At 40.6% G+C, this 60948-nt stretch overlaps 1 long non-coding RNA gene across 3 annotated transcripts; it reads right to left on the reverse strand.

The window, feature by feature from the left end:
• Positions 1–21061: 21061 nt before the first annotated feature.
• Positions 21062–60411, reverse strand: LOC110343962 (uncharacterized). 3 transcript variants are annotated; one of them, XR_015443920.1, is made up of 9 exons: positions 58284–60411; positions 52603–58087; positions 51674–51711; positions 48121–49013; positions 47605–47766; positions 38950–39015; positions 37104–37179; positions 35899–36015; positions 21062–23020 (listed from the first exon to the last, which is right to left on the reverse strand). It is a non-coding gene; the product is annotated as an uncharacterized LOC110343962 (long non-coding RNA). The 3 variants fall into 3 exon arrangements; XR_015443921.1 differs by lacking the exon at positions 48121–49013; XR_015443919.1 differs by having other exon boundaries at positions 48121–51711.
• Between the last annotated feature and the right edge of the window lie 537 nt (positions 60412–60948).

Genomic DNA, 60948 nt, shown 5'->3' on the forward strand with positions numbered 1-60948 from the left:
AAGAAGAAACCGTCTTTGTTCAGGAACACACCTAAATGAATATATTTGATTGTAAACTTGAGGATCTTGACTTGAAGGCTTTACTTGAATCATCTTACACAAGACAATAGAATATCCAGAGGTCTCTGCCTCCAAAATAAACAGGAATCATATTCTACAAGGTGAGCTGGAGCTAAGGTGAGAGTATGCACCTTGCATGACAGAAGTCTATTGTCAGGGGTAGAAGGGGTTACCAGCAAAATTTTTTTTTTTTGGTACTGGGGATCAAACTCAGAACCCTGCGCTTATGAGACAGGTACAGTGCCACTGAGCTAAATCCCCGGCCCTAACCGGTAACTTTTAAAACAAATCTGTGTGAAGTGTAGAACAGGAAAGTCTAATATGCTTTTCATAAAAGCAATGAATACAGACTCTCTGACCCTCCAGATCAATCCTCTATCAAGCTCAATTTAGTAAAGTCTGCAACACATCATATCCTAAATTGGTGAAATTTTGAGGAGAAAAGACATTGGATAAGGGCAGGAGAATCATTGTGCAGGATAAGAGACAAAATCCAAAAGAGTGAAATGCAGACAGGAAATCAAAAACAGAGCCAAAGAAGGAACTCATAACCAAACCAAAAACAAAAGTCATTTCCCAGAAATAAAGCAAGATATGCCAACTTTCCCACCAGAATAGGGGCTTATACCAAATTTTACTTAAATATCAAAGACAGAGGATCCCCAGCAAGCCAAGAATCTCATATCTGATATCCAGGTTATATTTTTAAGAAAATACTGAAAGTTTCATATAACAATGGTAATAAACCAGCTTTGACACTTAAAGATTCTAAATGGAGAAGGTTATGGAAAGGTTCTAAAAATACTATTCAGTCGATGACATAGCTAGATACAATTCCAGTATTTGCCAAGCACGTCAGAGATGGTTTACGCAGTCAGATACTGACTGCACCCAGGGTTCCTGTCTGGCCCCATTAACAGCTTCAGAACCCACTGCCCCACCCACAACCTGCTTGCTGGAGAGTTTGTGGCATTGGTTGCACATTAGTGAGGGGAGGGTTTAGATGGCAGGAGAGAATGTGGCTGACTAAGTATCAATCCACTGTGCATTATTATCTTGTGCTCTACCCTAAACCACAGGTAGAAGGGACCACAGGAATACAGCCTTCAATCCACAAGCAAAACCGCGTAGTCAATACCAACCCCAGTTCAGCGATCAGGTAAAGAAAGTCACCAGAAATCAGAAGAGTTAGGAATGTTTGGCTCATCCTATGCAGAATGAGCATAGGAGGGAAGGGGAAGGAAGGGAGGGAGGGAGGGGGAAGGAAGGAAAGAAGGAGGGAGGGAAGAAAGGAGAAATGGAGGGAGAGAGGGAAGAAAAAGAATAAAAGATGAGGGAAGGTGATTCCAGAATGAACAAAGACTTGTCGTGGCATGGGAGATAGAGAAGAGGGTAACTCAGTCAAAGAGAATGTTCAAGCTCAGGTGGGATTGCTAGAATTAGATTCGCTTATGAAGGTGAAGAAGAACTGAGAGTTAGTTATTAGGAAATGGAGGGTCTACATTGATTCTTGATCAGGAGCTGCCATGATGAGATGGTGTACTCAAAAGATCCGTTTCATCTGATTAGAGGGTAAAATATAGGCAGCATTTTTATTATACTATGAGAACACAGATCAGGATGCTACAATAATCCAAGTTCAAGGTGATGAGAGAATGTGACTAAATGGACTCAGTAGAGCCATCTTCATGTGTGAAAATAATCATATTTCCTAGGGATCTGAGAGCAAAGACACTAAGGAAGAGGAACTGAAGTAAGTGCCTATTACTGTTTTATTATCTAAAATTCCAAGGGATTAACAAGACAAATAGTCCTCCTGGCACTAGCTGGAGTGGGGAAAAGGAAATGGCAGGGACTTGTGTGTTATAAACAGCCTGAGAAGAAAAGCGAGCAAACCTGGTATATTCATTTCCTATTGCTGTTGTATCAAATGATTGCATACTTAGTGGCTTGAAACAACACAAATTTAATATCTTATGGTTCTGGAAGCGAAAAGTCCAAAATGGGCTAACCAGAATCTTGGCTAACATCAAGCTGTAGGCAGGACTGTGTTCTTTCTGGACGTTCCAGCGGAGAATCGATACCTTTTCCAGCTTCTAAAAGCTGCCCGCATCCTTGGCTTGTGGTACCTTCTTCCACCTTCAAAGCCAGCAGCACCACAACATTTAATTTTTCTCTCACTCCAATATTCCCTTTTCCCTCTTCTACAGACCCTTAGGGTTACATTGCGCCTGAAGTAATTCTCCCATATCAAGATCCTTAACTAAATCACATCTGCAAAATCCCTTGTGTCATGTGAGGCCATATAGCCATTGGATTGCAAGATTAGGATGTAGGCATCAGTGTTCTCCCCTCTGTACCCAGTGGCGTCTTTTCTAGCAGCACCAAGAAGAGCTAAGGGTGGGCGCTGTGCTGCTGACCAGGCACACGCAGGTGGTTTCCCAAGTGCACGTCATTAACCACCTTCCATTGACCAATCATCCTCCCAATCATTGTCTACAAACTCTTCCAACTGTAACTGCAATGGCTGAGAGACAGGTGAGCCAGAGAATGACCTCTTCAAGTCAGGCACTTCTAAAGCTCCAGTCGGTCAAATACCAGCCACTTTTTGCCAACATTCCTATTTCATGCAGCCAGATTTCTTTAGGTGGATAAAGCTAATGATTCTCCAACACTCTAAAGTTTTACTCTTGCAAAGCAGCTAATGAGAACAAACAGAAATACAAGTTAGAAACTGTGCCATGTTCAGGGCAAAGGTAGCTAAAATTAATGTATAAAATCAAAAAGAAGCTGTTAATGTTTAAATCAACAGAAGGCATGGGCAGGTCTTCAATTTTCTCTGAAAATATCTTCACTGAAGATGGTTTTCACTTTACATAGATGTTTTAATACAGCAATAATAATTATTATAATGTATGTTTAATTTAGTTTAATCTTTAAGTTATCTTATGGAGGCAGAGAATGTGGATACAAAAAGGCATAACCACTTTAGAAAAAAAAAGCAGAGCAGAGAAAAGGAACAGAATGTACACCAAGATCAGTGTTGTCCATGATTTTTATCCCCTTTCCTCTCTCTCCAGTGGATCAATCCAAGAATGGCCGGGGCCATGTTGTCTCAAAGTCTAGTAGGAATTTTGTGATTCTGCCTTTGAGGCACTCTGAAAGTCCTATCTGTTTTCTAGAAGATAGAAACGAACAGTGACCCATAGAAAAGACTTCTAGTCTGAGATTTTAGGAATTTACCCAGCCCAATTTTACCCAGCCCCATATAGGATATGCAGTTCTAGGAAGTAGAACTGATAACCCTGAAGGTTAGAAAAAATAGCTAATGATAAATAAATACCGAATTAAAGTCCAGAAAGAGAAAAAAGAGCTAGATTTCAGAAGACGTAAATAAGCAGATACAAACAGACAAAATGTGGAAATCAGTCTAGATACTGTATACGGTGGGACATACAGGCCTAAGCAGATGAGGACAGTCAGTGAGCCATGGTGATTGCAGGCTTGAGAGGCAGACGAGAACAATGTTCCTCTTGGTACGACCTTTGATCATGCAGTCGCACCCATATGTAGTTTACCTGGACAATAGCATCATTTTAAAAGGGGAATGAAGGCATACAGTGGTATTTATTATTGTGCATTGTTTCTAAATGACATAGGGTTAAAAAAAATTCTTTACCATTTGTGTGTGTGTGTGTGTGTGTTTTATGAGCTATTTAAATGAAATCTTCAATGCCAGAAAGTAACAATGAGAAGAAGACCATTTGGAGCAGTTAGGATTGTGTGTGGCTCTTCTTAATAGAAAACTTGACAAATAATGATTTTAAAATTATGGGATTTGTTGGTTTCACTTCTTCTAAGGGTGAAAGTCCAGATGTGACACAGGGCCTCAATGAAGCCATCAGGACCCAATCTCTTTCTATTTTCTCGAATCCACCATCCTTAGAAGTAGGCCTTTTTCTCCACACTTCCCACCTCATGATTTCCACATAGTTGCTCCCCCACCTCCGCATTTCAAGGAGAAAGAAGAGGGTTGGGAAAAAAGTCAAAAGGGCAGGTAAGCTAAACCTTTCCTCTTTCAAGAAGCTACAACAGAGCCCCACCAGCATCTTTGGTTTGCATTCCTGGGCCAGAACCATTGCATATGGTCACATTTAGCTGGATGATGAAGGTACATGGATATGAGATGGGTCAACCAGCCAACAGTGTTATAAAACTGCTTGCTTAGTAACAATCGAAAGCTTTCAAGTAGAAATCAATCATTGCTTCACAATCAAGCACCAAGAATGAGGAAAGGGGAGAGAAAAAAGAAGAGGGGAAAATATTTTCTCATGGCAAGCATTTTTTAATATTAAATATAAACTCATGGAACACCAACCACTATTTCCTAGTGAGATGATGCCATGTGTTCCCCTTGGACATTTTAAGGATTTTAAATTGCAATCAAATGGATGGAAATGTTATGTAAATAATCTTTCACTGGATGGCAAGGATATATGAGATAATTCTTTAAATTCCCACTTAATCTCGATCTATGTTTCTGGAATATTATGTTTCTATCTTCTTAGAACTTTTTTTTTTTTTGCGGGACTGGGGGTTGAACTCAGGACCTTGGGCTTGTGAGGCAGGCACAGTGCCACTGGGCTAAATCCCCAGCCCCTCTTCTTAGAACTTTTTAAGAAAATGTCCCTGTTCATAATCCAGATATTCCAACACAGGAACGAGAGAAGATGTTCAGGTATAAAAAAGGTATTAAGATATTCCCCCAGGTATACTAACCACCATGGAAGTTTTGATTAAATGTCATTTTGTGTTTGAACAATAAGTTTGGGGTAAATATTGCCTGTAATGAGTCCATTTCACATGTGAGCTTCCTTCATAGACCCAAAAATGCAAATCCAAGGTGAGAGTTATAAGAAAATACAATCTTAGAATCAAGAATCTAGTCATAAGGGAAATATTATCTTGTCAAATATTCACGGAAGACTATCCCAGAATATATATGTGCATGAATGGAGTAGGAGGAGATTGGGAGAGGAGGAAAAATGTTTTTAAAAAGACAGATAGAAATGTTTTTCATAAATAAAACTCTTAAAATGCTGTGTTCCACCTGTGTGGAAATTAGTGAAAGCAGGGTGATTTTGCTGACTAGCAGGATATTTATCCAGCAAATCTTGTGACTACGTAAGAACACATAGTCAAATTACTTAACTTGTTAATAACTTTTTTTAAAACAAGAGTTTGCTGCAGACTCTGCTAAACTTCCCATTCCCTGCACTGCTGCAGCTACCATCACCTTCTCCCTGATCCAGCAGGCTTCTCCTCCCACTCTTGACTCCAAATCCTAGTGTAGCCGTTTCTCTGTCCAAGAGCCTGCATTGTGACCCGGCCCTCTCCTGGGTACTCTCCCAGACTGACATATTCAAGTGGTTCCCTCCAATAATCCTCTTGTCAAGGCCCATATAATTTACAGAAAACGAATCTAGTGAAGGTTTAAATGTAGCCTGAGCCATATTAAATTTAATTCTATAAATATTTATTGAGTGCCCACCTAGAATTCTGCTATGCATTGTGTGGAATATAAAAGAAATATACCACAGTCCCTCCTGTCAAAGAGTTTACAATTTTCCTGGGAATAAAAGTTGGATGTTGAGGCCCAGGGATTTAGCTCAGTGGATCTGCCTCCTGCCTCGCAAGCACAAGGTCCCAAGTTCAATCCCCGGTACCAAAAAAAAAAGTTGGATGTTGAAGTAATTACAGGATGCAAGATAGTATAGAGAATGCAATGCAGTTATGTAACCAAGACCAAGATACTGAAGGTGATTATATTTGGTCTGAGCAGGCAGAATAGAGCTGTGCGGAATAAATAGTTCAGAGGAGATAGAACTTGAGTTTGTCCTTGAGAGATGGATGGGCTTGGCTGAGTATGGCAGTGGAGGAGGGCACTTCAGGCAGTTGGCAGAATGGGAGTAAAATCAGAGAGCAGAGACCGTAATCATGATGTGTGAGAGGAACTGTCAAGTGGCCATCCTGACTGAAGAGAAAGGGAAATGGAGGTTGCAGGGTTTTATTAGACAAAGCTGGACGGAAGGAAGATAATGAAACCACAGAATGCCTCCAAAGGCAGAATAACAAATTTGGACTAGAATCACATGCTTTTAGTCTGTGTGTACCCTTCCTCAGAGTTATTCTTTCACTGTCTTAGACTTCCACTCATTGACAGTCAGCGTGAACGAGGGCTGTGGAGTGCAACAGCACTGATTCTGCCGCATGGCCCCCTTAGCAAAGTCACTTAACTGCTCAAGCGTCAGCTTCACAGTTGTAAAAATGGGAATATCAATGCCTATCACTTAGGATTGTTGTAGAAATAGAAACTGTGTGTACGATGTTCCTTGTGGATAAAAACAGATGGAACATTTTATGAGTTTCATTCATTCAACAATGATTTGTTGAGTTTCTACCATGTACCAACACTGTATTTAACACTAGGCCTGTGGATGGAGGGAGACAAGACGGCAAGAAGGGAAGGGGAAGTAAAAATTATTAAGATGTGATATGTATATGTGTACCAGTTCCCCAAGATGAATGTAATTATTATGCATCACAAACGTACACTAAAAGAACAAAAACAAAAACTCCACAATGCTTATTCTCAAAACATGAGCAGAGCCTAGGCAACTCAGACCCTAAAGTCTCAGAACTAAAAACAAAACTAAAAAATGCAGCTGAGTGGGAAGGTCCTAGGTTCAATTCCCAGTATCACAAATAATAATAATAATAATAATAATAATAATAATGATGAAACTGTTGGGCCGGGGATTTAGCTCAGTGGTTCTGCCACCTGCCTTGCAAGCTCAAGGTCCCGAGTTCGATTCCAGGTACCAAAACAAAAGGAAACCGCAAAGGTTGGAGCTGTGTATGTACACTTGGAGTTGAAGCCCATCCCCACCATTTATGAGTTGCATGACGTTGGGGAAACCATTTAATCATTCTGAGTCTCAGTTTTATCATTTGTATAATTGGTCTACTAGTATGTATCCTAGTCTGATTTGGGATTAAATAAAAACGTGTAAAGAAACTATGTTGGTGCCTGACAATTGGTGGCACCCAGTAACTGCTATCTGAATTCTTTTGGCAGACATAAAAATATAATCTTTTAACAGGAAGCAAATGACAGGAAGGAAGTCAAAGAAGCTTTCACAGTGACATAGTCCCAGCACTGAGACTTAAACAATGAAGTGACTTGCTAAGTGAGCATGTGTCAGGAGGACTTTCCTGGAAGAGGGAACTACCTGTGAAAAAATACAGAGTTGTTAAAGGGATGGGCATATTCTAGAATGTGCAGGTAATTCTGTATTGCTAGATTATAAAATTAAAGGTGGAACGTAGGAAATGAAAATGGTCAAACAAACAGGATCCAAATTATGAAGAGCCAGGAATGCTGCAGGAAGGGGTCTGGAGCCCAACCAATCGGCAATGGGAAGTCACTGATGAACACTGAGTAGCAAAGTGGCTTGGTAAGGTCTGTATTTTGAAGAACTCTACACTGCGAAGTGTAGAGCATTAGGAGGTATCTTAGTTACTTTTTTCTTTGCTGAGACAAAATACCCACCACCCGAAGTTAAAGGAGGAAAGTTTTATTTTGGCTCACATTTTGTAGACATTTCAGTGCAATTCAGCTGGGTCCAAGTCAGGGTGGGGTGTCAGGGAGCATCTCAGAGGAGAAATAGTCCATGGCAAAGCAGGGCAGGCAGAAGGCGGCAAAGCAGCGAAGTAGCAGTGCAGCTTCTTTCTGTCCCTTTATATCCCATCCAGGCCACCCACATTTTGGGTGGTACCACCCACACCCAGGTGGGGCACCCTTGATCCCAGAATCACACTCTTAATCCCAGCATCACATCTTTAATCTCAGCATCACACAACCTAATCAAGCCATCTTCAAAACTCCCCACCTGTGATCACATGGGATTTTGGGGGAACATCTAGATACAAGCCATAACAGAGGCTATTGAAAAAAATTCATGTGAAACAAGGAAACAGAAAAGATGATTACTGGAGATATTTAGAAGTTGGTTCCAAGAGTATTTAGCTTTTATTTGATTTCAAAAAGGTTACTAAAGAATCTAGGATGCCTCTCGTGTTGTTGCTAGAAGGTAATGCATTTCTTGAGATGGAGAATATAAATGGGAAGCAACTTTGGAGTAGAGATGATATATAGAGAGAGTGAACATGAAGTGCCTGTAGAAGAGATGTGGACACATTGTTCTGGATGACAGAGAGGAGGGCTGAGCTGGCTGCTGCTGTTGGCCTAGAAGTTGCTGACCTGTATGGATGAAGGTTAGTCATAAGGATAGACTCATTTAGGAAAAAGGACAAGACAAGGCAACTCTCAAGTCAGGGCATTCTTTAACAATTGAGCCGCTCAAATAGATGAAACTCAAATCTTTTAGTGGGGGAGACCTTCAAATGTAGAGCATATATAGATAGATATGCCCAAGGTCAAAGAAATCCATTTTCTGGCATACCTTTTCTCTACACAATTCAACTTTCATTTGTCTAAAAGAATTGAAAGGGATGGCGTGGAGAGCAGATCTTGGATACTGAAGGACTACATACAGGATGACAATTATAAACACACTGACTCTAGGAAAACACTTCATTTACAAAGCAGATTTGACAGCTCAAGTTGCTTCTTGGCGGAGCGATCCTGCCTGGCCCCATGCGACCTGGTGAGCTTCGATTACAGCTTTGATGCTGGCTCTACCACAGAGACCCCCTAAAAGGGGAGTGATGAATGAGGTCCTGTCAGGCTTCATTCCCTGGGTGGCCCTGAATCTCTGCCATTATCTGTTACCCTGCCAGTACTGACAGTGATGAACACAAGGCAGGCAGCTAACGACACCCCGATTCATTACCCAGAAAGAAAGGAGAGCAGAAATAAAGAGAAGGTGACTGCCATTCGCATCAGCACAGCCTTCCCCCCACAGGTTTGAACGGTGAAGAAATGATGGAGCCTGTTTGTCTCCCTCAAAGACTCTAATGAGTCTCAGAACAGAACAATTCACAAGAAAGCTTGCCCAGAAAATGTGCACTGGACTTGTTGTGGTACAGTTCTTCACAAGGCTCACAAACAGAAAATATTTAACAACTTTCTTTTACTTCTACCTGCTGTTACTTGAGAAAAACAATGAAAAAGGACACATTAAATCACACATTTGTATGGCTTGCCCATATTAAATTGATACATGTTTCAGAAGAGAATACCATCTCTCTGCAAGACTATATTAAGCCTGTGACTTAGAAGAGCAAATATTTTCTGGCAGGTCTAACCATTGCTTCCCATAATAGATATTTATATCTTTAAGTGGTATGTGGCTCCTCCCTAAGACATACTTCATCAGATTTTTGTTTCAACTGGTTATTTTTTCTGACCTAATGGGTATGAAGGCTTTTACTTCATTGTCTCCTTTTTCTTATTAATGAGATTTCCTATGATACCTGAAGGTATTGTACATGTTTCATAAATACATCTCGAATTTAATGCCCAAAGAAGACAAGAGTTTCCATCTTAATCCAATTCATCTTAATCCAAGGTGTTAATCAGAGCACTGATTCTATGGTACATGAAGAGGAAGCGTACTTTTAAAAGGAGGAAATTTTTTCATGGTCCAATAGGTTTGAGGGATCCTGAGTTAATCGAGTTTGTCAGATTCCTTTCATACAGATTTTTCAGAGTCCTCAATATACATTTTGACTCTCCAATACCAAATATAATCTACTTTCCTTTACTGAGAATATTTTGAGCAGTATTTATCTAAACCAGTGTTATATAGAACCATATTTTAGGAACTGTTGGTCTATTACCCCATCAACAAACTCAAATGGTTGCCAAGGTATGATCTAAGTATGTGGCTGAGCAATACAGACTGAGGGTGGAATAAATGCTAAAGAAGACATGGTATCAGCCCCCAAAGAGTGTACATATTTTGTCCCCATATCCTGCTTTCATATATTTTGAACTTTATCCCTATTTTCAACTTCTCTTGTTTAAAAGAAAGAAGCATGGTATTGTGGCTATTATTTAAAGTATCCCACAAAACTTTCATTGTACTGAAGGCTTGGTTGCCTGCTTTAGGCTTTTGTAATTGGGTTGTAAGGGCTCTAATTTCATCAGTGGATTGATCCACTGAGAAGATCAAAATTTGATGGCATTATGGGAGGTGATGGGAATGGAAGATAGGGCCTAGCTGAAGGGAGCAGACCATGGAGGTGTGACCTCCAAGACTGTACCTGCTTCCCAGTTCCTTCACTCTTGCTCTCTCGCTGCTTCCTGGCTGCCATGAGGTGAGCAACTTCTCTTTACCATGCCTTTTTGACATGACATTTGTGCTTTGGAATCATTCAGCCATGGACTGAACTCTGAAACCATGAGCCCAACAAACTTTCCTTCTTTTGAACTTTTTTCAGGTATTTGTTCACAGCAACAGAAAACTATACAAATGTTAAAGAAAATACAACTAAAATGGAGACAAGTGTAATTATCTTAAATTTGGGACAAAAGTAATGGGGGTGATTAATACATAGATTTTATCCTTGCTCTTTGCTAAAGACCAAATTGTCTTTCTAAAAGTAACAGCAGAAGATATCGCATCTTTGGAGTACACTCCCTGTTTGTTTGTTTGGTTGGTTGGTTGGTTGGTTGGTTGGTTTGATCTAAGTATAAAGGGAAGTGGTCAGAGCTTCGGTACACTTAAAAGCTACTACATAATTTGTTTTTTAATTCTTAAGTTCTTTTATTGGTATGTTTTAGGTATATAATACATTTACATTTATCATTGGGTGTTTGTACCTGTACATGATGTATCTTGATTCTTATTTTTTCGCCATTACCTGTGTGCCCTTCACCTGTTCCACCCTTCCCTATTTACATAGACATCATTTCCATTTTTTTCTTTTATTTTTCCTTTCCCTTCTTTCCTTTCCCCTTCTCCTCCCTTCACCCCTACCTCTTTAGACCTTTTTTCCTATTTAAAATTATCACTTATTCATTTTAATCATTTTAACCCTTATTTACACTTTCAGTTTCTCACACTAGAGAAACTATTTGGTATTTACACACGTGTCCTATTTATTTCACTTAAGAGTATGGCCTCAATATGCATCCATTTAGTCTCTAGTTTCTCGTTATTTATGGCTGAGTAATACTCCATTTTATTTTAAAAAAACACATCTTTATCCAGTTTCCAGTTGATGGGCACTTGGGCTATTGAATGGCTGCTATCAAGAAATCAACCAATAACAAATGCTGGCGGGGTTGTGGGGAGAAAGGAACCCTTCTCCATTGCTGGTGGGAGTGCAGACTGGTGCAACCACTGTGGAAATCAGTGTGGAGATACCTCAAAGAACTAGGATTAGAGGTCCCCTTTGACCCAGCTATTCCCCTGCTGGATATCTTCCCAAAAGAATTAAAAGAATCATACCACAGCAATATATGTCCACCCATGTTTATAGCAGCACAGTTTGTAATAGCTAAAGCTACTACATAATTTTTAAGTGCCTAATCCAAAAATAAGCATAGAAAGACCATACACTTCAATATCATGAGGCATCTAAACATCGTATGTTTCTTGTTATATAAGATGGATACATATTAGCACCATTTCTCTTGTTCGCTATTTGTTTGGTTTCTTCTATTAAAGCAACCCATTAATTTCATTCAAAATAACTTACTGAAGGAAACTAAAACCTGGACTTCAGCACAAATGAAAAAAGAGGTATAAACTAGCCAGCTTTCTTTATCAGTGCTTACTTGTTATTTAAGCTATAGTACAATGAAAAAGTGGAGCAAATTAAAGACAAATGAACTTTTGTTACTCAAGCAATTTTAAATTAGGATTGAAAGTACTATGTAACTTGCAAACTTGTAATGACTAGAAATGGACCATCTAGCTCCTCTGATCTTTTTCATCTTTAAAAGGCAATCAGGATTCAGCTGGGAAGAACTGATCATCCAAGAACTAAAGTAATATCTGGGAGAGATGAAACCATCATTATAAATTAGAAGGAGCCCATCACTCATTTCTCTGTTATCTTCCCCGCAGAAAAAGGTAGACTGTAGAAGCACATTGATGTTTTTCCTCCTGTGCTCCAGGAATTCAAAAGGCAACCATGATGTTTCCAAAATAAAGTAACAAAGAAACACACTTCTATTTTCCCCCCTCATTCTCAGTGACAGATTATTTGGATCCAGCCCTTCCAGAATGTACCAGAGAGAAGATGAATATAATTCTGTGGTTTCTAGCAGAATGAGGTTCATCCTTCCACAAGTTCCATATAAAATTCATCTTTTCCAATCTCTCACAACCAACCATATGACTTCTATTTTTCCTGTGTAGGCATTTATTTCTGACTGGGCAGTGTGAATCATCCCACGACCTTGCTATCCACTGGTGACAAAAACACTCTGAGGACAAAAGGTGTGGTGGGTGTGAAGGAAGAGCCAGGCCCATAAGTGTGAGAAAGGAATTAATCTTATTAGTCTCTGATTCAAGGTAATCATCTGGGATGTAATATTTTAAACTCCAACAGACTTCATGGAAGCTTCCAGAATTTCTCCAGAGACACAGATCGATAGACCAGAATAATCAAGAAGAGGGAGCAAGTTTTCTAAATGCCACTCACTTGGTAGGGTGTTTTACTTGAGTAAGCAAAAGGCTTCTAATGGAATTATTCCAACCTTGTGAAAGAAGGAACAAATCAACCCTCCAGGGAAGCACCTCCAAATTGCAGCTGAAGATAATAGAAAGGGCGACATTTTAATTCTAATCTCCAGCCTTCAACCCAAGGATGTGGGTGGCATTTGTTTGTGATGTGGCTCAGTTAATGAACAGCTTTCCTGTAGCTCTGAGCAATCAATGCCCTGTCCACTCAAAATAATGCACGATGATATGAGGGTGCAGGGCCCCATAATTTTGCAGGCAGCCCCCTTCTTCTCTTTTAGCCACAAGTAACTGGAAGTGAAGTCTCCCCTGATTGCTGTGAGAGCTCTTTGGGCTTCGCTGACGTTTAAGTATTAGCCTCCTGAGCTCAGAGCCAAACTTCATCAGCAAACCAGAATTCTTTGCCATGATGTCTGAATGAGGCATAAAAATTCAAAATTGTTGAAGCAAAGCCTACCTAAGGTTTTTTTTTTTTAATCACATGTGTTGGGATACGAGTAATGTGTGCGGCTCCCAAGAACTTTTTCCAAAATGGCTCCTTTACCGTTTGTTAAGCGTAAAGCACACAGACCTTGAAGTGTGCAAGAATTCCTATTTCTAGACGCACTCTCCCATCCCTGAGTCTTGTCTGACTCCTTCCCAGTTGCTCCTGTCTTCCACTTAGTGTGCTCTTCTTATTTCCTTATCCTCTCCCTCCTCTCTCTGCTCCATCTCTTTCTCTGTTCTCTTTGTGCCGCTCACGCTCGCCCCAGGATCCTTTCTTCTCTGGTTAGGGCAGCCACTTAAGCATCAGTGGGTCTCGAATGTGGCTTATGTGATAGGGAGGCCACTGAAGTTGCCTGAGAGAAACAAGACCCTAAGAAAGTGTAAAAATCTGAGCTGGAACAAAGCATTTCTTTAACTTGAATTCAAAAGTATTTTCCTTAGCCTGGACTGCATGTGCCTTATTGTTAACTTTTATCAAAGGGGTTCATATCTCAGGAATCACGGGAAACTTTCAAACATGACTGATGGCTGGTCAAAGAGCATCCATAGCGAGATAAGCCCCAGAGAGGGAATGTGCTGAGCCGGTTCAGGATTGCCTGGCTGTGCCTTTCAAATTCCTTTCATCGCGATCGGTGACTGTAAGCACTGCGGGGTGAGAACAAGCCAGGACTTTGTGGAATATTCTTAACTGCTGATATGTAATCCGTACAGCCAGTGGTAGCAGCTCAAGGATAAAGGATTTTAAAAAAAGGAGATAGAAGGACTGAATTTTTTTGTTTTTTTTTTGAAAATCAACTTGGAAGAAAAAAAAAAAGTAACAACAGTAAGGTTTATGTTAACCCATTGGGAGTGTACTGGAAATCTCTTTGATGAAGGATTGAGATTGCTTTGAAGTGGACTTTATTGAAGCAAAAAGTAAGTGTGGTACCCAGGGACTCAGGGTGACTGGGTCACTTATCAGTCTTCCTGACTTTGAGACACTTTTTTTTTTTCAAATTCTGCATGCTACCAAACTCCTAAAATGCTGCTGTATAAAAATATGTGAAGAGGAAGCTTTTCTGTATACACAGTAATCACTAGAAACTTGAGTAGTGAGACATATGGTAAAAAGACAAGAAACCAGAAAATAGGATCCACATGCATCTATACATCCAATATGACATGCAAAAGGCTACTAAAACGTCACAACCTTGCTAGGACAGCTTTCTTTCCTATGAGTTCTGATTTCAAATACAGCACTGCAAGAGAGCTTGGACAAGCCAGATGAATGCCATGAAAAGACCAAAAAAAAAAAAATGGTTGGCAGTTTTCATTGGTAGCAAAATCAAATACTGTATGGCCTAGGGAATAAGTAAAGATGGCCTTAGCTAGAAAGGAGACAACAACAAAGAATTCTCCTGGAACTGGGAACATGAAAGCTTCCCTTAAACAAGTGAGATTCAGGGATCATGAAAGAAAGGCTTAACAGAAAATGAAGTTTAAAAAAAAAAAAAAAAACAAAGAAAAAGGGGAAAATGAAACAAGTACCAATGAGTGACGTGATGGCTAGAAAGGGACATGCTGCTGATGATCAAGGAAAATCTGAAACTCAAGAATGTCTCAAGCTGTCCACTGGAGCCGTGCTTAGGATGTCATTATAATTCTTTCTTCCCATCCTCACTGGCTGTGACCATAAAGCAACGAAGCTGACTCTTTTTTTTTTTTTTTTTTGCAAAATACTGCTTATATATTCAAATGTTATTGACTTTCAAAGAGAGTAATACTGCTGCTCTTAGATTTTAAAGTCTCTGATATCAGCAAAGTTTCTTCTTTATGGCTAGTGTTCTGCTTCTGAAGGCAGTTTCCAAAACAGAAGTCCCCAAAATGTATCAAAAATATGCCATATAGCAGTGTAGATGGTATCACTGAAGATAGTATTACCACCAGTTCACCAACAAGTTGGCATGTTGGTAAACGCAATGACATATTGATAAAAATGGCAGCACTTCTGAGGTCCAGAGAGAGGAGCAGGGCTCTGATGGGGAAGTCCTGAGGCCACTGCAGGGGACAGAAATTGTCACAGTGCCTTCAGACACAAGGATGAGCCATCAAAGCCCAGGAAAGGCACTCAAATTGTTTGAGGAGTGGCTTCTTCATCATAATTGGCCCATTTTTTGGATAAATGTCTGGAAAGACAACTTTCACATGCAAGTCCAAAACTAGTAGTTCAGAAATCAATTACTGCTCCCAAAATGAAGTCAGGGTATTACTGTAGCAGGAAAGTAGGTTCTCCACTGACCCTATGGTCCCAGACACTGAGAAAGGTGGTCAATCTACTCACATTGACTGATGGAGAACCCTCATTGGGGATCATGAAAACAAGTGCCGTGGAGATGCACCTACCAGATCATTGTAGCTCCTGAAAAATAATAAACTCATTATGCTGTCATTTGCACTGACAAAGAAATACAAACACAGCGTATGCTTGGGTGTTTAGCATGCAGATATATGAGCCACAAGCTCTACACTAATAGCCAAGGTGGTTCCTAGGGAAATCGATAATGCCACTACTAGGCAAATGTTGAAACCCACAGCCTCCTCTATGATTTTCCACAAGAGAGCAAGAATACTTTAACAAAACACAGAGAAACTTCGATATCTTAAATGAATAACTATCTTTCTAAAGGGAACTTACTCCTTCTTTATGTAAGGAATAGTCCAGGGATATAATAGTAAATAGGCATCTCCTCTACCAGCAGGGATCGAGCAGCTCCATCTCCACCTCATAGTGTCAGAATGACAAATTCCATGTTGTTGTGTAATGTCTGGGCCAGTTTCCTGTGTTTTAGCACAAGTCTCCAGTCGTTTGTTAGAGTTCATTATAGGTGGTCAACTCCAATGCCATAAAAATACGGCACTTTTATTTGGTCTATGGGAAAGTAAATATAGTTTCTCCATCAACACTGGGGAAGTTTTCTTTTCTCCTATTTGCCAGCTTCTATAACAATCAACTGATTATCTGAAGCTTTTTTCCAAACTAGGAAAGAATTTAGCATAAAATGTTGAATTTGAGCACTCAGAGAAAACCCAGAATACAAGAGAACAAGTTGATGTGTTGATAAATGTGATGACATACTGGTAAAAGTGGCAACATTTCTAAGGCACAGAGAGATGAGCAGAGCCCAAGGTGGGAACCTGAAGTCACTACAGGGCACAGAGTCAGGGAATTGCTACAGTAGCTTCAGACCCAAGGATGAGTCATTGAGGCCCAGGAAAAGCACTGACTGAGGCGTGGCTTCTCCATCATAACTGGCCATTTTTCCCGATAAACCAAAAGAGTACTTTCAATTCAGCCTATATGGGTATGCTGATGCACTGAAAAGGGAGAAAGGATGGCATGGAGTGACATTTGTTGAGCCTCTATCATGTGCAGAAACTTTATGTCACAACAACCCACTGTGCGAAGAATCATTACCTCCATTTCTGCACATGAATCAACTGAAGACTCAAACGTTAAGTGATTTATCCAGTCAGATGGCTTGCAAGACGGTACAAGAATCGGACCATGATCTTTCCAAGATCTAAAGCCAGATGCTTTTAACTTTGTTAAACTGAGTTCAAAGACTATCAATGTATCCTGCCATTATTTTCTGCTTTCATAAAGTCTACACTACGAAAATCCACTTTTATAAAAGATCTTAATTAGAAACTCTACACATAATTTGCTATTGGTTTCCTTTATTTAAAAGTTCATCTGGAATATCTTAATAAATGAAAAGAATCTACCTGGTGAATGAAGTATTTTTTACAGTGTGGGTTATTTTTTTATGATGCACCCAGAGTTTTCCTTTCTAGACACTACTGGACAAAGGAAGAGGACTAGGGGCATGGGATGTAAGGGAGAGAAGTAGGAGAGATGAATGTGATCAAAGCATGTTGTATGAGTGTATGAAAATGCCACAATTGAAACCGAACATTCTGCAAAAGTAACATGCATCAATAAAAATGTCATTTAAAGTTTTCCTTCCCTATCTGTCTTCTCCACTCTATTCCCCACCAATACCGCACACCAACAGCCCCACAATAGTCACCAAGCATTTACCACATATGTAGCAAGGCCAGTCCTCAGAGGAGCCACAGGACACAGCATTTAAACAAGTAAAAATAACTGAAGAATATGAACTCAGTAATGACAGGACAGGGTACATCTCCTCTACTTCAAGCTCCCCTCTGAACTATTGTTCTGACTCACTCTCCCCAGCCTCTCACTAAAAAGCTATATAGCAACCATTTTTCAGTGTCAGGCACTCATTAAATAAAACATAAACACTATACTCCATGGGGCTGGAACTGGGCTCCAAAGAAAACCTAATGTGCAAACAGCACTTAGAGGCCTTGGGTCTCAATTCCAGTATTCCCATCACCAGCCTGCTTCAGAAATCTCATAACTCGTCCTCTCCACAAGTGACTTGGCTGAGAGCAAGTTGTTTAGAGAAGCAGATAACAACCTCCCTTGAAAGAAACTAGTGAGGCATTTCAGAAAATAGGGTCTGCAGCAAATGTGGTCCTAGGACTCACACGGCAATCTCTCAGGACTCGTTTCCTTCAGCATCACCCTAATGATGATCCTCATGGTCTAAATGATGGAGAACTGTTCTCCTGCATCCTCTCAGTTATGTGATGCCCAGTGTGCTCTGCATATGATTCAGGGAAAACTGGAAGGATGACAGTGCCCAAGAACTTCCTCCCAGTTAATAGAGAGAATTTAAGATCACTGGAGAGGCTCAGTGATTGCAGAGACTCTATGGGCAGTAATGAGACTTGAGAGATTTATCTGCCTTCAGGCAAGGCCTCTCCTAAACTACCCCAAATGAGACTCTAGCCTATTTTTAAAGCCCTCCTCAGAAAGAAGGTTTTTAACTCTTCCTTCCAACACAGGAACAGAGCAATGGAAAAGCAATTCATTTACATCTCATATCAGCATAGAGGTGAGTCAACAGAACGGTCCAAACAGAATTGCATTCCATGATAACAGGTAAGCTGGCCTTAGACTGTTCATAATGAAACTCCTTTCCTACCTACTGCCTGTTTCTGAGGTCTGAAGTAAGAAAAGCCAACCAAATTATTTCCTTCATCAGAATTATTCTACAGTTCCCTATAAGGTAAGAAATCTCACGCAAAGAAGATTGAAGAGAGAAACCCCATTGCACTTACTGGTCCCAAGTAGCCCATGGCTCATCCCCTCAGCTCTTTCAGGGCTGTATAATGAAATGTCACTTCCTCGTGAGACCTCTCATCGCTCCCCTGTTCCGAACTGCAGCACCCCCACACCCACACACACCCTCTGCCTCCTTATACTTTTTTCCGCAGCGCTTAGTACCATCAATACCATATAATTTTCATTGTCTATTTTCCCTCCCACAGTGTAAGCTTCATGAGGAAAAATATTTATTTAAGTCAGTTTTGCTCACTTTCTGTGTCCCTGGTTATTAAAATAGAGCCTGATACATAGCAGGTCTTCCTAACATGATTGTGAAGAGAGGTGGATGAGCACGTGGCTTCCTGTAAGGTGTAGGGTCTTGTTCAGCTGACAGATGACACCCCTCTCACATAGGACAGGACTGATGAATATGTAACAGATATTCCTACTGAGGATCTGAGTTCCAGTTCTCTTTAAGAATCTGAAATGAGGGATTTTCCTCTGTATACCTTGGAGCTTTGGCACTTCTCTGAGATACCCTGCCTCCCTCGTTCCCCTAAAGAGAGACTTCTGACTTCCTCAATCTTGCTTCAGCCCAGCCAGCTTTCTCTTCTCTTTCTTCTGTACTGGTGTTTTCTGTAAGATGCTACTGGGAAGTAAAGTGTCCCATTGTAAAAATTAAAGTTAGAACACTTGCAGCCCAGACCATGAGACAGAAAAGCATGAAAGAATGTTGGATAGAATGTCAAGGAAACATGGGCCTAATTCATTCAACAAATATTGATAGATCATTCATTGTGTGCCTGGATTTGCACCAGCCACTGCGAATACAGAAAGAAGCACAGCAGAGTCAAGCTCAAATTCCTGTAACAAATAATTACATCATCCTCAGAAATTTTGGGAAATCAAAGCAGCTTTGAAGAAAAGATGTCAGGAATGTATCCTTCCAGAGGCACCTGCTGAGTCTTAAGGATAGCTGTTAGTCAAGTGAAGTATAAGGAGACTGACCTTTACTTTGTTACTTTGAATAAGATCATAACTTCTTAGGACTCAATTTCCCCAACTCCAAAATAAGAAGGTTAAAAGTTAGCTGATAGGTAAAGTTCCTCCCAAATGTAAAACTATGTCCAGCTTTACCTATTCACCTATGCGATGATTTGAATGTTCCCCTCTCCAAAAAACATTGTTGGAATTTAATTGCTATTTTAACAGTATCAAGAGGTGAGACTTTTAGAGGTGACTGAGCCACGAGAGCTTTACCATGGGATTAATGCTGTTATAAAGAACAAATTTAAATTTAGCGCTACCTCAGCCCCTTTCCTCTGCTCCTCCCCTCAGGGAGAGGCAACATTCTAGGCCCTGACTTGAAAGTGAAGTCTTCGTCCTCATCAGACACCAAAACTGCCCGTGCCTTGGTCTTGAACTTCTAGACACCGTAACTCTGAGAAACAAACTTCTGTTCTTGATAAATCATCTAGGCTTGGGCTGGGGATTTAGCTCAGTGGTTCCACCGCCTGCCTCGCAAGTGCAAGGACCTGAGTTCGATCCCTGGTACCAAAAAAAAAAAATTAACGTATGTTACTTTGGGCCAGGGATTTAGCTCAGTGGTTTTGCCGCCTCCTGCGCAAGTGCAAGGACCTGAGTTCAATCCCCGGTACCAAAAAATATATATATATACATAAATCATCTAGACTCACGTATTCTGTTATAGCAACACAAAACAGACTATAATACCTTGCAACCAGCTAACAGAAATTATTAGCATCAAGTAATGAATTGCTGAATATTGAATGTTTTAGCCAATTCATCTGAACATTAATAATGTATTTGGCCCAGGAGGATGATCAGTAAGCCCCAAGGAAAGACATTTAAATTAATTGGTGTTTTCTTCCATCTGTGAGAGACTTTGTTGCATTGTCCTGATTCAATTTGAAGAATTCCATTATAACTATGCTCAGTACTAGATTTGAAGTAATTTTAAAACAAGTTATAAAATTACAGTCTTTATTATTCACCATTACCATCAAGCTTGTTTTTACATTTCAGACAGTTTTCCATATTTAACATACTGAACAAGGAAACAGGGCACTCTCAGTCCTGGCAAATTTGGAACTAGGAGAGCTTTCAAAACGTTTCACTCCTCCAGGCTTTCAAATCAGAGCTAACATGTCAGCCAGGAATTTGTTCAGTCATCAACTACCAAACTATCAAAAGTTAACAGATCAGCCCAATAATAGTGAGTGGGATTCTGCAGTCTATGGGTTTGGAGAATTTCTGCATTGGGGTTTAGATATGTGTAAATCTCGTTATACTCACAGTGCCTAAGAGCTTGGTCTTTAGCCAGGGGTGGGGGCAGGGGTAAGGATTGAAGAAAATGACTTAGCATCAAAAGAATCAAGTTAATAGCAATTTTTCTTAATATAGATATTGGAGTGTACTTAATTTTAAGAAAAAAGGAGAAAGTGAAAGAAAATGAATGAGAGATTCTTAAAGTATGAAATATACACTGGATTTGATGTCTGTAGTTCTACCTCTGACTGGCTGTGTGGACTTGAACTCTTTGATAGATCACTCCAATTCTTTGATATTGCTTTCTCATTTATCAAATAAAGGTAGCAATGCCTGTCAGAGTGAAGATAACATAAACTTCCATTGTCTGATAAATGAATAAACCAAATGTGGCATATCCAGGAATGGTATATTATTCAGCATTAATAAAGAATGAAGTACTAACGCATGTTGTAATATGAAAACATTGTACAAGTAAAAAGACGCCAATCCCAAAAGACTGCCTATCAAATGGTTGTATTTTATTAAAGACAGAAAAGGCAAATCTTTGCAGACAGAATATCCATTCGTGATTGCCCTGGGGCTGAGGGCCTCTTGGGTGATATGGGTGAAGTGAGGTAATGTGATAGGTAATGGGCATGCAGTTTGGGGTTTGGGGAGGAATGATAAAAACGTTCAAAAGTTGGTTGCAATAATGGCCTTACAACTCTGTGAATATATTTGAATCCGCTTGTTATGGACCATGTATTTGTGCTCACCCCAACAATTTTTTTAGGCAAAACATTTATTGGTACATTTCAGATATACACAGTAACACTCATCGTGGGGAATTTGCACCCACACATGACATATCTTGCCTCTTTTTCTTTCCCATTCCCCCTCCTTTAAAGCCCCCCTCTCCTCCCTATATACAAAAGCTTTGTTTCCACTTTTTCTTTCTATTTTTACTTTTTCTCCTTGTCCCTAACTTCCTTTCTCCCTCCCCTTCTTTGTTCCCTTTCCCATTTGAACATTTTCTTCCCATTTCCCAGTATCTACTGTACATTTCAGTTTTTATTTCCCCTTTCAATCTCTCACCCCACCAATTTTTATGTTGAAGTCCGAACCCCTAATGTGATGATGGTACTCAGAGTTTGAACTTTAGAAATGTGGCTGGATTTAGATGAAGTCATGAGGGTGGGCCCTCATGATGGAATTACTGTCCTTGTAAGATGAGAAAAAAGCTAGAGCTTGCTCTCTTTCTGCCACATGAGGATATAGAAATAAAAGTGCCACATTGTCTTAGTTACTTTTCTCATTGCTGACACAAAATACCCAACACCCAAAGTTGAAGGACAAAAGGGTTATTTTGGCTCACAGGGAGCAAGGTGGGGTGGCAGGGAAGGGGAACGGGGATGATAAAGAGAATTACGATGTGTTATGTACATGTTCCAACCTCCCGTGAGAAATGTAATCAATATGTACTACAAACATATAGCAATAAAAAAAATTAATTTTAAACCCTAAAAAAGATATATTACCAATGCCACACTACTAGTTCAAAGCAACCCAAAGTAATCCTAACACTATGGAAGTAAGAGTTTGTCCCCACCCAATACATGTTCTTCAGTCAGCCTGTGTGACAACTGAGGCCTTCCCCACCCTGCAGGGGTCTGTCTCACTAGGACGCTAATTCATCCCCATTGCAGGCAGCAGTCACTTCAGACCTTATCAGACTTCTAATTGCCTCACTGCTTGGTGTTTTGCTCTGAACACATGCTAATGAAGTAGGTTAGGGAAAATGTTGCAGAAGGTTTTGTTGGGATGTCAGAAACCTACTGTAAAAAGGGAAGTAACCAGGTGTCTGGGAAGCAAGCAGGACTGGAGACGAGAGACTCTTCTCACGTGACATAATCATGCTGATTTTTCTGAGAAATCCATTTCCCTTGCATTTGGAGTACATGGTAGTGAACACAGCTTTCTCATGTTTCACTTAACAACTGCTGTTAAAATTTTAGTGACAGAATGAGAAAGCCATTTAATCGAGATTGCCAAATGTCTAGTTGGGTGAGGTTGAAAATCAAATGAGGGGACTCCAGCTGCTAAATATAATGTGCTTAGCCATAAGACCACCGATGCAAAACAAAATAGCACCTTTGCTTTGTTACACTGGGGTACCCAGGAAGATATTTTCTGTGGTTCTCCATTGAGTAGGTCCAGTCAGCATGGTTATTCACTGAATTTCAGCTCCACATTGATTTTACATCCGGTCAGGCAAAACTCCAGGATGACTGTGATCTTACACGTCCTGTTGCAAACAGGAAGCATAAAAACTAAGTTTGTTTTTCTGAGATTAAAAAAGTTTTTAATCTGTGACTGTGATCTTATACTTCCTGTTACAGGAAGTATAAAACCTAAGTTTGTTTTTCTGAGATTAAAAAAGTTTTTAAAAATTAAATTAAATATAAATAAAATTTTACTACCTGAAAATTTCAAACTGCTTTTCAACAAAAAGACCCCTAACCAGAGTTCAAAGCCAAGAACCAAACTGTGAGAGGTATCTGGACAAATATGCAAGATAAAATGTTACATAAGATGTGTGAAGAACTCCTAAAACATGGATAAGAAAATAATAATCCAAGGGGAAATAAACCAAGGATATAAAGAGGTAAATTCATTAAAGAGAAAATACGAATAGCCAAAAGACTCCTAAAAATAAGCTTATCCTCACTAATAACTAGAGAAATATAAATTAAAATATTAGTGATATTTTTCACCACATAGGAAGAAGCTAACATTTGAAAATACCATAGATTGATGAAACTTTGTAGAGCGGGATCTATTCATCAGTAAAGGCTGTATCAATTAGAACATTCACTGCCTATTAAAACAAAAAATAATCTGCAACTATGAGCCAGAACATCTATATTTTTAACTATCTAGTCATTTAAACTGTACCATGTGTAAAGACATTCACTGGAATATTATTTGTAATATTAAATAAAAGTACTAGTAAATAAAATGTTGGATATTTAGAGGTAGAATATTACATAGTAGATAAAAAAGGATTAATTCATGTGTATATGTCATAGACAATTTTGTTTTAGAAGTGATTTGCATTAAAACATATGACATATAAATACAATGCTCATGATTATGCATACCATTAAAAAGTAGGATAGAGGGAGAACAAGATTTAGATGGAGTTAAAGAGGCTTTCTTTTTTAAAAAGGAATATGTATCCATGTGTTATTTGTGTGCTTTTAAAGTGTAAGTATAGTGTATAGCAGTTGACTGTAGCTGATGACAATATATTCTTGAAAAATGCTGAGAGTGGTTATTAAATATTCTCACCAGAAAAATGGTAACTATGTGAAGTGGTATATATGTTAGTTAGCTAGATTCGAACCATTCCACAGGTATACATACTTCAAACCATCATGCTTTATGCAACAAGTACATACAATTTTACCTGTCAATTTTTTAGAGAAAGAAAAAATGCTTCCTAAAAATTTGTAAATAAAATACATACTTGTAAAAATGCCTGAAAATAAGCTTATCAAAATGTTCAAGTGAGCTGGAGTGTGGTTCCATGGCAGAGCATGTGCTTCGCATGTGCAAATCTCTGAGGTCAAACTCAAAAAAAAAAAGGCAGGTTGATTATGGACAATGGATACTATTCAGCATTATCTTCTTACATATTTTCATACATATGTGTTTACCTGCCTGGGGTATTTTCCAAATTCCTCAAGTTAAAAAAAATGGGAAAGTGGCTATTACACTTTGATATTTAGTCCTACAGAACGACAAGCTCGATTCTGAGTGTCCTGGACTTCAAAGTGATAAAATCTCTCTGTACATAAAAGTATGTTATACGAGAGGGATAACCCACTACCTAATCCACTATTATCCATTAGATCAAACATTAGGTTAAAATCTTTATTAAGCTTTAAGCTTTCACCTTGGCAATTAGAAAGGGGACCTTGGAAGAAATGAGCAGAACGAGTATATTTTTGTGATTAAATATTACTACATAATTTGTCTTAAACACTTTTCCTTTTTAAAAATGTCAGGATAATTATATGCTAAATATTATCTTAATAAGCCCTAGAAATCCAGATTCCAGTTATAGAAACTCAGGAAGCGTGAGGTTTTAGCCTCACATCTTTTATGTCGGAACCCACAGAATTTGCTGGTTACACCAGAATCCTTCATTACCTGGCTACACACTAGTGGACAATATGACATTGTGCTTGGAAGTGATATAGAATAATATGATGGAAAATAACTGCACTTTTTTCTATTGTGCTTCTCCTGTAAAGCTATAAATAAGTTGAATTGTGCTCCCTTGATTTATGTTTATGACTATTATTATGATGATTTATTTTGGGTTGAGTGCTGACAGTGTGCCGAGTGCTATACCACGCTCATAAGAAGAAATGGTTATGCCCCAGAGGCTTACATACCAAGACAAACAATTCAGCCATAAAATACACCAGCTAAGAGATGCTTAATCTCAGCAGAGCAGTGCTTCTTGGAGTTTATATGTAGGTGGAGAAAATCTTCTCCTTCTGGAGGAAGAAGGTTAATGCTCTTTGAAAGACTTTGAGGGCCAGTTTTCAATACAGACTTCACATAGGGATACAGAATCATCAAAGTGCATGCTCTCAGAGCACAGGAAAGGGGATGGTCAATGGAGGGCTCCCATGCAAACAGTTTTATGTGCTGACTTAGGCATTGTGGTAATAACAGGGCCTTCAAGGGCTTCCATCTGATGAGCAGCAATTCTATGGTTCCGTATAGGTTCAATGTGTTTTTAATATTACAACCATCTTCAACACATTCTGACTAATATTGTTTAAGGACATCTATGTAAAGCAGTGTTTCCAGATGTTTATTTTAAAGAGTACTGTGTTTGGAGGATATTGTTAGGCATGAAAAAATGTTTTAAATGTGCACAAATAAGTTTGAGAATGCTATGTTAACTAAAGTGAAAAAAGGTAACTCTATTGCAAGAATTCTCAGAGCTATTAACCAGTCCATAAAAACTGTGAATCTCTGAGTCTGACTACAAAATAGTTTTTGGTACAGCACATCACAGGACTAATCCTCTGGAAAACACACATTGGAAAACAGCAAGATTGAATTTTAAAAAAACAAAAGAAAGAATGAATTAAACTTCCAGTTTGTTTTTAACTGTAATGGCAGCTGGGAAGCTTTTTGCTTTCTGATTCAAGAGCTATAAGGACATAATGTGCCCATTGTTTCTATCCTCACCACCACCTTCTAAGCAAGGTTGGAGGGATACTGAGGGCAGGTCTATGCAGAATAAGTGAGTCCACATTTTTGTGGTAGCCAGCCTCCCAGATGGTTCCCAGATGGACACCCACCTCTGATATTCCTGTTCCTGGGCAGTTCCCTCCCTCAATAAATAGAGCTCACTTGTGTAACCAGTAGGTTGTTATGAAAATGATAGGGTAAGACTGCCAAGACTAGGTCATGAAAGAAAGACATTATGGCTTCTACCGCGCTGTTCTGGATCACTTGCTCTGGGGAAAGCCAGCTGCCATGTTGTGAGACCACTCAAGCAGCCCTGTGGAGAGACCCATGAGGTGATGCACAGTCACAACTGTGAGTTCTGCTTGCAGTCACAACTGTGAGTCTCTCCGGAAGCACCAAGTCAAGGCTTCAGATAAGTGCAGCCCCAGCCAACATCGTGACTGCAACCTCAGGAATGTCCCTGAGCCAATATCACCTACAAACACTCCCAGAGTCCCGACCCCCCAAAGCAGTATGAGATAATCAATGATTGTTATTTTAAGCCACATTCAGGGTAATTTCTTACATGGCAATAGATAACTAATACAACATCCTAGATTTTTTTCAAGATTTTAAATAGTCGGTCCTTCTGTTTATTCATGTGTCCTAATTTGGGAGTTCAAAACATTTGATCATGAGAGGGACTCTGTACACAGGGTTAGAGTTACTGAATCTCAATCAAAATAAGAGCCAAAAGAGCTTCCAAGGAAAGGTCCTTATGGTACTCTTTGAGAACACACTACCATCACCCAGTTACTGAATGCTTCCATTTCCTAGAAGGAGAAGGCCAATTTCTCAGTGAACCAATAAAATCACACAAGTAACTCTCAAAACCTTTGGAAATTGGTCCCACTGACCTTACTGCTGAGAAGTAGAAAGTGGCCTCCACTTCAGAGGTTGACACTGATACTGTCTAACCTCTACTATATGGTAAAGTGAAAAGAGAAAGGCTCTCATACCAACTGAGTTGAGGGAGAAGTGAACCTAAATCTCCACTTCAGAACATTAGAAAGGAGATGATTGAACAGAGTAGACAGATGAAGACAAGACTGGGAAGAAGGAAAACTATAGAGTCTAGAAAGAGTAGTTGTATTGGTCAGCTTCCCATTGCTGGGACAAAACACCTGACATACACCTAAAGGAGGAAATGGTTTACAGTTTCAGAAGTTTCAGTCCATGGTCAGATGGCTCCAGGCACATTATGGCAGGAGGTGTGGTGGAGTAAAGCTGCTCTCTTCAGGGAGCAGAACACAGTGGAAGAGCACAGAGAAGAAAGGCTTGGAAACAGATGCAGTCCCAAGGTCACACCTGTATGGCCCACCAGAACACACCAGGAAGTGTGCTTTCCTAATCCCCTATGTGGCTCCCAAGCCAACCAAGTTGACAATCAAACTTAACTGTTGCAGCCATGCAGAGGTATGAGAACATGGTAGGAGACAAAGGACCCTATAATCAAGAAGACAAGAACAAACTAGATGTGGTAGCTTGTGACTATAATCCCAGCACTCTGGGAGTCCGAGACAGTAAGATTGCAAGTCTGAGTCCAGCCTGGCCAGTTTAGTGGCTTAGCTGCACCATATCTCAAACATAAGTTTTCAAAAGGCCTGGGGATATAGCTCAGTGTTAAGGCCCTAGATTCAATTCCCAGTACAGTGAAAACAAAGCAATTAAAAGAAGACAAGAAGGAACAAATAGGTCTAGGAGAGGATGCCCTAGCTAGCCTAATTGATGGCCTCCAAGCCACAGCTGAGCCTGGTCAAAAGATTGTGAACTTAACATTATGATGTGATTTTTAGTGATATTTTTCATGACTCCATTGCAGGGTGCTGGAAGCTGGCCTAGGCAACAATAGAACATTGTGTAGCAGAGGGCAGGAGTGTGCAGCGCTAACTCCACCTCTCCCGCCACCAACTCACATAGTCAATCCCTGAAACCCATGTATATCAGATGTTCCATGGCAAGTCAAACACAGCAATTACCAATAACAGTATTTCAGCCTACTTATGTGTGTGTGTCTGCAAAGATAGATATTTACTGTTATAAAGCACACATGTAAGTTTTCTTATTAAATTACTAAAACTTGTGGTCCTTATATTATTTCATTAAAATAGTTTTTGGCGACTGTGGTTTAGGAAGTGCAGAAATGTATCCATTTTTTGAACATGGTAATTGTTATAATAACATGTACAGTATCACTAATACTCCATATGTTATAACAAAAATATTTTAAATGAAATTTTTTAATTTAGATATATTGGCCCAAGGCAAGTCTTCTTCACTCAATGCAGCCCAGACAAGCCAGAAAGTTGGACAACCATGCCCTCCCTACACCAGAGGAGCACCAGATGTATGAAAAAAATCCCCCAATAACAAAGAAAAACCAGAGTAACTGGAAGAAATAGCACAGGGTAGGCAAGGGAAGGGTCAAGTCATGGTTCATAGGCCAAATGGCAACAGCAGGCTCAAAAGAGGCTGCAAGGACGCCAAATCAACCCACTGCAGACAGGCAGGTCTGCCCATGCCCTACCGAGGTCCTGAGTCACACAGAACACGCCAAATCAGCCTGCTGCACACAGGCAGATCTGCCCACGCCCTGCCGAGGTCCCCAGTCAGGCGGAAGATGCCGAATCACCCCGCTGCAGACAGGCAGCCACCTGGTTCCACACTACAAAGACGCAGAGGACACCAGACCACCAGACCAAGGTACTGAGTCCTGCTGTTCCCGGCCCAGAGGTAGGGGTTTCTGAGCCATCGTCCCACTGCTCCTGGTCCAGAGGAAGGGGCTTCCCAGTCACCATCACTCCCGCTGCTCCCAGCCCAGAGGAAAGGGCTTTTGGGCCACCTTCTGTCCCGCTGCTCCTGGCCCAGAGGAAGGGGCTTCCAGGCCACCATCCCTCCCACTGCTCCCGGCCCACAGGAAAGGGCTTTTGGGTCACCATCCCTACCACTGCTCCTGGCCCCTGTCCCACCTCACCCAGCTCAGAGGAGGTAATCTGTGCAGGCGCTAACAGCCCCTGCCCCAGTCAAAATGAGAAAACACATAAATAAGTCTCAAAACCAGACTTTCAGATCACCTACAGCAACCCCAAAGGGAAATGAGATGGAACACTCTGATATTCAACCACCTGGACCCACTGAACTGGCAACAAAAGGGGATCTGGAAAAAATGAAATCAGAAATAATTTCTCAGATAACAGGAGAAATTGTGCCCCTAGTGCAAGACATGATTAATAAATCTAGAGAGGAGCTCAGGAACATGATGGAATCCCAACATAAGAAAAAAATGGAGTTCATAAAACAGATGCAAATAGATTTCCAGGACATGAAAAACTCCATTGAAAGTCTACACAGCAGAATGAGCCAATGTGAGGACAGAATTTCAGATATAGAAGATAAGATTGCAATTAGGGACCAGGAAAAGAAAAGTTGCTTCAAATTTATAAGGGAACATGAGAAATAAATCCAGCAGCTGCTAGATGATGCAAAGAAGAATAACATAAGACTGATTGGGCTCAATGAAGAAACAGGAGAGAGTGGAGATGACATAAAAAATCTCTTCACAGAAATAATGGCAGAAAACTTCCCAAGCAGGGGGAAAGAGCTTGACATACAGATAAGTGAGCCATATAGGACTCCAAATAGCCTTGATCAAAAAAAATCTACACATAGGCATATAATTGTTAAGATTCCAGAAACACAACAGAAGAACAAAGTTCTCCAAGCAGTCAGAGAAAAGAAACAAATCACATACAAAGGAAAGCCCATCAGAATCACAGCAGACTTCTCAACACAAACCATCAAGGCAAGAAGAGCTTGGAGTGACATATTCCAAGCCCTAAAAGAAAACAGCCTCCAACCCAGATTGATGGACCCTGCAAAACTATCTTTCAAAATGGATGGAGAAATAAGATACTTTCATGACAAAGAGCACGTTAGGAACTTCGTGAATACCAAACCAGCACTCCAAAGAATTTTACACAATATCCTAGGAACAGACATTGAGGATCACAACCCCAGGAAGCAAAGCAGAATGAACCCATCTGGCATGACAAGAAATTAAATGTAAAGGCGGAGAACCCAACAAAAAGAAAAAGTCATGGCAATGACAAGTCAATACGTTTCAGTTATAACCATCAACGTTAATGGTCTCAATTCACCAATCAAAAGAAATAGACTGGCAGAATGGGTCAAGAAGCAAAATCCAACAATATGCTGCATACAAGAAACACACTTCATTCAAAAGGAAACTCATAGACTGAAAGTGAAAGGGCGGAAAACAATACTCCATGCGACAGGAACCTGAAAAAAAGCAGGAGTAGCTATCCTCTTGGCAGATCAAGTAGATTTCAAACCAACACTGATTAACAGAGACAAAGAAGGACACTACATCCTTGTAAAGGGAAGAATCCAAGAGGAAGAGATGACAATCATAAATATCTATGCACCAAACACTAGTGCGCCCAACTATATAAAACAAATATGAACGGACATGAAAAGTCATATATGCACTAATACAATTGTAGTGGGGGACCTCAAAACCCCACTGTCACAAACAGATAGATCAACTAGACTAAAAATAAGTAATGAAATGCTAGAACTCAATCGAACTCTTGAACAAATGAACTTAACAGATGTTTACAGAGTCTTCCACCCCACAAAATCAGAATACACATTCTTCTCAGCTGCACATGGGTCATTCTCCAAAATAGACCACATACTCACACACAGAACATGTTTAAGTAAGTGCAAAGGAATTAAAGTTATCTCCTGTATATTATCAGACCATAGTGTGATGAAATTGGAGATCCATAGCAAAAGAAACTCAAAAAATTTCATAAATACATGGAAATTGAACAACACACTTCTGAATAACCAATGGGTCACAGAGGAAATTAAAGAAGAAATCAGACAGTTCCTTCCATTAAATGACAATGACAATACAACATATCAGAATCTATGGGACACAATGAAAGCAGTCTTACAAGGGAAATTCATAGCAGTGAATACGCATATTAGGAAAACAGAACGAGCCCAATTAAATAACCTGATGCTGAACCTCAAGCTTCTAGAAAAGAAGAGCAGGACAACCCCGAAGCTCATACAAGGGAGGAAAGTATAAAGATCAGAGGAGAAATCAATGCAATGGAGACTAAGAGAACGATACAAAAAAATCAATGAAGCCAAGAGTTGGTTCTTCAAAAGAATCAACAAAATTGACAAACCTTTAGCCAACCTTGTCAGAAAAAGGAAAGAAAAGGCCCAAATCCATGCAATTAGGAATGAAAAGGGTGAAATTACAACAGACCCAGGAGAAATTCAGAGGACCATCAATACCTACTTACAGAACCTATACGCCAATAAGATAGACAACACAGAAGAAATGGACAGATTCCTAGATACATATGAATTACCAAAGTTGAACGAAGAAGACCTAAAAATTCTGAACAACCCAATATCAACCAATGAAATTGAAAATGTAATTAAAAACTTATCAACTAAGAAAAGCCTGGGCCCTGATGGCTTCACTGCTGAATTCTACAAGACATTTAGAGAGGAACTGCTGCCACTACTGTTTAAACTCTTCAGTGAAATTGAAAGGGAAGCAATACTCCCAAATTCATTCCTGGAAGCAAGCATCACCTTGATCCCCAAAGCAGAGAAAGACCCAACCGGAAAAGAGAACTATAGGCCAATCTCACTAATGAACACAGATGCAAAAATCCTTAATAAGATACTGGCAAACAGAATGCAGAAGATCATCAAGAGGATCATACACCCTCATCAAGTGGGATTCATCCCAGGGATGCAGGGATGGTTCAATATACAAAAATCAATCAATGTAATACACTATATCAATAGAGCCAAGGACAAAAACCATATGATTATCTCCATAGATGCAGAAAAAGCATTTGACAAAATCCGACATCCATTTATGATAAAAACCCTACAAAACATTGGAATAGATGGTCTCTACCTCAAACTGATAGAAGCCATCTATGAAAAACCAACAGCCAATATCATACTAAAGGGTCAAAAACTGAAATCCTTCACACTAAAATCAGGAACAAGACAAGGATGTCCACTATCACCACTCTTGTTCAATATAGTTTTGGAAACATTAGCCACGGCAATTAGACAAGAGAAAGAAATAAAAGGAATAAAGATAGGAAATGAAGAAGTCAAATTGTCATTATTTGCAGATGACATGATACTCTATATAGAAGACCCCAAGAACTCCACCAAAAGTCTTCTAGACTTAATAACCAAATTCAGTCAAGTAGCTGGTTACAAGGTCAACACACAAAAATCAATAGCTTTCCTCTACACCAATGACAGACTCACTGAGAGAGAAATAGGGCAAATAATTCCTTTCACAATACCATCCAAAAAATTGAAATACCTAGGAATCATCCTAACGAAAGAAATTAAAAACCTCTTCTCTGAAAACTATGGCACTCTGAAAAGAGAAATTGAAGATGATATCAGAAAATGGACAGACATCCCCTGCTCCTGGCTAGGAAGGATTAATACAGTGAAAATGGCCATACTTCCAAAACTGCTATATAGATTTAATGCAATTCCAATTGAGATCCCAGCAGCATACTTCATAGACCTCGAGAAAACAATCCAAAAATTCATTTGGAACAAGAAGAGACCCAGAATAGCAAAAGCAATTCTAGGTAACAGAGACATGGCAGGGGGTATCACAATCCCCAACCTGCAACACTACTACAAAGCTACTGTGATAAAAACAGCATGGTACTGGCAAAGAAACAGACTTGAGGACCAGTGGAACAGATTAGAAGATGCAGAAACAACGACAGACACACTCAGCTATCTCATCTTCGACAAAGGAGCCAAAGACCCTCACTGGAGGAAAGATAGCCTCTTTAATAAATAGTGCTGGAAAAATTGGGCTTCAACTTGCCAAAGATTAAAACTAGACCTGTATCTCTCACCATGCACTAAACTAAAATCAAAATGGATTAAAGATCTAAATATTAAAATAGAAACTCTGAACCAGTTGGAACAGAGGTTAGGTAGAATCCTTGAAGACATCAGTGTAGGAAAAGATTTTATGAACAAAACCTCAGTTGCCCGTGAACTAGCACAAACAATCAACAGGTGGGATCTCTTCTTATTAAAAGGCACAGCAAGAGAAACCACCAGCAGTGTGAACAGACAACCCACAATGTGGGAAAAAATCTTCACCTGCTCTTCCTCACACAAAGGTCTACTATCTCGAATCTATAAAAAACTTAAAAAGATCAGACCTCCCAAATTTAAAGACCCAGTCCAAAAATGGGCATCTGAAATGAACAGACATTTCTCAGACAAAGAAGTAGAAACAGCAAATAAATACGTGAAAAAATGTTCAGCATCACTATTCATTCGAGAGATGCAAATGAAAACAATGCTGAGATTCCACTTCACTCCAGAAAGAATGGCTGCTATCATGAAATCAACCAATAACAAATGCTGGTGGGGCTGTGGGGAAAGAGGAACCCTGCTCCACTGCTGGTGGGAGTGTAGACTGGTGCAAGCACTGTGGAAATCAGTATGGAGATACCTCAAAGATCTAGGACTGGAAGTCCCATTTGACCCTGCTATTCCACTGCTGGGGATCTTCCCCAAAGAATTAAAAGAATCATACCATAGTGATATATGTGCACCCATGTTCATAGCAGCACAGTTTGTAATAGCTAATACTTGGAAACAGCCCAAATGCCCATCAACTGGAGACTGGATAAAGAAAATGTGTTTTTTTAATAAAATGGAATACCACTCAGCCATAAAAAATGAGAAATTAGAGACATTTATAGCTAAGTGGATGCACATTGAGGTGATACGCTTAAGTGAAATAAGTAGGACACACAGGTGTAAATACCGAATAGTTTCTCTGGTGTGAGAAACTGAAAGTGTAAATAAGGACTAAATGTATAATAGGTCATGTGAAATAGGAAGTAAAGGGGCAAAGGGGAAGGAAGTGGGAGGGCTAGAGGAAAGGATAGAAGGGAATGGGATTAATATGAGAAAATGGAAAAATACGAACAAAATCTTTGTAAATAGGGAGGACTGGAGGGCTTGAAGGGAGGGCTGGGGAAGGGTGAAAAATAAGAACCAAGAGAGACTATGTAAAGGTGCAAATTTCCAATGATGAATGTCATTATATTGTATACCTAAAATGTACCAATGATTAGAATGAATAATCGATAATGTAAAATAGGAAGAAAAAGTCCAAAAGGGTAGGGGTAAGTGGGAGGGGCAGGGGAAAGGAAAGAAGGGAAAGGAAAAATGATGAGAAATGGAAATAAAGTCTTTGTAAATAGGGAAGGGTGGAGGGGGTGAAGGGAGGGCTAGGAATGGGGAAAAAATAAGAACCAAGATGCATTATGTAAAGGTACAATTCCCAATGAGAAATGTAATTGTGTTGTATACCTAAAATGTACCAATAAAAGAATTTAATACAAAAAAAAAAAAAAAGAGGCTGCAAGCTAAATGACAAGATACGTTAAAGTGGGAAATGAAGCACTAAGAAAGGGTCCTGTATGAGCTGTGAACATAGGGGAGTTCAAAAACAGGTGAGAGGGAGCAGAAAGGAAGAGTAGAGGAGGAAGGAGACAGAACTACGTGGACTTCCTTTTTTCATGGTAACTACATATTTAATCAGCTTTCTGTCAATGTAACAAAATACCCAAGATAATTAAGTCATCAAGGGTTGTTTTATCTCATTGTTCAAGTCCGTGATTGATTAGCCCTGTTGCTTCTGGGCCTGTGGCGAGGCAGCACATCATGGGGGAGTGTGTGGCTGAGTGAACCCATTCACCTCATGGCCAGCCAGGGTATAAAGAGAAAAGAGATCAGCATTGCACGGTCCCATTTCAGGGCACATCCTCAGTGACCTATAGGCCTCCCACTAGGCCCCACCTCTTAAGAGTTCTTCCACCTCCTAATAACCCTGGGACCCAAGTTCTTAACACATGGGGCATTGGGGAATATTCCAGGTCCAAAATATAGCATTACTGTTCTCATTAAGGAAGTTCAGGGAGCATTTGCATGGCTGTCTAGCTGAGTATGGGCTTCTAGAAGGAGAGGTAAATCATAAGAAAATAACCCAAGACCATCTGGACCACAGGTGGATGGGTGCCTCTGACACAAAAGTGTGAAGTAGTCACATGTCTATCAGTCTGCTTTTGCAGCTTTGGCAATCTTTTAAGGAATTCTGCACAAATAAGTTGAAATTATTTTCTCCTGTTGCACCAAGTCCAGAAATAGCCCATGACCAATGATCCATTACAGCTGCTGGTAGAAATAAATGTACTTGAAACTTTGCAACAGGCTCAATACTCAGTCTTGCCCGTGGAAACGCACGTAGCAGTAATCAGTATTCCTCTCCAGGCCCGGACCTGGTGGATAATTACAATTAAGCTTCAATGGATTAGCTGCCAGCAGGACAGTAGATAGTGAGTGGTATTTTACATCTCTACTTTTTTCAGCAAATTTGGGCACGTGGGGGTTTTTTTCCTCCTCCATGCAAAACAAAAAAGTTATTTTCAATTAATTTAGGAGACCATCAAAATTACAGAAAATTGTACTGTTCCCTGTGACAGGATGAATGAGGTACAGAGCGACTCTCCTCATTGTGCTAGAAATGCAAGGGTCACTCACATTACTTACAGAGCCCCTAGTTTACATTTTTCAATTAGGAGATAATCAGTGTGCCATTATGAGTAAAAATTGTTGGAATGACCTTTTGGCTGTATATTTTAACCAGCAAATCTCTGGGGAGGATTTGATTGAAGGCATGACAGGAGAACAAGGCAAGTTATACTGATGATAAATAAGAACAATTATCACACTTATTACCTGATAAATAATTTATTGTGATGTGCCACTAACCCATTGCAGGCCACCTCCTGGGTAAAAACACACCCCAAAGATTGACTTCTTCACTTTTTCCCATGATGTGTCAGAAATTCTTGTCTGAAAAGCACAAAGGAAGCATTTACCTGAATATAAAGAGCTGTCACCGAATAACTGATCATTTTAATCAGTGCAGATAAATTATACCCTTATATTAATGGTAAATCAGTACTTCTCTCTGCTTTAAAAAAAAAAAATCTGTGAGAAGCCATTTGGAAGAGATGCCATAGCTCAACACTTGAGAGTCTGTTTTATTTTAAATCTTGCCTCCCATTCTTGCTAAAAAGCTATCAGCCTATGCATTTTAGTCAATGCCTGCAGCATATTCCTAATTTCAGAGAGTGCGTACTATTATAATAGGATAATTTATTCTTTACAATACTCAGAAAATGCAATTGGTAAGGACTGGATGAATCTATAAAAATTATTCTAAATGGTGGAGATCAGTGATGAATGTTGCTTCTTCTACTGCACTCTACATATTAATAATTCCAGTAGACAATGTGTATGACTGTCAACAGACCTTTGGGATATCCAGGTCATATTTCCCTAGTGACTTCATCTACTGGTAATCTTGAAAAGTAATGATAATAGTATTTTACTCCTGTGCCTTCAGAGAGACATCATGGTGATTCTTTGGAAGATGAGATTTGTTTGTTTGTGGTACCGGGGAATTAACTTAGGGCCTTTGGAATGAGTTATATCTCCATTCCTCTTTTTTCACCAAGTCACTAAGTTGCCCAGGCTGGGCTCAAACTTGGTGATCCTCCTTCCTCCGTCTCCCAGAATTCTAGGATTCCAGACATTTGCCATCATGCCAGGCTGAAGATGGGGTTTTAATAGCACTGCTTGTTTGTTATTTTTGCCTTTTTGTTCTTCCTCAAAAATAGATTTTTTTAAAAAGTAAATAAATTTGACTCTTTACTGTCTCTGATGCTACACAAATATTCTTCATCAGGTTTCTTCACATGCTTTTCGCTCCTGACCCTTTTGATCACTGGGTCACTGCTTTGCTATTATTTTCTTAGTCATCCTACCTCTACAATTGGCCTCATTTCATAGGGTTCCAGGGACATTTTAATCAGTAGAACACTGATACTGGGAAGAAATCCATGTTTCATTATACAAAAAAGGCAAACTGGTGTTACCTGTTGTAGTCCTCCTTTCTAGGGAAATAAATTGGCCCTGAGAAGCCAAAAGGTTCTCATCTCAGCCTTCAAGTATCTGAAAAAAATTAAAATATTTTAAAGAGCTATTCAGAATGTGCTTTTACAACTGCTGAAGAATTTCCACATCTTCAGAGTCATGAACTCTTCCTCATAACTACCCAAGTCCACTCAGCTGTAGCAGAAGCCTGTTATAAATTTGACTTTAGGACAAGGAGAGTCACTGGCCCCTTTTATTCTCCGATGAGGGGAAAGTGTCAAAGACACCACAGTGTCCTCCTCAGCAACAGAGAAGGCTGGGAGATGGCATCTTGGTGGGCATTCCTCATAGTCAGGAGACCTTTTATCCACAGCAAAGGGATGAGGCAGGAACAATTCCACAGCCCTGGCAAGCCAGGCCTAAGAGAACCCAGTCCCATGAGTCTTACAGAGTAGAGCAGCAGATGGAGAATGATGAGTCCCTGCCCCGAAATGTAGTATTAAATAACAGGTACAGATTATATTAAGCAGCAAAATCTAGATTATATTCAACTTAAGGATAGGGCAAGAAGGTTACTCTTCCTAATATAACCAATCTCTAATACATCATATGTAAGTCACAGAACCTCTTTCAATGGGAAATCACAAGTACTGTTTTTTAAAAAGGTAAAAGGACTGGGGGAAAAGGTCTATGCAGCTTTCCCTTGTCTGACATGAGAAATAGATGTCACTAATGCAAATCAGGACAACTGAAGGTCTTGTGATAATGTAACACTCAGTATTTTAATGCCAACACCATGAGAATTCCAAGAGGGGAATTGTTTTTCTCTTTCTCTCTTGTGTTTCTCTTTATATGTGTGTATCTGCCCATGTATGTGTATTTGGTCACACTACACAAAGATAGTACTGATTAAAAAATAAATGGCACAAGAAAATAAGTACTGAAACTTCTTTTAACCAAACTTTCATATGAATTTATTTTTTAAAAATAATTGATTTTGAAACTGATAATCTAGCTCTCTCCATCCAGAATTTCTCAAAGGATTTGGCAGGGGTCACTTGATTTGCAAAGCCTAACAGAAGGCGTATGGGCAAGTCTTTTGTTTGAAACAAGTCCAGAGATGTCCCTTCTGCCACTATGCTTGAGACAGACCCTTCCAGCACTCCCCACCAAGCAGAACAAAACTCACAGGGCACACAATTATATGTATCCTTGGGCCTCCCAACTTACCACCTGTGGTTTGGATCTAAGCAAACAGAAAACAAAAAGAGGAGACAAATCACCACTAAATCTCTTAGGCACCAATCCACAAATAGTAGGAGCCAAGGGAAATAACCAGGAAGATCTTGAAGTGATGCTACCAGAAAGGGAATTATGATCTGGCTGGCATCAGGGAACCTGTAGGGATAAATCAAATGACTGAAATGTCAATGCTGAGGAATTCAATCTGTGAAGAGAGCACAAAGAGGTGGGAAAGGAGGGCTTGTGCCATAGATCAAAAAGAGTTGGACTTGCAATGAAATACAGATGGATGATAAAGGAAGTAGCAATGCTGAAGCTTTATGAGTTAAGGTAAAAGAAATATATGAAATAAAGGAGAATTAGCAGTGGGTGTCCTCTGCACACTACTAAATCAGGATGAACGCTCTGATAAATTACTGTAGAGGGGAAAAAACAGATACCGTGTACCCATAAATAAATAAAATGTATCATGCAGTATAAATCTAGTGAAAATGTCTCACCTCTCCCTGTTGGTACCTACTAAAATGTTCCAGAATCTTCTACTTCTTCCCCTCCTTCTGACTCCCAAATAAGTATGGGTGCTGAGACCCCTGTTTAACTTCTCACCTTTGAATTAATGATGGCATTCTTGGTTTCTGTCCTTTACGTCCTGTAAGGCAGACTTTGACCACTCTAGGGTTTAAAGACACAATATAAATAAACCAAACATAAGTAAAATGCTAAGTGGCAAGATCACAAAACTCTGCTACTCTAGATTTCAATTACTGAGACATTTCTTAAGGGATAATAAAAAGAGCAAAACGCAGGTCATCCGGGAATTTTTAGAGCTGTGTTGCTGTTAGCGCCTGTTTCATAAAGTGGAAAGGGCAGCTGGAGGTGAGGTAATTTGGGCCTGCTCATGACAAATAAGGAAGAAACAATCAGGAATCTTGAGGTGAAGGGCACTTGGGAGCATGACCTGATTCCATTTGCTATGCCTTATTTGTGTGACTTCTCACAGATATACAAAGTAGGAAAAAGGTGAAGCCATAGAGAGAATTCTACCCTGAAAGTTAAAACTCACAAGGGAAAAATCTGTGAAGCAAAATTACACTGTGAAATGTCATTCTCTAAAGGGCTTAAATAAGAAGTGTGATAAATGTTATTACTCTGCAGTGCCATAAGGGTGTTGAGGACTTAATCACTGCTCTGATTTTGCCCAACAAGTGCAAGGAGGCAGTTACAGGAAAACAGACCCTGTTCCAAAGAGCTTTCAGGGCTAAAGGCTGCAGAGAAAAGCAAAATGGGAAACCCACTAATACAGCCATCAGACACATAAATAACTTGGGATCATCACTGCCTCGTGCTTTCTTGGGTTTAAAGGCACCACAACGTCAGGGTGAGCAAAGAATGAATAAAGTTAAAGGTCAGGAAGGTCCAGAGGAATTCCAGGCAAGAACCAAAAGAAAATCAGCCTAACCAATCTTCAAGCCCAACTTCCTAAACAAAACAGTTGCAAGAAACCTCATAAAGTCACTCCAAGATCAGGCAAGTGTGTCTAAGGCTAAGGAGGAACAGCTGCACTTCTAATTTGGGGTACAGATAAAAGACTGTTCAAACAGCTAGAAATTAGCACTCCTGGGGACCATTCCCAGATACATGATTACAGAAACTTTGCAAACTCTGTGTGTGTGTGTGTGTGTGTGTGTGTGTCACCAGTAGTGTCAAAATAGATGCTAGTAGCCAGAGATTTAGCTCAGTGGTTCCGTCACCTGCCTTCCAAACACAAGGTCCTGAGGTCGATTCCAAGTACCAAAAAGAAATAGATGCTAGTTGCAATACAAAAGAGAATGATAGCGTAAATATATTTTGCATACTTCAGTTTCACCTTCAAAATGCATCAGCACCAAAGCTATAATATCCAAAGCCTTCACAGACTACAGTTACCATCATGAGGTTTTCCAAGAAAAGCCAAATACTGAGAGAGAGAGATCTACGAGCACCATGAAAGTGAAGTGCAGAAAGGGCCAAGAATCCAGAGAAAGAGTTTGCAAATTTTCCTTGTGTGCCTGAACAGATAGCTACCAACAAGGAATGTTCTTCAGTACACAAAGCCACTTCCAACCTTATCAGTAAATCAAAGCTACCACCAAAAGCAAGATGTCAGATGCTGTTCCCCAGTGGGGATGCCAAATGTCCACTCTCACATTCCTGCATAAACTGAGAGCAAAAATTAGCAGTGATATACTGATTTAAAAAAAAAAAAAAGAAAGAAAGAAAGTTATAGAGCATCATGTACAGCATGATCCTAGTATTTTTAAGTACATACAATTTTATGAGCATAGAAAAATATCTGAAACAATATACAAAAATCTTTAACAATGTTTACTCAAGTGAAAGTGGGATTGAAGGGAGGACTCATGTTTACTTGGTTCATTTCGGTATTTTTTAATTTTTATAATAATTGTCTTTTTATAAACTTAAAAAACAACTTTAATATTCTCAGAATTCAACCTTGGGACTTCCTTTTGTTGTTGCTTGTTAAAAAAAAATTACATTTTCCGTTCAACTTCCATGAAATCTCTTAAGGTCAAGAATTTTTCTTCTCTGTGAAACAAAGCCTGGATACATGATCCTAGTTAAGAAGGCAAAGAAGCTGAACATCTATATTCAAAGCATGAGCCCAGCCTGGATCTTGGACCAAAGAAAAAAAATTTTTTTTTCTCTTGCTATAAAAGATATTATTAAGAAAATCTGACAAAAACCTATAAATTTAATAGCATCATAAATTTACTGATTTTGATAATTGCACTAGGGCTACATAAAAGAATATCCTAATGCTTAGCATACTCCATGATGTGTTTGTGTATAAAGAAGTATCTATTTTGTCTTCTAGTTGCTCTTAATTGGGTCAGGAAAAAAATACAGATATAAATACACACGAAGAGAGAAACGGAAAGCAAATGTGGTTAAATGTTCACATTTGAGCAATCAGGGTGGAGGCTATACAAGAATTCTTTGTACTATTCCTGCAACTTTTTCTATTAAGTCTGAAATTATTTCAAAATGAAGTTTTAGAAAATTAGGAAAAAAGGAAGGAGGGAAGGACAGTAGGGAAGGAAGGAAAATTTGCCTACTCTTCTACTCCTGTCTTTAAAAGAAGCTGTGTTAATCTCCTCTGTGCTATTTAGTTGATTTCATTCATTTACTTCACTTGTTCAGTAAAATCACATATTCAGAGGAAAAATTAAGTTATCACAAATATTTAAGACTGACTAATAAGCATACTACAAAATATTTCACAGGCAAATATTGATGACAGGAGTGATTAACCTAATTTATTAGTAGTGAAAGGATTTAAGGAATCTGGATAGCCTTAAGCTAAATCCATGCTAGGATGGAAAGAGGAACCAAGTTCACTACTAGCTCCTTCCATGTGTTTTTTTTTTTAAGTCAGAATCTTGTGATCCTGCATCTATTCTCTAGTGGAAAATTGCCCCTGGGAAGCTGCAAGAGTTCATCAAAGGCAGAGGGTCAGAATCCTCTGTCTGCTTTGGTGAGACACTGGTCATATTGCTATGCACCCCATAAATCACAAATAATAATATCCTGAGGCATCCTCTTCTGTATTAAAAGATAAGAACTCCGTTTTTGTTTCCAGAACCATTGCTCTTTTCCTGCTTCACACAGCTCCTGTAATTCAGAAGATAGACTTCATTCAAAGAATGAAAAATAGGTAAGTCTGAACCCCAGTCCCTCTCTCCATCAACTCCTCAAGCTGCCAAACGTTATCTGCCTTGTAAGTAGCTTGGCTCCCCTCTAACAAGATAAATTTCTCTCCTAAAACAGGTTTGTACTTAAGTTTTCACCACCAACGGTGTTAGCACCACCCTGAGAAAAGTGTGTATTGATATAAGAAGCCCAAATATAGACTTTATAGAGTGCAGATAGAACTCATCTTTGAAGAAAACAGGCACATAGCATGTGTAAAAATGGACCTTAGCCATAAAATGATTAGGAGACATTCCCTGTGAATCCCGGGAAATGGAGAGGCAGGCAGAACTCCAAAGTCATCATTAAACTAGAAATGGCTCCAGAGGACTTATGCAGGCACCATTCTCCTGGACTAAGCCCTTATGCTGTGTGTGGGCCATAGATCTGAAGGTGCGGCATCATCAGGGAGCATGTCGGAAATGTGTCTCAGTCCCCCAGGGTAGCAAGACCCCCAGGATATGTGTATACACATTATTGGAGTTTGGCAAACACTGAACTACTAGAAATAATGCAATACCCAGCCTGATCCTAGGAAAAGCAGGAAGGAAAATATACACATGAAAACACTGTTCCACAGCAAACAGAACCTCAGAAGAGTTCTAATCTAGCCTGAAAGATCCTCAGACTGGCACTCAAAACTCCACTATTTCATCCACACAACCCACCAATTCTTCCAACCCTTCCCTGGGTTTTGGATCCAGGGCCAGCATGCACCTTAAGTAAAGAGCCAAGGCTTAGTTACCTAAGGGCTGGCAACTCAGAAAGGTGTCCAGGTGCAAATAAAACTAGAACTACAACATAACCCAGCAATCCCACCACCAGATGTGTATCCAGAGAAAATAAATCAGTATATCAAAGAGACATGCATATTCCTGCATTTACTGCAGCACTATTCATGGTAGCCAGGGTTACAGGATCAACCTAAATATCCATTTATGGATGAATGGATAAATAAAACATGGGAGATATATATGTATGTATAATAGAATTCAGCCTTAAAAGAAAGAAATCCTATTATTTGCAACAGCATAAACGAACTCAGAGGACATTGTGCTAAGTGAAATAAGCCAGACACAGAAAGACAAATGCCACATGAATTCATTTACATTTGGAATTTTTAAAAGTCGAACTCATAGAAGTAGAGAGATATCTGCACTTACCTGTTTACCTCAGCACTATTCACAGTAGCTAAGTTATGGAATCAGTCTACCTGAAATTTTATATTATTTGACCTGTATCTCTCCAATAGGCTGATTTCAGTTCCCTTAGCTATATGCCCAGTGATGGAATCACTGAATCATATGCTAGCCGTATTTCTGTCATTTGAGGAACCTCCATACTGTTTTCCATAATTTCCACTCCCACCAACAGTGTAAATAGTTCCCTTTTCTCTGCATCCTCACCAGAATTTACTATTTTTTTGTCTTTTTGTTAATAACATTCTAATTAAGGATGAAGGGCCGAGGATTTAGCTCAGTGGTTCCACCGCCTGCCTCGCAAGCACAAGGTCCCAAGTTCGATCCCTGGTACCAAAAAAAAAGGATGAATGTTATCTCATTGGGGTTTTGATGTGCATTTTCCTGAAGATCGTTGAGCATTTTTTCTACATAATTGTTGATTTGTGTATCTTCCTTTGAGAATCCTCTATTCAGTCCATTTTCCTGCTCATTAATCAAATCATTTGTTGTTGCTGGTGGTGATTCTTTGTTTGCTTGCTTTTAGGTTGAGTTCCTTACATAATCCAGAAATTAATCCCTGTTGAATGCATAGTTTACAAATATTTTTTCCCATTCTGTTGGTTGTCTTTCCACTCTGTTGCTTCCTTTGCAGTACAGAAGCTTTTTAGTTTCACTGCCTTGTTGAAAATCAGTTGGCTGTAAACATGTGGATATATTTCTAGGTTCTCTGTCCTGTTTCCACTGTCCATGCGTTAGTTTGTTATGCCACAACTGTGCTGTTTTGATGACTATGGCTTTATAGTATGTTTTGAGTTCAGATATTATCTCTGATTTTGTTCTTTTCACCCAGGATTGCTCTGACTATTCAAGATTTTGTTGTTGTTGTTGTTTTGTTTTTTGTTTTTTGTGGTTTTTTTGGCTAGTGGGGTTTTTGTGGTTCATGTATTAAATTCTTGAAAATTAATAGGATAATTATGTTTTTGTGACAGGGTCTTGCTATGTGGTTCAGGCTGGCCTTGAACTCACTATGTAGCCCAGGCTGGCCTCAATCCTCCTTGCTGCAATCCTCCTGCCTCAGCCTCCTGTGTGCTAGGATTACAGGCATACACCACCATGCCTGACAAATAGGATACTAGATTTTAAAGGTTCCCACACATGATAAATGTGAAGTTGTGAAAAATGTGTATGTGTTAATTATCCCAGTTAAACCAGTCCAATAAATAGATATTTCCAAAATAGTTTACACACAATACATATATATAATTTTTGTCTTTTTCTTTCTTTTTTGCAGTACTAGGGGTTGAACCCAGGGCCTTCACACTGAGCTACAGCCTCAGTCCTTTTTTCATTTTTTTATTTTGAGGCAGGGTCTTGCTAACCACTAAGATGTCAAGATTGGGCTCCAACCTATGATACTCTCGCCTTAGCCTCCCAGAGTGCTGGGATTATAGGTATGTGCCTCCATGCCTGGTTAAACATTTTTTAAATTAAAATAATAAGAAGAAAGGCAATCAAATCTCTGGGCTAGACTTTAAGCCTGAGCATGACTGCACACTCTATAATATATGGTTCTTCAGTTTCCAAATCTCACCAGACTATAGGATGAGGTGAAAATTCTATTCCTGTTTCACCTCTCTCTGCTCACACAAGGCCCAGTCCCTGAAGAGCTTCACGAAGTAGAGACCACAATGAATTCTGCCCGTTAAATAATGTGTCACCCGGGCATTGTGTTGCAGTTGCATGGCATATGGTGGGTGCCCAGCAAATCTCTTAAATGGATGGTGAAGTTTGCCCCAGGGAAGTCAGTTCTGCTACACAGAATACCTATTAGGCACCACTGTTGTTGTTTCTGTAGCAAAGGTCTGAATGTGTCTCATATGCCACCCTTATTGAGCACAGCTGTCATTTCCACGGGCCAGAACCAGGTCTACCAAATGCTACCATATCCCACTGTGGAATGAGGTCCCCGCTGAGCTCTGCTTCTCTTGTTTTATCCAGTTTTCTATTTTTCTCTGGCCAAGAGATATAAAAGCTGCACTGACTGTGCTACATTACCTTACACAGCAGTGATGAAATCACTACCAGCTTTAACTTCAGGTTCACCTTCTTTTAAGACTCAGGAGTGGACCACAGGCAGGCTGGAGAAAGAGATGCCATGCAGAACTGAGAATCCTGCCTTCCCTTTGAAGCTTAAGGTTGAGTTTTCATGCTATCCTCTTCTTCCCATTGAAGTGAGTTCTCTACTAGGATGTCCTTTATGCAGTTAAACATGTCAGAAGCCCTTCTCTTTACCCTACCTCTCCAGTTTGGTAGAGTTTTCTGAAGCCCAGGAGTAGACACAGCTTAGATTCTATGTGGGATCTCCAGCTATCTTTACAATTGAGTTTAAGACTACATTTTCATCTTTGTGGAAAATCACAGTCAACGTGAACAAAGCAGTTTGGGGAGGTGGGCAACTGAACAGGATAACCATTATGGAGAAGATGATCGTATCCAATTTTAAACCAAGTGAACAGATAGCTGAGGATATAAAGTAGAACCACACCACAATTCTACTCTCACTCCCTTGCCTCATCCAAATCTACCAGTACACATTTCTCTCAGTCTAACACAGCCTAAATGAGTAGATGAAGGAGAGGATAAAGGAGGCAGCAGACACTCGGTAGAGGGAGAAAGACAAGGCCAGTGCATGTGTTGGAAGTCTCACCAAGAGCAGGTTGATGGTTTATGTTTTGTCTCTACCTCAATGCCATCCTTTCTATTCCAAAAGTTTACCATCAAATAGGCTGAGGAGTCTATTACAGGGCATCTCCAGGACAAGAATGTGTCACTGCATTCCCTTCACAGAGGATGTTGTGGGTTGAATGTTGACCTTCAAAAAGATATGGCCAATTCCTGGGTACCTCTAAGGTGACCTTATTTAGAAAAAGGACCTTTTCAGATGTAATTAAGGTTCTTTAGATGCAATCATTCTGACTAACCAGGTAGACCCTAAATCTAGTAACAAGTGTCCCTGTAAGAGTCAAAGAGAAGACAGAGGCACCATGGAGAGGCCAGGAGGGATTCACTCCAGAATCCTTAAGACTGCATGTTGTCCTACCAACACACCTCAATGTCAGCCTTCTGCTCCCCAGATCCGAGGTCATACATTTCTATGGTTTCAAGTCACCAGGTTTGTGGTCATTTGTTATAGCAGCCCTAGGAAACTAACACTGAGGGGTCCCATGTGTAGAACCAACTTTGTCCTTAAATTGCTTTGTCATATAACTCTGCTATTTTTAAATGTCTGGGAGAGTAAGGAGGAATAATTTCCATTTATTGAGTGATGACAATGTATTGGGCCCTGCATGAAGCACTGTCCAAACATCATCAGTTCACTGAAAGCTTGTAATGACTGTGGAAAGGGAATGTCATCAGCCCCATTTTATATTAAAAATCAGAAGCTTTGCCCAAAATCAGGCAGCAAGTAAATGTTTGAGTTAGGATCCTATTCTACATTCTGAGTTCTGTGTTCTTTCTCCTATACCACAACTATACAGAAACTAAGATTTTTAATCCTCATTTCTTAAAAGGTTTTTTTTTAAGCCAATTCCACTCTGACTCCATTTCCATAAGAAACTAAATTCTGTCCAGAGTAGGACAACTAGTATTGCCAAGCAGAAATGATCCAAGACTTGTTATAGGAAATGGGGAGGAAATGTGTGAAACATCATGGGATCTTTGTCTGACAGCCTTCTAGGAGCCTCTAGTGGTCCACCAGGTCAAAATCTCCCCAGTGTACACATTTCCCTTAAAGCACTGGCGTGAACCATGGCATGAGGAGAAAGTGACGTTCACAAGAACCTGCCTGTTTTGTTTAAACAGTTTGCTCTCAAATGGAGTCAAAATAGGTCCCAGTTCTTCCTTGGAAGCCACACAAAAGAAGTCCAAACCTCTTTGCTACAATAGCCTTTCAGGAATTGAAGACAATAAGCAGGACAGAGACAGAGTAGAAATTTCCCTTCAATCACTAACTAGGCTCAGTCTTGATCTCCTCCTTACATGACATGATTTCCAATCCCCTTTCCATGCCAGTTCATCCACCAGACTCACACTAATCCAATTTTGTGGACACCCCACCTTGTGTCACAGTTTCAGCTGTGGTGTGGCCAAGGACAAGTCATTCTCTCCCTTTAGCACACCACTTCTCTCTCTTTGCATCTCAGTTGTCACCCCAGGCTCTCACACTCAAGCTGCTCCAAAATGTCATCCCTCTCCCCAAGGGCAGTTCTGCCGAGAACTCCACAAATGCATTAACTCTCCAGAGTGTTTCACCAACCCACTCACCCACCTGCTCCGAAGTGGCACTGTGATCCATCAAGTCAGCTTCATGTTCCACGGCCCACTCAGTACAGGGGAAAATTAATGACACTGACTATTCCCGCTACAGAAGCGACTCAACTAGACAGCGGCCTTCACGACAACAGGGAGGGCGCACTTCACTTTGAGTCATCTGCAGGAAAACAGAGGGAGAAATAGTATGTGTATGAAGGCCATTTGCCTAACGGCCATAGCAGGCCCTTCGTCCAACTGACCTAAGTACAAACTAGGATGATGCTCATCATTTGACACTTAATAAGCACTTCACAAACACCGAAGACAGTGAGGAAAGAAATACTTGACTTAAAATCTCAGCCCAGCCCCTGTGGTTAGTGGGTGGGGACTCCCAAAGCCAAGCCCGTCTGAAGGGACACAGTGCGAGGACCAAGGGAGGGAAGACTGGCACACTCCCCGCTCCCACTCCTCCCTCTTCCTCTCCCCACCATTCCCACCCCTCACTCTTGTTCCAAGACAAAACCAAACTCACCCATGGGTCTTTTCTGCTCCATGTACAGCCGCCGGGTCCCGCCTGTGCCCATCTCGGCTTCACAAGGAAATGGCCTCTCTCTACCCCTCATCTCTCACGTCCCTAGCCCTCCACAGAGTTGCACACCCGTAACCATTTACAGTTTGCCCCACCACCAGCACTTTTACATGGGGACAGCATGGAGAGATGCGGAACTTGGGCCTTGGGGAGACTGCTTTAGAGCACTGGTTTCCTACATGTCTTCCAGAGAGACCAGGTATCTCTGGGCCAAAGGGAAAGCCCTCGGGACCGGCTTCAGGCCCTCCCACGTCTTTCTTTCCCATATAAGAATTCTATGCAAGGTTTAAAAAAGAAACAATACTTTTCCTCACAAAAAAAAAAAAAAAAAAAAAAAAAAGCAGTATCACCACAGGAAGTAGAGAGTACAGCAAAACCTTCTTCTCCTCTCTTACCCTATGACCAGGAGACACATACACAAAATGGGTGCCTTCCCTGCCTTGCCTTGAAAGAGAAACAGCTAACAAAAGCCTCTGTTGTAAAAAGCCATCAATGGGGCTGGGGATTTAGCTCAGTGGTTCCGCCGCCTGCCTGGAAAATGCAAGGTCCCGAGTTTGATCCCCAGTACCAAAGGAAAAAAAAAGTCATCAATGGGCAGAATGTTTCCCGCTTCCGCTTCTCCCTGGTCGTGGAGTGAGACAACGTCAGGCAGCTCCAGATCCTCTGGTCCAGCCCTTCATTATTCAGATGTGAAGATGCAACCACCGAGGTTACTGGCTTACTTTAGCAACCAAGAAGTTTCTCATACACAACTTGTGTTGACAGAATAAAATGTTTACACAAGTAATTTGTTAACCTATATCCAGTTCATTCCAGAAAAGAATTCAGGTGATTTTCTAAGAGACATAAAACAAAGAAAAAATAACACTTCAGCAGAGTAAAAAAAAGAAAAAAAATGGATGTGATTGGCGCTTTCCTTGTCGTAAACTCAAGCTCCACAGATTTGCCTCGTGCTGCCTCGAGACTCAGAAAATTTACATTCACTGCATTTTTCTAGGCTGTTCTAAATTTGAGTGATGAACAGTTTCCTTCTTCGAACTTTAAGTAACTAGAGAGATGCCAATGAACACTTGCAGGCAAAGAGGCTTCTTTGTGGATGAGTTTGTATTTGGATGGGTCCTGCCTTGATTTCACTAAAATCTATTTGTTCTTCCCTAAGACCAAAGCCTTTCTGCTTACATTGGCTATAAAAAAAAATAAAAAAAATAAAAATAAAAAAAAAACACAGAACCAAGTGAGGACTCAGAGCAGGCCCAGCAGAGGGCCTAAAGGGTCATGCAGGTGGCTAGGTATTCGGGTTTGTTTGATCACTGTACGAAAATATCTTGGAGGAAAAGGCCACAGGCTCACTTCTCAGAGATTTTCCCATGAGCACCTGCAAAAGAATCGCTGGGAACTTGTTAGAAATGCAGACTCTCCAACGCTACCCCAGACCCACTGAATCAGAACCTGCATTTTAACAAGATGCCGAGTTAATTTGAATGCACACTGAAGTTTGAGAAGCAGTACTCAACAGTGCCCTGAACTCCAAGGTACAGATGTTTCAAATGCAGACATAGAAAAACTGAACAACACCTGGACCATACAATTCCCAGCAACAAGGGGGCGGAGGTCTGTTTTTGTTTATTTCTGGAGGCTTTTGTTGCTGTCCTCATTGATCTTCCGTGAAAATATCAAATGAGTTAAGTGGGGAAAAGGTGCTTTTGGAGCCAATTTGTTTAGTCATACTTTGGCACACACTGACAAAGATATTCACCCCCAGGGGGCATAATTGTTCTTGAGAAGTGACTTTGTTGTAGAGAAAACTTTTGTTTCCAGAGGCACCAGCTACACAGCACGGAATGGAATAGAAATATGGCGATTATACAGTTCATTTCCTTGCTGTACACAGCCAGACAGACCAATCCAGGTAGCACGGGCCATAAAAAAAACATTCCAAGGTGCCGGAATTCTCCAGGTTCACTGCGAACATTGTTCAAATGAACTGGATCGCGGCCAACCCTGCACTTCATTATGTGCTTGAAACACACTGCAAGGAGACCCAGCACCAGATGTGAGGAGAGGACGGGCGGGTGCGGGTGACCCTTGGCCCCAGACAACATCTGACAAGGGATGACATTAGGCTTTGGCAGAGCTTGGCTGCATGGTCTGCAAAGTGGTTATCACACGGAAGGCAGGCGGCCTGCCAACATACAGACACAGGGACCAACCAAAGGATAATTGCTATAAATTCCAAACAGGGAAAGACAGAGGTGTCAGCAGAACACTGCCTGGCTGGGTAGCAGCTCACATCGGACTACAGGGAAGAGTCCAACACGAAAGGGAAGATTTTTTTGAAAAGGCCAAATTTGTTCCAACAAGGTATGGCAGGCCAGCTGGAAGACATGTCAGTCAAGTACGAGGCTTTCTGCTCAGAGGTATTTCTGTCACTTGGACATAACAGTTTCTCAAAACTGAATTTAAGGGAAAATTAGAGCTAGATTTCCTCCAGGCATGGAATATGTTCTGATTGCAATTCAGGAACCAGTAGATTAAATCGTCTGGTCCGTGTCCTGGTGCCTTGCACTGATTGGGGATGGGAGTGGCCAAGGTATCAACAGCACCGCTTTTGGACTACAGTACTCCCAGAAGTTCCTGAAACTGTATAAAAATGTTTGCATGCGTTTAAATATTTTTTCTAGGAAGAGAAACCATTGCTTTTATCAGATTCACAAATTGATCCAAAATCCCCAAAAGTTGACAGTTCCAGTTACCTGAAACAGCTATGAAGAATAAAGAAATGAGTATCTCTCAAATACCCTCTGCCAGACCTTGTATTTTGTGATAACATTTTAGATCTCCTAAAAACACTAGCGGTACCATCCCCACTTTACAGTTTAAAAAAAGCAAGGCTAAAAGTGAACACATAGCCCTACTAGCTAAACACACAAAAGAACTGTAAGACCTAGAATGTAAACTAGGCCTACCTAGAGCAGAAATCCACCTTTTGTCTCTGATACTGGGACACTTCCTGGGAATGTTGGGAGGTTTGGGGGGGGGGGGGGGCAGGTTGCAGGATTAGTGAAGGAAGACAGCAGGGAGGACCAAAGTGACATTGTAGCTGGCTCTTGAAGAATGGGCTGATCCTGGGCACCAGTGGCAGGAGAAAGGGCATTCTAGGTGGAAGGGGCAAGGCCAGAAGAGGCAGAGCAATGATAAAGGATAAGAGGCTAACAGAGGACACCACACTCCTCCTATTGACTGAGAAGCTTCATACAGACTGGAGAGCCAAGTAACAGACTAAGTGCATCCCAGGATTAAACTTCCAGGCCATTTAGTCTTAAATTTCCTGTTACCCAGCCCCAGTCCAACCAGAGAATAACCTCTCCTGGAAGAGACCCTGACATACAGCACAGGAGCCACTTAATGCCCAATATTGATTCAAACAAGTGCATTTTGTTAATTTCTAATTCATTTCAAGCAGAGAGAGCAGGTCGGGAGGAAGCCAAGAGCTTACCCAGGGCTCAGGGGTCCAGATAGCCACACGTAGCCTCCCTGGGAAGGAAAAGATCATCCGTTCAGTGTGCAGGGTTTAATGCATCTCCAGTCCCCCAAGACTGCTCCTGTCTCAACATAAATAATATCCCGAGGCTAAAATATTCCATGTACACCACAATACATTTAATCAGGCTTTTAGGCCCACGTTGACTACATAAGAGGATCCTGCTGCCTTCTGAAATAGAAAAGCCACTCAGTAAAGGAAATGTTAGCCTAGAATCCCATGTAATTGAATTGTGGTTTTAAGTCCTATGATTAACAGACAGCAAAGACCCTTCCCAGTGCTCTGACTCGCCCTCCTCACCCTGAGGAGACACCTAGAGACCCATCACCACCAGGCAGCACTTTTCAGCTCTGATGTTATTTTTAATAGTTAATTCTTTTGTAAAGGAGCCATGTGGGAGGCTGAGGTAGAAAGATCACAAGTTTAAGATGAGCCTGGACAATTTAGCAATTGAGCAAGACCCTGTCTCAAAATACAAAATAAAAGGCTGGGGATGTAGCTCTGTGTGAAGACCTAGTTCAATCCCTAGCACCACACAAATGAAAACATAAAGGAGTGAGCCATTTACAAGTCATTATTATTGCTCAGGTAATAACTCCAAGGAATCTTCTCATTGGCTCACAAATGAATTAAGTCTGTTTCTGGCCAACCCAATTCAGGATTCCTGGGTGGGAATTTTTGAGATTTTTGTTTCCGACAAGTAAAGGGCACCAAAAAAAACTTTTTAAGGCACATGACATTGCCCTTGTTTCGGTACATCATAAGTTCTTCGAGGGCAATAAGAGATTGTTTGCCTGGTTGATTTAAAATTTCTTAAGTCCTTACCATTTTCACAGACCATAGAAATAAATCTATCAATATACTTCATTATAAGAAAAACTTACTGCTCTCTTTAGGAAGGACAAAGCAGCCTTCTCTTTGATACATCACACTGATTAACAATTTGAAAGAGCTGCTCCTGTTAGAGAAAGAAAACACAAGTAAAAAATACTGCACTCTGTTCCATAAAACTGGAAGGAGAAACTCCTCTCCATGAAATAACAAGGTGGTAAGCAACAGAGGAGCTGTAAGAGAAGGGGCCGGAACTCATCACCCCTGAAAATATTTCACTTTCAAAGCACACTACATCAAAAATTGTATCTAACGATAAGACTTCATGCTTAATATTTCCCAACCCATGGTTTCGACTGGAATGGATGTGCTGCATAAGGAAATCTAAAAATAAAAATTTTTAAACACGCACCAAAGAAAAAAAAGGCAGACAAATTTCTAACACAGTCACTGTCAAGACCAGCAAATCTGTGCTTATAAATGCATTCCTGGCGCCCATCAGTGAGTCACCTGAAAGCACTGTCCTCGGGCAGAGGGAGACGACAGGAGGAAGGGGCTGCAGTGCCTCACCTCGGAAACAGCTGCCATGGACCATGACCGGGAAGCACCAGTGACTTCCGCCCAGACCACTGGCGCTTAGCTTTGGCAGCTTGTTAACCATGCAGTAGGGGTGCTGTTTCGTAAACACATCTAATTTGGTTTTAAATTTTAACCCATAAAGTCATTACTAAAGGACTCCAGGCCGCTGAAATGATGACCCAACTGCTTCCAAAGCAGATAGGGAGGCAGGCACTGGAGCCAGTCAGGGTTCTCTCTGCTCAGCTCCCATCTTTGCCTCCCGTATTCCTTCCTCCTTCTCACCAAGATACCGATTTTTTCATTTCCTCATACATGTTCTTTCACTTATGCCAAAATTTTCTGTGAACTTCTTTGCTTTCTGCTGACTCTATATTCCAATCACTGCCTCCTCCTCCTCCCTTCCAATTTAATCTGTTTCTACATAAACTTTGCTCTTTAACAAAAAGACCAGGCATTGGTCGAATGTGGGGGGGGGGGGGTCTTAAGAGCCCCTGTCAGCCCCAGATTTTTTTTTTTTTTTTGAGACAATGTCTCCTAAGTCACTAAGTTGCCCAAGCTGGAATCAAACTTGTTATCTTCCTGTCTTGGCCTCCCAGCACAGGGGGAGAGGGCCTGCTGTCAGGAAACATAACTGACTGACAAATGGACTGACCGACTGGCTAGGCTAGAAGCTTCGTATCTCTTGCCCTCCTCCAGGTACTGATTCTCATAGGTAATTAACCAGAAGAGAAGAGGGTTTTTTTCCAAAGGAGAGAACAACAAAAAAAGGAATCTTTCAAATCATGTCCTACCTTATAAAAATTGGTTTAACAAACCATGTAGCAGATCCAGTTCTAAGGGAAGTGTAAATTTTACCACTCGCCTGCTCCCCACAACAACCCATGCAGGATATTAATGATTTTCTCCACCTCCCAGAAGACTGCAGCACAGGAAGTCAGGTCACTGGCTCAGAGCCACACAACTGTTGAGTGGCTGTCATAATGTCCATGCAGATGCTGTCGTGCAGCCTTAGAGTCCATGCTTTTAATCATCCCCCAGGTGCTTCCAGTTTGATGGATCACATCTTTGTGTAACAGAGAGGGAAATCTGCATTCATTTTTGTATGCATTCTATCACTATTAAAGCCAACGGCTTTTTTTTTCCCTCTATATCAGGGAAAACAAATGACTAATTTATCAGTAAATCGATTATTACCTTCTCTACCCTCTTGGGCATTTATCCTGTTTTATTTACCCTATGTAAAAATTCAATATAGCACAAAACTCATGTTTCCAGTCCCCCACTATCAATACATGTGCTCATGTGTTCTGCACACGTACTACAGATATTCCAGACCCACCTCTCAGGCCTCCTCCACCGTATTCCCTTTGCTGGTCCAGATACACAGTCACTTCTGGTTCCCTTTGCAAAAGCAGCTTTTTCTTTTCCCCTGGTGCTGGGTACTGCACCAGGGCCTCGTGCATGCTGGGCAAGTGCATGCAGTGGAGCTACATTCCCACCTCCCAGAAGGCAGCTTCTTACAGAATCATCCTCAGGGACGCTGCCAGACTTCACAGCAAGGTTTAATATAGCATCCCCAGCCCACCCCAAGCCAAGGGTATAGCGCCCTGCAGCACCCAGCACAGGGACCTGAGCAGCTTCCATAGAAAAGAACATGTGTTTATCTAGAAATTTTCCCTGTTCGGTGCTACTCTGCGATTTTCCACCTTCCTTTGATCCCAAGTCAAAGTGAACAAAATAAACCCTGGGTAATGTGGGAAAGCCAGAAGAGAGATTCCATTCTTTTCCATGGCAATAAGAACATCTTCTCGTTCTGCAGGGCTGGTGTTTTTAGTAAACTTTCTTCCAAAGTATGCTTCGCTTTAGGATTTTAAAACCCAAAGGACCCAGGATTTTTCCTCTTGCAAAAATGGATGGTTCTGCTTTTCATTTAAGGTGCAGTTTAGAAAGAAGCAGCCTGTGAAACCAATTAACTAATTGGAAATCACTTAATGACTGTGGCAGCATTTTGGATTTCTGGCGTTGGTTCACAGCAGTCAAGAGAAATTGCTTTCCAATATTATGATAAGGTAAGCTGTGGAGGTCTCACGGGGGGGGCGGTGGAGGCTGCTGGGAGAAACAATCAGCTCTAAAATGCCCACCAAAATAATGGAGAGATTATAACATGGAGCTCAGTGATTGTAAAGTAAGCACAACATAAAAATCCAAAGATGTGTGGTGATCTGCTGAGAACAAATGTGCAGCCATAGTTCCTTGCAATGATTTTTGAGAGCTCACAATCTTTGCATAGACATTACGCTGTTGAAATTGCTCTCACAGAGAGAGAGGCACCCGTGTTTGGAAAGAGAGGTGACATCAGGAGAAGGGAAAAATAATAGAGCAAATGCTCCTGCTAGAACAATTGTCCAATTAATTGTTTTTGTATGAATATAGTCATTGTTCACATTAGGGAAATAATCTAGCTAATTGCTCAAGAGTTAACAGAGCCAGGAAAAATAAATTACCCCAACACAATGTTTTATCCATTTGCCATTTGTTTGCTTCAAGGTAGTGAATCCTCTTTACATATTTCTAAAGAGTATATTTCATTAGGGCCGAAATCATCATGTACAAAACAGTATCAGAAATCTCTAGTATATCTAAATCCTTTTTACTTTACTGTCAAAGAGAAGCACAGGGATATGTGTAGGGCAAAGGTGATTTAAAATTGCTTTGAGGTGGACAGTTGGCTCGCTCTTGGCAGTTTCTCTCTCTTTGCCTTAGTTTATTCAGCTGTAAAATGGCCCATTTGAAGAAATAGGTACAGTATTCAAATGTTCGTTGGATTTTGCAAACATAAAGCTGGGGCGCTACAAGATGCTTTCAGCATTCATGATTGTTCACCTTTTCTTCTCCACTGGTACACCAACTGCAGGTAACAAAGACTGCTCTGGAGATGTTGCTATTGTTTTCCAACATGAAAGAAATTCTATATATGCACTTGTCACTCCACAGCCTGCATTTAGGGCTTCCCTGGACCCCAGCTTTATTAAATCAGAAATAATGAGCAATTCAGATGCCTCCACTGAGTGCTGCCTTCGATGCTGGCTTTGTACCCAGCAATTACCCAAAAGATCAAAGGATGGAAGCCGTTCCCTTCCCAGGTAGCAGCGTAAATAAAGATGAGTACCACTGACGTATGAGTAAATCACGATGCCAAGCACAAGCCCACCCAGCAATGGAGCCACATTAGCCCTTTCTTCTCACCTGCCTCAGATACCAGGTGCTCACTCAGGGCAGCCTTTGCTTTGGAAAGCCCCAGAAGTCCTTCACAATTAAAAATATCCAGAGCAAAAAGCACAACAATAAAACCATAATAAGCTGGTAATTCTTCCTTTAAAACAAAGCTTTGTTCTGAGCTGGGAAGAGATGAGGTATGTTTAAACCATTTCCTTTCTTGGGCTGAATTCCAGAAAGTGACATCTTACTAATATCAAGATTATATCAGGACAACGAGGCTTGTTGTCAATAAAATGATTTTTAATGACCAATAAAGATGATCAACAGGCAAAACAGAACACTGAACCTCATGAGATAGTGAGGGGCCCCCATGTCAAAAGTTTCCCAGTGTGAGCTGGACCAACTCATGAAATAAGAAGGGAATATTTTAGTCTTCTTAAGAAAAGAAAAACTTCCAACATGGCAAAGGAGAAAATGCTTCAAATTAATCTTTCAGACTGATTCGGAACATTGTCCAGGACACCACACCTGAAGGAAACTGTGTGATTCGATGGATAGCATTCCTGAGACGGCCTGCCCCACGCAGAACCCCAGGCACACTGACCCCAAGGCGAGGCCACACGGGCTGGATGCCACCTCTGCAGAAACGTTTGCAAAGCTCTGCACTCTGAAGCTTAAATGTCCCTGCTTAACGAGCAGGGAGCAATTTGGTCCACTGTGCAAAGACAAGACCAAGGCCAAAGTCTAACAATAGCTCCCCTCTCTCCAAGTCCTTGAATTAGTAAATGTTATTATGAAAAAGAAAACACACTTTTATCTAGATTGTTACTTCTTTCCCTCTGCTGTCTTCTGTGGCTTTGCCTATAAGCTCACAGTTTGCAGTTAAATTGGACAATTACCAAGAGAGAAGTGCATAATTAATGAACAGTCACTGTATATGTTTGGGAAACTGTGACCCAATCATTGAACAGATAGCTGAACCACTAAAATAAATGACTTGTTCCACTCATTACCTGATCAGAATTTGTTTAGAAGTTCCTTGGTGCCCTATCAAAATTCTAATCAGTTCTATTTAAATTACATTTTTTGCACTGCATTGTTACAAATGCTAATTTATGCCTAGAATGGAACAGCTTTATTTCTTACCTCCTGAAGAAGTGGATGAATAAAAACATACTTCTACAGGGCATAGAAGATTATCAAGGGTTCAATGACTATTGGATTTTGCACTTGCCAAAACACATCCTGCAACTCTGAGCTGAAGCTTTAGGAGACAGCGAGGACGTTCAAATCCTCCCACAACAAAGCTGTCCCCGTGAGGAGGCAGACACTGTCACAGCAGCATCTGCAACCACCACCATGGCTGTCTGTCATTGGGGACAGGGGCAGTTATTGTGGTAGGAAAAGGAGGGAAAATTCTTACTGCTTGGTGCAAAGAATGTGAAAAGCAGATGGCGATTTCAGAGTCTCTAGGCAACTTTCTTGCACAGAGGAGAATTTCTCCAAGCCTGACATCCCATTTGTTTTTGCTGATGGAGTCCATCTCCACCAGCCTGCAGGAGGTGATAGGCATCGGAGGGTAACACCACATCTTTTTTGCTGTTAGTTTGGTCTCCAAACTTAGCACCAGAGTGTGGCTCCAAGCAACTGGGGCAGCCCCACCCGAGGGAAGACGGAGCACCAAGGCCAGGCCACTCGCAGTCCAGCAGTGGCCCAGACAGTCCCCGAGTCATTTGGGATCTGAAGAGACAGAAGATCAAGGATGGTGTTTAGAAATCTCCTACTGCCGCCACAAAAGTCCTACTTTGAGAAGTGCTTCATACAAAGTGATGCTCCCCACCCCTCTGGGCTCAGGGTCTGCCGTTATGCAGGGTGGAGTGGGAGGAAGCACATTCACAATTCATTGCTAGAATTTTTTTATAAGCTGAGGAATTACCTTGAGAGGATTGAATTTCCAAGTGCAAGTCAGCAGCAGCTGGGAGGCTGGGGCCACCTCAATCATCCTCACCAGCTGGTCTCTGGCGGAGAGGGGCGAGCCAAGGCCGGATCAGGCTGGCTTTAGGGCTGCGTGGCCAGAGGGGTAGAAAACACAGGTTCACACAGGCTTTTAACCTCGATTAAGCAGTGCGATGTGGCTGAGGTTTAAAACAAGGCTGGAACATTTTCTCGCTTATTATCACCTTGATAACCTGTTCTTGTAGCTGAGAAGAAGTGTCGTGAAGAGGGGGGCCAGATGGGGGCACAGGGAGGAAGCAGCAGCCAGAGCACTGAGCTTGAGAGGACTAGCTGCCATTCGCCTGTTATCTGAGTGCGGTTGGGAAGAGAGCAAGGACGTTAGCTCTCTAAATATTTCTACTTTCAAAACCGTTTTCCAGACTACATGGCTAATCACTGCCTGGGGAAGGAAAGGAAAGTATAGTTTTCATTTGTTTTCTGGGAAACTTATTCAGCACAGTTTGAAATTTCCCTATGAAATACCTAAGCAGTGGTGATGTTTTTACAAGATGGAAGGGTAAGGAAGAGGGAGTAGAGGTGGGAGAAGTAAGGGAGAATCTAAGAATAGCTCACTCAGGTCATCGTGAGAGAAAGAGAGCACCTCTGTCCTTCCAGCACAAAGTGGCTGCAAGGCTCCTGCCCATAGGAGTGATCCACAGACAAAAAGCAACATAGGACCCCCTCCCCACAGGCCTCCCTGACCCACGGCTGAAATAATCCTGAAAGAAGTCTTAAGAGAAATTACCTTTTACTGTGATGTTTCTCAATCTTGTTTAAACTGTAATAATAATTGATTTTGAGTCTCTCATAAAAATCTCTCCTTTTCCTCAAAAGCTCTTTGAACTAAAGCCGAAGTTTTCTGATAAAAACATGGTTCACAACCTTCGCTGCTGTTCCTACCACCAGATGACTGTGATGCCCACCCGTCTCCTGTCTTGAGAAACTTTAGACTAGAAATCAAAACTCCTAGATAATATTTCAGGCCAAATCTTTAGATCACTTGCTTTTGAGCTCTAAAATTTCACTTTTCTAATCTTAAAAAACAATTAAGTCACCAGGGAATATGTGTTACATATTGTATTTATTACCAAATTTTCACAGATGGTCATGCTTGGTCACTTGTGCTTATCTTCTTATTGTCACTGCAAGAATTGCACATTAACAGAGTGGTCCCAGTTTTCTTGACTCTATGAAGAATAAATGAGGGGGGAATGTTGCTCATACTACAGATACAAGGCGGTCAAATGAGAAGACGTATTCCATCTGTGAATCAGTTTAGCCTCTACCTATATCTGTTATTAAAAATGCTGAATCATTTTTATAATGAAGCCCAATGATGACACAGCAGTAGACACCTCATTCCAGATTAAAACTGGTAATTAGTCAATATTACAAACTCCTTTTCCCCTTCTCCTTCAGTCTTGTTATTTAGAAGACAAAATAGGCCATGCCTGTTTAACTTGAAGATGACACAAATCTGGGGAAGATGGTTAATAATTTAGATTCCGCAAGACTCAAAATTCTTGCCTAGAAAAAGAAAGTTCCTACCTAGCCAGAGCAATGAGAGAAATTCAACATGAGATATTACAAAAATAATCACAGCCCTGAACTTAGGTTCAAAAAAAACCATTTCAGGTACATTACATTTTACCAGAAATCATCGGAAAAATCAGAGGGGTTCTCACTTTGCTATAAAATCAGTACAGGCCAATGTGGTATGACTAATCAAAATGCTAATTAAATTTCAGATGACAGTAGTAAGCAGCTAGTCCAAAGTGGAGAGGTAACAGCTCTGCTGTAGAGTGGTAAGACATCATATCACTCGGGGAGAAAAGTTAATACAATCTCTTTTGTCAACTGTGTGAGTTTGAACAAGTCATGTGATTTGAGCCTTAGTGTTCTCATCTGAAAATGGAAGTAACAACAGCTGACAACCATATTCCCATAGAATTGTAAAATCAAATGAGTCAGATTCTATAACAGTGTTTTGAAAATCATAAAGTGCCACTGTACTGGACATCTGCTGTTTGTTACTGAACAACCATCCGCCTCTTTCTGGCAAATGCTGTCTGTCCTATCCTCCTAGGAACCCCTTCTCCATTCTTTATCATGGGCCTGCCCTCATCCACCAAGGACACCGGCCATTAAGATTGGACACACAACCATGATACAGCCAGGGAGACCTGGGGAAACTATGCCAGGACTTCTGAGAGAAAGAGACACTCTCTCCCCAGCTGTATTTGTTCAAATACAAAGTTGAAGTCTTACAATGGCATCTTACGACCTAGGGAGAAGTCCACCTGAAGATGAAACTGACTCAATAAATAAGGTGGAAATGGAGGATAAGGATGCCCTGGTATCCTTATTAGACTGGATCAGGCCCTTGCCCGGCTGAAGTCCACACTCCTTTAGACCAATCTGTATTCCATGCGTACGGATCACCTTTTGAGTCAGTTTGAGTGTGGTTCTTATGTCACTTTCAACATGAAGAGCCTTACAAATGTACATTTTTTCTAATGTCTTGAAAAACCCAGTTATTCAAATTTAAGGAAAGAATGAATGAGTTTCAAACGGAGATTAGAGAGAGGTAGAGAGAGGGAATCAAA

Source organism: Heterocephalus glaber, unplaced genomic scaffold, assembly GCF_053883595.1.
Source record: "Heterocephalus glaber isolate CG9 unplaced genomic scaffold, H.glaber_assembly_v1.0 deba00001586, whole genome shotgun sequence".
Classification (NCBI taxonomy): Eukaryota; Metazoa; Chordata; class Mammalia; order Rodentia; family Bathyergidae; genus Heterocephalus; species Heterocephalus glaber.